Source organism: Muscardinus avellanarius, assembly GCF_963383645.1.
Source record: "Muscardinus avellanarius genome assembly, chromosome: 13".
Lineage (NCBI taxonomy): Eukaryota > Metazoa > Chordata > Mammalia > Rodentia > Gliridae > Muscardinus > Muscardinus avellanarius.
Window position 1 is genome coordinate 67,624,119 of NC_137799.1, and position 60,948 is coordinate 67,685,066.

The 60,948-nt window shown below is 40.7% G+C and overlaps 1 protein-coding gene across 1 annotated transcript; it reads right to left on the minus strand.

Annotated features, from left to right (window-relative positions):
* Nucleotides 1-33,795: 33,795 nt before the first annotated feature.
* Nucleotides 33,796-56,009, minus strand: CD274 (CD274 molecule; the record flags this gene model as incomplete). The annotated part of the gene is made up of 6 exons (XM_080708987.1): nt 33,796-33,855; nt 36,571-36,699; nt 46,397-46,539; nt 48,223-48,507; nt 55,010-55,351; nt 55,958-56,009. 6 exons carry the CDS (start codon nt 56,007-56,009, stop codon nt 33,796-33,798), a joined length of 1,011 nt encoding a protein of 336 aa, XP_080565113.1.
* Between the last annotated feature and the right edge of the window lie 4,939 nt (nt 56,010-60,948).

The following is a 60,948-nucleotide window of genomic DNA, read 5'->3' on the forward strand; positions in this document are numbered from 1 at the left end:
TGTTGAGGCAGAGGACACAATCTTGGAATCATCTTTGACTTTGCGTCTCTCACTCTACACCTGATTCCTTAAAACATCTGCTAGGCCCTCCCTTCACATCTATCCAGAAGGTGGCCAATGCTCACTACCTCCTCTGCTTCCGTATCAGCCAGAGACATTATCATCCCTCGTAGTGTGTCTGCAAAGGTCTGATAATTCAGCTCTGTGATTCTAATCTCTCCTGCTAACAGTTGATTCTCAACCCGACAACCAGAATGAGTTTTTAAAAATATAAGGTAAATCACTTGTGCTTAAAACCTTCTGATGGCTCAACATTTCATTCAGAGAAAAATCCAAAGTCCATAGCCGGGTGTGTTGGTGCACGCTTGTAATCCCAGTTACTTGAGAGGCTAAGACAGAAGAATTGCAAGTTCGCAGTCAGCCTCAGCTACTTAGTGAGGCCCTCTGCAACTTAGTGAGACCCTGTTTCAGAATAAAGAATAAAAAAATAGGGCTGGGAATGTAGCTTGGAGGTAGAACGTCCCTGGGTTCAATTCCCAGTTCCTGAGAAAGAAGAAAAAAAAATCCAAGTCCTTCAAATAGCCCAGGCAAGAGGAGCCTGTCTTGGGCCCCATCTTCAGCGGACCCCACTGTGGTTCTGCCACTCTCTAAAGTGTGAGATGTGTGCAAGACTGAGACAGGTCTTCTGAGCCCTTGATGCCCCACCCCATCCATGACAATCTGGGTCCTGGGGACACTGGAAGTCCCTGTCTGAATGGCCCTATGCCTGCCCAGGCCTGTGTGCCTTCCTTTCCAGCTCTGACTTCCAAGGGCAGACCTTGCTACCAGTTTGCACATTCCTGTATGTGGATGTTTTCATTGCCCCTCTGCAGGAGCGCCTTGTGTGCAAGCAAAACGGCCTCCCGCTCTCACCCACAGTAGTGTGTGTGTGTGTGTGTGTGTGTGTGTGTGTGTGTGTGTGTGGTACTGGGGATTGAACCCAGAGGAGTTCTACCTCTGAGCTACACTCTGAGCTCTATTTTCTTTTTCTTTGAAACACGGTGTCACTAAGTTGCTTAGGGTCTTGCTAAATTTCAGAGGCTGTGCTCAAACCTGCAATTCTCCTGTCTCAGCCTCCTGAGTACTGGTTTTACAGGGATATGCCACCACATCTGGCACCCCAAGCATTCATAACTCTCCTAACCCATCTTTTACTTCCCCAAAGCGGTCATTATCCTGTAACACATCACACACAAGTTACTTTCTTATTATATTATTACCTATCTTCTTCCATATGAATATAAGTGCTAAGAGGACAGGGATCTTTGTTATGCTCACTGCCTATGCCTTCAAGCCCCTAGAACAGCAAATAGGCATTCAGTATTGCTTGAATGAATTGCTCCTTTACATAATAGAATAATGTCTGAAATAATCAAATCCAGTGATATCACTCCTGGTTAAAAGACTTCACTAGGTCCCATTATTTATAAAGTAAAGTTCGACTTAGTGCCTGTGTTCTGTAAGACATTCCCTGATCAGTCCTCTCCCTTCTTCCACAGCTACATGGGCATACATGCACTTTCTATAAATAGCACCTCATGGCCACTTCGAGAATTGGGATCTGATTTGACTTTTCTCTACTTTTCTTTTCTTTTTTGGAATTGGTGGTAGTATAATTAGTAGTAGAAATTGAACCCAGGGGTATTCTACCACGGAATTACACTCCAGCCCTATCTTATTTTTTATTTTGAAATAGAGTCTTACTAAGTTACTGTACACCACTGGCCTTGAACCTGTATCTTCCTACCTTAGCCTCCAAAGTACTGGGATTACAGGTGTGTGCCACCATGCACACCTTTATTTTACTTTTTCTAATTTTATTTTTCTTTTACCTCAATCTCTTCATGAATCTTAAAAATCATAAGGCATCAAGCATTTTTTTTTTTTTTGGTGGTACTGGGTTTCCTGGAAACTCTTCTACCTCTGGACTACACTCCCAGACACCTATTTTTTATATTTTTATTTGTAAACAAGGTCTCTTAAGCCAGGGCGGCTGGTTTCGAACCTGCGCAATCCTCCTGTCTTTGCCTCCCAAGCGTGGGGATTACAAGCGTGTGCCATCACATGCATTTCTTTCGCCAAGAGGCCTCTCATTTTTCTACATTCAATACAAGCCTTTCCCAAGGACCTTAGGCTTCCTGCCTTGATTATATTCTCTTCATCTCTAGTGTTAGTACTTTACTCATTACTGATATGTTAAGCTGTTGCACTTCTGTCTTCTCTGCTAGGACAAGAGGTAACAAAAACAAACAGAAAAGGTAATATTGAAAATGCAGGAGAGAAACTTTAATCAATATGGCCATTTTGGGAAGTCAAAGTAAGATTCAGCGTCTCAACCCATCATCAGGGTATAAACAGAGGAAGTTTAGGTATAAATAGGTATAAATAGAGGTATAAATAGAGGAAGAAGCTGGGAATGGCAGTGGACATCTGTGACCCCAATACTTGGGAGACTGAGGCAAGAGGACCACAGGTTTGAGGCCAGTCTCAGCAACATAACAAGACCCTGTTTCAAAATAAAAAGTAAAAAGGGCTGAGGATGTAGCTCAGAGGTAGAATGTCCCCAGGCTCAATACCGGTATTAAAATAAATAAGTAGAGGAAGCATTGGGGCAGGGGTGAGAAGTAGGCATATTTAAGCCATCTTGGTCACGCTAGTCTGGTAGATGGTTATTTCAGTTCTGGTTCTGTGAGGTGGCTCCAGAGAAGTTCTTACCCATGAGGGTGGGGGGATTTCCTCTTGTCACTCAGGATGCTTAGCTAATAGGCCTATGATCCGGAAGGGACAGTTCGGTTCCCATGAGATGATTGCTTCTACTAAGGGGCAATCTCATAATGGGGTGTTTCCTAGAAGGTGTAGCAGAGCCACTGAACTTCTAAGTGCCACTGCAGGGGCTCTTATGCTGTAAAAGCTAACAGTAGAATGTCCCTGCAAATATATGGGGCCATGGGTTCAATTCCCAGTACAACAGTATGGGGGATGTGATCCCACAAATCTTGTCTAAGTCTTGAAGGGGGACTTTATGGGTAAGTGAATTTAGGGCTAATAAGACTTGCATTACCAGTTTTAGGTGAACAATCCTTAAATGATTAATATGTTTATGTGCAGAGATGAGTGGGTCACAAAGGAGTGATAAGGGAGACAGATATAAAATGAAGGCAGAGATGTCAAGCTTCATCCTTCTTTCCGTTACCCACTGGGAACCGGCAAAAGCCCAGATAAAGTGTCACTACTGATAGCTAAGGCAGTATCTCTGTTATAGAATGGCAAAGTTCCTATTATAGAATGCTTCCATAGAAATCTCTAGCCCCTTGCCAACCTCTCTCAAAACCCTAGTCAGTTTGGGTTCCTTATGGAAACCATATTTTCTGAAAGAGCAAGTTCTTTTTAAAAAATTTTTTATTGGTGCACTGTAGTCATACATCTTAATAGAGTACGAGATGGTGGAGGCATACATGCACACATCACCCAATTAGCCTTTACGCAATTCCCGTCCCATTCCCTCCCCCTCCCTCCTTCTCATGTTTGGCTTAATGATTGACTTTGATATATTTGTTGATGTACATCATGAACATTAGAGAATTTCCCTTTTCTCCCCTTATTTGCTCATCTATAGTATTTCCTTTTTCGTCTAGAGTTCCTTCTATGACCCATTTTCTCCCTAGCTTTCACATATTAGGGAGAGCATCTAATTTCTTATTTTTTTGTGACTGTAGTCAGTTAGCATAAAGTTCTCACTTAGCAGTGAGAACTCCAGTTCCATCTATTTCCCTGTAAATGACATAATTGTGTTTTTCTTTATGGCTGAGTGAAATTCCATTGTGTACATATCCCATAGTTTTGTGATCCATTCATCTGTTGATGGACATCTTGGCTGGTTCAATAGTTTGGCAATTATGAATTGTGCAGCTATAAACATAGATGCACATGCATTAGTTTGGTAGTTTGGTTTCCATTCTTTGGGTAGATACCCAGAAGTGGTATTGCTAGATCATATGGTAAATTCATTCCCATTCTTCTGAGGATCCTCCATACTGTTTTCCAAAGTGGTTGCACTAATTTGCAGTCCCACCAACAATGTCTTAGAGTTCCCACTTCTCCACATCCTCACCAGCATTTGTTGTTGGTGGTGTTCTGAATGATTGCCATTCTAGTTGGAGTTAGGTGAAATCTCAGGGTAGTTTTGACTTGCATCTTTCTGATTGCTAATGATGTTGAGCATTTTTTCATGAATTTATTGGCCATTTTAATTTCTTCTTTCATGAAGTGTCTATTTAGTTCACTTGCCCATTTTTTGATTGGATTATTTGTTTTCTTAGTGTTGAGCTTCATGAGTTCTCTGTGTAGACTTAGTAGTACTTTATTGGAGGAGTAGATGGCAAAAATCTTCTCCCATTCTGTTGGCTCTCAGTTGAGGTTCTTTTTAGTTTCCTTTGCTGTACAGTTTAATGTAATATTATGTATTGATCCACCTTTTAGGTTCTTGTGCCTTTAGGGTCTTGCTGAGAAAGTTTTTACCTGTGCCTATGTGTTGCAGTGTTGGGCCTAGGTCTCAACGTGTCTGGTCCAATTTTCAAGACTTTGATCCAAACTGGAATTGACTTTTGTGCAGGGTGAGAAAGTGGTGTTTTTCTACATATGGTTAACCAGTTTTGCCAACATCATTTGTTGAATAGGCTATCTTTTTTCCAGTGTATGTTTTTGGCCCCTTTGTCCAAAATTAATTGGCTGTAAGTGTGTGGATTTGTTTCTGAGTCTTCTATTCTGCTTTATTGGTCTATGTATCTATTTTTGTGTCAATTCCATGCTGGTTTTTTATTACTATGGCTTTGTAATTTAGTTTAAAGTCAGGTATTGTGATTCCTCCTCCATGATTTTTGTTGCTGAGAACTATATGGGCTATTCTGGGTATTTTGTTGTTCCAAATGAATTTAAGGACTGATTTTTCCATGTCTGTAAGGAATGACCTTGGTAATTTAATGAGCATTGAATCTGTATATCACTTTTGGAAGAACGGCCATTTTGATGATATTTTTTCTGCCTATCCATGAACATGGAAGATCTTTCAATTTTCTAAGTTCTTCTTTGATTTCTTTTTTCAATGTTTTATAATTTTCTTTGTAGGGATTTTTACCTCTTTAGTTAAGTTTATTCCTAAGTTATTTTATTTTTTGTGGATTTATGATTGGTATTCAGAAAAGCTTCTGATTTTTTAAGATTGATTTTGTATCAAGATACCATGCTGAGTTTGTTGATCAGTTCTATAAGCCTTTTGGTTGAGTTTGTTGGAGCTTTTAAGTATAGTATCATGTCATCTGCAAATAGTGAAAGTTTGAGTTCTTCTTTTCCTTTTTGTACTCCTTTGATTTCCTTTTCTTGCCTTATTTCTCTGGCTAGAGTCTCAAGTACTATATTGAAAAGAAGTGGTGATAATGGACATCCTTTTCTTGTTTCTGTTTTTAGGGGGAATTCTTGCAGTATTTCCCCATTTTATATGATGTTGGCGGTGGGCCTAATGTAGACTGCCTTTATGATATTGAGGTATGTTCCTTCTATTCTGGTTCTATGCAGTGCTTTTAGCATATATAGATTTTGGATTTTGTCAAATGCTTTTTCAGCATCTATTGAAATAATCATATGATTTTTGAAAGAGCAAGTTCTTAATGCCTTTGAAATAGGGAAGTATCAATAAAATAAAGTTAGGGAAAGACTGAATTATTTTATATCTAGGTAGGCAAGGCTCAGAAAATTTATTTAGAGAATTTATGGAGTACAAAGCCAAAATTAATGAACTCATCACACAATTTGCAGAGCATCTACTTTTTCATCTGAATGAACACTGTGGTGGTACTTCTCCAGGAAGCAAAACAAATATATTCATACAATCATGCCACCCCATTAATTCCCTCATCTAAAATACACTGGTGTCTTACAAATAAAAATATTACTGTCTATTCCATCTGGCTATCCATTTACATCTTATCTGTATTGGGAGGGTCTAGAAACTAAATCATCAAGTTCTCCAACATCTGGATCTCTCAGTGAACGGAAATGCTTGTAGATCCTTGGACAATACTTGGTTAATGGTAAAGCAGTCTTTACATTCACTGTCATTATCACTTATGAGAGTAACAGGTAATCTGTGGTTTAAAATTGCATGAATTCATATATGACTACTTCTCCCACCAATCTTACTAAAATTTCAGCTAGTAAAAGTCCACCCAGTTTTAAGACTCACAAAGCTACCTCTTAAAAACTACTTTGATAACCGGGTGTGGTGGCGCACGCTTGTAATCCCAGCATTTGGGAGGCTAAGACCGGAGGATCGTGGTTTGCAGACAGCCTCAGCTACTTAGTGAGGCCCTCTGCAACTCAGTGAGACCCGGTTTCAAAATAAAGAATAAAAAAAAATAGGGCAGGAGGTGTAGCTCAGAGGTTGAATGCCCCTGGGTTCCATCCCCAGACCTGCGAAAAAAACAAAACCAAACAAAAAACTACTTTGACCATCCTAAGCAAATATGTGAGCACTGTTTTACCATGAGGGTATTTATCTATCTTATACTTAATAGTTTATATTCAACTTTCTCCCTAGTGGACTGTTAGCTTTTATTCTGCATATTTCTACATAACAAGTACTACTATTAGTTTATTCAACTGTATTAGGAAGTTTTATATTTTCCAGAGAAATATGGAAATTTTATGTAAAACCTCTGAGGAGAGGTGTATAAGCAGATCATGAGAAAAACAGTTCCTAGAAAAATTTGCAAGCGATTCAAAAGTCATAGTACATGCTAGCAGTTTCACTTCTTGGTTACTATAAGCCTAGCCTCTTGCCATTTCTACTCTCTGCTGAGATCTATTTGCAATGAAATGAAAGATAGAAATTTGTGGTGCTTCAGTAATGTAGAAAACTTCTTTTTTCCTTTTTTCCTTCCTTACTTCCTTTCATTGGAAACATTTACTTGGTGCAAAGCTCTAGTATACCTAAACAAATAAAACCCAGCCAATGCTTTCAAGAAATTATCTGGTCTACAGAACAACTAAAGCATAGACATTCTGAAATATCTCAAGAATCCTAGAAAAGCATTTCTTTGTGTAATGAAAACCAGCACAACGATAATGTTTCACTTGCTATTAGCCAAAAGGCAAGAAGCCATAGAATTTTGTTTGTAGATGGCGACCGAGAAAAGCAGGGTTTAAGAGCCCCGCTAACAACCAATCTCCATTACCACAAAATCAGCGCCTTTCATAGCCAGAAAACACCATCACCAGAGAAACAAAAAAATCACCAGGCTCCAGAGAGAAAGCAGACTGAGAACAGAGCTCAGAGCCACAGAGGAGATAACCGGCCTCACGCCCGAGGACGCGGCAGCAGCGCCATACTGCCGGCGGCAGCGGCAACTTCCCCGGATGGATACAGCAAGCCGAGGTGAGCCGCTGCGGAACATCAGGCGGGATTTCTCGCCGCAGGTAAAATCTAAAGCTCCCAGTGGCTGAGCTCAGCACATGCTGCAGGGATTCAGAGTGGAAATCAAAACCAAGAAGAAATACGCCAGCCTCATGGCCGAGGGCGTAGCTGTGGCGCCATATTGCCACCAGAGGCAGCAGCAGAGAATTCACCGAATCCAGTACAGCTACATCTGCATACTCAAGAACAGTGAGTCAAATTGCGGGCCACAGAGGAGAAATCCCAGTACTGTACTCCCTGGGACTTGACCCAGTGGGGGAGGGGCGGTGGCAGAGATATCACACCATAGGAGAACGTGCAACCTGGCACCCCCCACAGTCTAAAGCAGCCTCTATCGACTCCCTGGGTCGGAGACTCTGTGATACAACCCAGTAAAGGAGTAGTGGGGTCTGAGATACTACTGACTCGAGATCCAGAACACCTTAAGTGAAGTCATAGTGACCCAAGAGAAGAACCCAGAGAAGGCACAAACTTCCGAAATCATGGGAAAGAGGAATAATACTGGAGCAATGAATGCCCACAACCCCACAACATCAGAACCCAATAAAACAGAAAATCAGAGATTTCTAGGAGATCAAATCAGGAAAATAACTGTAGAAATAATAGAGGTGCTTCGAAAAGAACTCAGAGAAAGCCAAAAAGAGATAAAGGATGCAATTAATGAAGTAAAGGCCTCAATTCAAAGCACAAACAACCGATTAGACCACATGGAGAACAGAATCTCGCTCTTAGAAGATGATCATTCCAAAAATGAACGCATAGTTTCTAATCTAGGAAAAAATATCCGACAGCAGGAATCTGATATTGAAGAAATATGGGCCCATTTTAAGAGAGCTAACCTAAGAATAATTGGAATAGAGGAGGGAAAAGAAAGTGAAACCAAAGGGATCAACAATCTCTTCAAGGAAGTAATAGCAGAAAATTTTCCAGACATAGAGCAAGAGGTTGATACACAGGTCCAGGAAACTTGTAGAACTCCCTTTAGACAGGATCGGAGAAGAGGATCCCCACACCACATAATTGTCAAAATGACCAATGTGGAAGCCAAGCAGAGAATCTTAAAGGCAACAAAAACAAAGGGCCAAGTGACATTCAGAGGCAAGCCAATTAGAATTACTCCAGACTTCCCAAACCAAGTTATGAGAGCCAGAAGGGCTTGGAGTAACATATTCCAAACTCTGAAAGAAAACAACTTCCAGCCAAAAATTTCCTACCCAGCAAAACTTTCTATCAAATTAGATGGAGAAATAAGAAGCTTCCATGACAAACAGAAACTGAAGGAATTTTTGTCTTCAAAACCAGCACTAGAGAAAATACTCAAAGAGATTAACTACAAAGAAGAAATAGGTAACACACACCAGAACCAGAGAAACAAGAGTTTCCATCCAACAGTCAACTAAGATTGGTTATCTGTGGAGATTCATTACTTATGTTAGTCTTTTACCTATCTCTGAATGGTATTGTTTGCCTTTATTGTTGTTAATTTTTAGGATTTCTAGTTGGAATATTAATATACCTTCAGATATAGCATTTGGAAATATTTTATCCCATTCTATTAGTAACTGTTAACTCTGTTTACATTGTCTTTGGATATACAATATTTTTTTTTATTTTTTAGGGAGTTTGTATACTCTTCTGTTGCCTGTGCCATTGAAATCATATCCAAGAAATCACTGCCAATTTCAGTGTTGTGAGGTTTTATGACCCAGATTTTCTCCTAAAAGTTTATAGTCTCAAGAATTATATTTAGGTCTTTTATCTATTTCGAGTTAATATTTGTATATGGGATTAGGTAAGGGTCCAACTTTATTCTTTTCCATGTAATTATTATGTTTCAACAATATTTAGTTAAAAGATTATTATTTCTACCACCAAATGTTTGTGGAAACCTTGTCAAAAATAACTTGACAATATAGGGAAGTATTTATCTCTAGGCTTTTATTTAACTCCAATGGTTTATATATCTGCCTTTAGAATAGTACTACACTGTTTCAATTATTGTATCTTTATATGGTTTGAAATCAGAAAATATATATCTTCTAGCTTTGTTCTTTTTCAAGATCGTTTTGGGTATCTAGAGTCCATATTCCATATTAGGATAGATTTTTTTTTTCTGAAAAATAAATATATAAATATATTATAGTTTCACCTAAAAAAATAGAAAAAAAATATTCTCTGGTAAGAAAGAAAGTAAAAAGAAATATTGAAATGTTTAAGTCATCAAAAGGTTGATATCAGACAAATGAAACTGTTATGTGAGATCATCATTTTTAATTTTGGATAAATTGCTATAATACTAGATGTCAACCACTAAGCCAAGCATGGGAGGGAGGGATGGGGAGAGAATGGGGTGGGGATCGGGTGGGGGCTGACTGGGCGATGTGTGCATGTATGTCTACAAAAGTTTGTATCCCACTATGATGTATGAATACAGTGCACCAATAAAAAATAAAATTTAATAAAAAAAAAAGAATTTTGTTTGTATAACAGTTCATTCTTAGGTAAATTTTACCAGGCTGGTCTCACTTGGCTCTTCTCTTTCCCTAAGTGTCTACATGGCCTTGAGTATTCATGACAATGTAGATAACTATATCCCCAAATGAAACGAAATACCTTAATTGGCTACTGTTTTTGAAGTCAAGTGTCTAAGATATAAATTGTAATTAGCAATGGTTTGAAATAATTTGATCTTGAATATCTTTGGGCAAACAGCGAAGAGTTGGCTGTAGGTTCTACCTCTCTTCATAGTGTCACAGGGTGGTGTGTTTCTCTTGGTTCTTGTCTCCCTTAAAGAAATATTTTATTTAGGAGACACAGACAGGGTGAAGACAGTGAGTTTTATTGGGTGGGTTCACCAGAAGGGTCACAGAGCTGGCTGGTCTGGGAGCAGAAAGAGAAAAAGGGAAGAGTCTGCTTCATGGTGACTTTTTAAACTGTCCAAAAATCCCATCCCTCCACATGCATAGTAATTTGGGGCAGTTACTGCTTCGCTCAACTGCTCTAAATTTACCATGTTGGATTTTTCCACTGGTATATAAAGCTACAATGTAATAGGTTGGAAGTCTCTAACCAAACCTAGGTGGGGCAATCTCCATATCTCTTCCTAGGAAGGCTCTTTTCTGTCCCACTTTTTTCCCTGCTCTGTTCACAGCTGGCTAACTACCTAACAATAGTATTATACCTAGATGGATTTAAATATTTATGTTGCTTGTTGGTCTCTATTGGCATCTAAATTTTTTGGTCTTATAGCCAGTGTTCTCTCTCATAGATATTTGAATTATTATTTGCTATCTAAACAATCTGTGGCATAGACTTCCTGTAGCCTTAAGACAATATTCTACTAATTTAAAGGGGCACTTGAATTCAAATTGCATCTCAATTTTTTAGTCACTAAGTACTGAACTCTCATTTTTTGCAAGTCTTCATATTAGATTATAGAGAATTGGTAAAGATTCACCTAAGAAAGTGCTTCAGTCTTCAAGATATAATTATAACATAGTTGGTAGGATGTAGGAACTCTTCTGCACTATTGTGGGATTGAAAATTAGTGTGGCTTCCAGGGGGGTAATTTGGAGATTCCTCAAAAAACTATGAAAGGATCCACTATGTGACCCAGATATACCACTCCCAGGTATCTTTCCGGAAGGGACTGACATCAGAAAATAATAGTAATACATGCATATCCATTTTTTTAGCAGCACAATTCTTTTTTTTTTTTTTTTTTTTTTTTTTTTTTGGTGGTACTGGGGTTCCTGGAAGCCCTTCTACCTCCGGGCTACACTCCCAGACCTCTTTTTACATTTTTATTTGGAAACAGGGTCTCCTAAGCCAGCACGCGGGGCTGGCTTCAAACCTGCGGGATCCTCCTGTCTCTGCCTCCCAAGCGCTGGGATTACAAGCGTGCACCACCACGCCCGACCAGCAGCACAATTCTTAATAGCCAAATTACGGAACCAATCAAGGTGTCCATCCACAGATGAATGGATCACAAAATTATGGTATACACACAATAAAATTCTACTCAGCAATAAGGAACAAAATTATGTCATTTGCAGGAAAATGAATGGGCCTGGAGAACATTATGGTAAATGAGATTAGTCAGTCACAGAAAGTGACGGGGTCATACATTTTCTCTCATATGCAGAAGCTAGGGAGTAATGGAGATATAAGAGAGACCTTAGACAATGGAGGGGGAACCCTGGTGGAGTGAGAAAGGTGGCTTGGGAGGGGACGGGAGAGAAGGAATCACTTCCATTGACATTATATACGCTTGAGAATACCAATGCCAATCCCAGTATCTTGTATGGGGAAAGGAGTAGGGGGAGGGAGGGAGCAGGGGAAAGCCCGCCAAGTGCTGTGTGCATGTGTGCCACCATCACTGTGAACTACATTATAATGTGAGACTACAATGTATGAATAAAATATTTTTAAAAACTTACACATGAAATATTGTAGTAGTGAGAACTAGTGTAAAAGAAGTGATAAAAATGCAAAAACCCTGGAATCTGACTAGATGAAGTGAGACTTCCTCTAGGGTCGGGATTTCAACTGGCTTTTGAAGCATTTAGTGGAATTTGGAATTGAAGCTGTTCTAGCTGGGGCTGCAGATGTCCCAGAAGCAAAGCCTTATAGGTGCAAATGTACCGGTGAATAGAGGGGACAGTGAACGGATTACCTTGGCTGGGAATGTAGGTCGAGATGACAATGTCCAGAGAGTAATGCCAGGTGGAGCTACGAAAGGGGAGATAGTGACAGTAACTCAAAAACAGAGTTACAATATCAAAAGAGTGTCTGAAAAAAGATTAAATCTGATTTTTTCCCCTGAATAGAATTGGAGTTAGGGATAGAATTGAAGGCTAGCTGCTCGATTACTGGGTCATTTTGTATTCATCTAGATGGTTGATAACATAGAGTCAAAAAAAAGGAAGCAAGTAAAATAAGAAATCTATTATAGACAACTTACAAAACAATTGGGAACTGATTGGTCATACAGGAGAGAATAGGAGGAGCCATAGGATTACTGTGATTGGAAGGCCAGACTAGGGAAACAGTATTGTAGTCTCTGGACGTTGGGGTGGGGGATATATGAAATCAGGAGTTGATTTTGGAGGGAAGACAATGAGTTGGGTTTGAATCATGGGGTGATGCAAAGCATTCAAGAAAGATGTAGGTTTAGTCTATGACACAATTTAGGAGATCAGACAGTAAATGTCTTATTATTAGCGTACTCAGCATGCAACAATGAAGGCACGAGGTATATTTGGACACTGGCATGTAGAATAAAAATGGCATAATCTATGGGTCACTGTCCAATGCATTGCAAAGCTACTCTTCTCTGAAGCTTGACCCATAATTACTATCTCTGAGAACATTTCCACCATCTACTTTTCAAATTGGTATCAAATGGTTCCCTGCGTATTTCACAAACATTTTGTTTCCAGTGTGATTTACCTGGAATTTCACTAAATTAATTAACTCAACAATTCAACAACAAACAACAACAAATGAGTGTGTGTACTGCCGACACTGGCCTAGGCACCCGGGACTCAGAGAACGTTAAAGGTATGGTTCTTACAAATGAAGAGCTCCAATTCAGTTGAAAGCCTCCCAGACAGGAAGCATCTAGGGAGAAGGCACCTAGATGCAGCAGGCAAGGAAGGGCCCGCAGCGTGAGCCCAGGTAATGAAGTTCCTGTGGCAAGCATGGCCGAAACAATATTGGTCACCTGCTCACGGAACCTTGGGCTTAGAAGGGAGCTGGGAGAACATGCAGGTCAATCTGTATTTGACTCCTGACTAAACAGAGAACTCCTGAACTTCCTCATGCTGACAATGGAACTACCCCCTGACCTGGCCAAGCACCGTTGACCTGTTCTATGGGTAAGTGCAGCCCAGCTAAATCTACATATGCTTATCACATATTGTAACCACTTCTGTAGGACTGGCAAAGAGATAATATAGCTGCTTCTCCCCACCCAGTTTGATCAAATTGCATACCATTCACTTTTCCTTTTTACACTGTTTACTTATTTCTTATGTGAGCAGATAGCTGAATCCAGCCAGCCAGGATCTAAGTAGTTTCCCTTGGTTCAGCTGCCAGTAATACTTATACAATTACATGATTATTTCTGGCACTGAATATTTTTACTCTGCATTTTGGCAATTTGTGTCCATCATCCCCTTCCATATAGCCATAGGATCTCAGGGTTAAAAGGGTTTTAAATAAAGTCCTGATTAGTAGGTAATCTCTGAAGCTTCACCCCTCCCACACAAACCCATTGCCATCTCTTTTTCTACTAGGAGTTTTATTTTGCTCCCTCTCCTCTGACCATTTTATATGGAAAAATAAGCCTATTAGGAGGTCCCAAATCAAGCTTTTGTTATATAGAGGTTACCTCTGTGAGTTAGTAAAATAATAGTATGTTTTATATCCTAACATTTAGGCTTATTCTTAGAGCACTGTTTTTAAGCACAGGCCAGTCTAGAGTATTGACTGCTTGCCAAAAGCTTAATCACAAAGTGATGTCAATTTCAGAAAAATATTTTTAAATTCTTAACTATTAATGCTTCTAAAACTTTAAGCTGAGAACTTATATATTATTTTTTTGTACTAGATCTTGTTAAGTTACTGATAAGTCTTGTACCACCATGCCTAGAAGAATGTGGTGCATCTCTGTTATTCCAGGACTCAGGAAGTTGAGACATGAGGATCGCAGGTTCAAAGCCAGCCTCAGCAACTTAATGAAACTCTGTTCTAAATAAATAAATAAATAAATAAATAAATAAATAAATAAATAAGTCAAGGAGTGTAGCTCAGAAGTAGAATGCCTTTGGGATCCAATAATCCTCAGTTTTACACACACAAAAATAGAGAAAGAAAGAAAAAAGAATAATAAGCATTGGGATAGACAAGAAAAATTCTACTATTTTGAGGTCAGAAGGAAATTAGCTTTTTTGTGTCCCTAAACACAATTTCTAAGGCAGAAGAAGAAATTCTGCCTCAAATTCAAATAGCTGGAGTAAGGTATGCCCACACTCTCCCACCACTGCAACCTCCCCATGGTCACAAACTCAGAAAGTACGAGAAGTTTTTACCCACTCAATACTCACACCAAGACTTGGCCCAGCTCCTCAGGCAAAGACACCAATGAAAATCAGTTGCTTTGCATCAGATTCCAACAACGTGAACAGCCAAAACCAAAAACAAACCACCAACAAGCAGAAGCAGCAACCGGATTCTCTCTAGCCAGAATATAGGGAAGAATTGGGGGCTAAGATATTAAGCAAGAGAAGAAAAGATGTCACAACAGTCCAGCTTGGCCTTCCTGTAACAGGAGGGTAATTCAAACCAGATGGGTTCTGAGGAACTAAGTCCAGCCACAGAGAAAGTTTTGCTTTTGCTTTCAGCATTGTTCCTTTGGATGCAGGTACCCTGATCTGTATGAAGCTGGTGTACATTAAGGGGGGAGAGAAGGGGGAGAAAAAGAACTCCTGCATGTCCTAGCCATGCTCCAGAAACTTTATGCAGCTTTATCCATTTCTTAGGGCTCTATCAGAAATCACCACAAACTAGTGGCTTAAAACATCAGACACGTGTTCTCTCAAAGTTCTGGAAGCTGGGGGCCTGAAGTGCAGGTGTCACAGGACCATGTTCCCTCTGAAGGCTCCAGAGCAAGCCTGCTCCCCTCCCTCTTCCTCGCTTCCTCTGTGAGTGGCACTTAGCCGTGCTTGGCCTGCTCCATCCTCTGCCTCATCTCTTACAGCCTTCTTCCCTGGAGTGTCTCTATATCCCCACCTTTTAAGGACACCAGCCATTGGATGAGTGCCCACACTAATTCAGTATGACTTTGCCTAAACTATACTTGTAAAACCCCTATTTCCAAGTAAGGTTACATTCCGAGGTTCTAGGTAGACATGAACTTGGAGATACACTATTTAACCCACTATGGCACCTCATTTCTTTCTCAGAGTAACTTGGGGATGTAGATAGCATCCGACCCACAGTACACAAAAGGAAACGGTAGATATTAAGCCGTGTTTCCTTACCTCACAGCTGGGTTTGAACTTAGGACCCTGTGGCCACACCACATCATGAAACTGATCAGGGGTAAGAGTCACACTAGGTGGCAAGAAAAGACCAACATGAGCTTGGATCTGGTTGCCTAGTTCCTGTACGTCTGTATTCCTCTTGGGATTTTAAGAGTGGGGCTACCCAAGGTGGGGGTTGGCACACTTAGGCATGTTTCCTTCACCACCACTCTCTTGTCTTCTCTGTGCTATCCCTCTATGCCTCCCCATCTCCTAATTTTCCTTCTGTGAAAGCAGGGCTTCCCTCTCATTTTTGTCCTGCATCCTCTTTTTACTCTATCTCTCTGGCAAAGGAATGACTACAAATTGAAGTGGCTACCTGGACCCCAAGAAAGGGGCCCTGTCTGTTGAGGCTGTCCTTCAGAGCTTCCATGCTTCCATCAGACCCTTGTTCCTTGGCAACAGTGACTGGCTGAGGAATGGATGCACATCCTCTGTGGCTCTGAGAGCTTAGTATCTATGGAATCCACACCCCACCTACCCCACCCACCTACCCCACCCGAGTGCTCATTCCTCTTTAGAGTCAAGTATACACCCATTACTCCTCTTCCTTCATCTCTACAAACATCTTCCTTGCTTGAACCATCTTACCTCAGGGCAGCTCAGCTCTGTTTTTCCCCAACGCTTAAGTTTGGGGAAAACAGACTCATCTCAGAGCAAGGGAAGACCTGGGTGTTTTCACAACAGAGCCAGATAAAACTTTCAGCACATTGGCCTGCCTCAGAAATGTATGTGCCCACTGTGAACAAAAGTTACCTTTATAAAAACATAACATTTAAAAACAATAATAATTGGTTAGAGTTTTGAACAAATAGAAAACATCTTAAGAACTAGCAAAGGGCTCATGTGTTTCTAATTTATTTAATTTTAATTATTTAATAAAATAACAAGCCTTTGTCTTTTCCTCTTTCTTTCTTTCTTTCTTTCTTTCTTTCTTTCTTTCTTTCTTTCTTTCTTTCTTCTTTTATATTGGGTATTGAACCCAGGGGCATTCTACCTCGGAGCTATACTCCCACCCCTATTTTATTACATTTTTGAAACAGGGTCTTGCTAAGTTTCTGAGAGTGGCCTTAACCTGCAATTCTCTTATCTCAAACTCCCACCAAGTACTGGGATTGTAGACATGTGCCACCATGCCCAGCTTTTTGCTATATTCTTAAATTAGAAGTAGACATAATCCCTTTGCTTTGTTCTCTTTATAACTGAAGATCCCTGGAGCCATAGTGGTGTGTGTGTGTGTGTGTGTGTGTGTGTGTGTGTGTAAAAATAAGACCCCTCAATGTTACACTGATATTCAGAAATGAAAAAATTAGAATTTAGGTCACACATTTTGTTTTATAATATTTAGCAATAATGTTATCAGTGTTTACAACCAGTCTAGTAGACCTCTTCCAATTTTATAAGCGGGAAAGTTTTTTCTGAATGCAGTGACATGAATGTAGCTGGGTACAGTCAGCTGCGAGAAGATATGAAATGTCAGAGGATGCGTATGCTCACAGGAAGCACAGGACCTCACAGAGCAGGTACTAAATCAGTGCTATTTCAGATCTGAAAAAAAAAACAATAAATCTGATCTTTCCCATTCTGCTTGACCCTTTAGGAGGAAAACACCAATCCAGCTTGAGGATGAGAAAGAATGTGCTTGGGTTTGAGGAATGGACAGAGAACAAGAGGGAAGGAAAGGGTTCTCTGGAATCAGCTGAGCCACCTTTTCGAGGTTAAGAACCAAAGTTCCAAGGCGAGCTGAACCTGTATGAAATGAACATGAAAGAGGCTAGCCTCCTCTCTTGAAAATGGAGACAGGGGACCCTTGAATAGGGAGGTCCTAAGGAGCTGGGGCAGGGAGGTGAAAGAGGATGGAACGCACTGGCCTCCCCGAGTCACAGCCCAGGGACTGGATGTTGTGGTCAGTCCTCACACACTTGGTTTGGAATCCCAACCAGCCCTTGGCTGGGAAAGGCCTGGGGCCCAGGGGAGGGACAAAAGGGTGTGGGTGGAAGTTCTAACCAGAATAACTGAGTGGCTGCTTGTTTTCCGGAGGACAGAAGTCTAGGTGTGGCTCATTTACTGAAGAAAGCTTTTCACAACAGAGGGAGGTGTTTGGTAAGTGTTACAGGTGGAGGTGAGATGGTAATGAAGTACTTTCCTGAACAGCTCCACCCCTACCATGTCACCATGAGACCTATCAGATTCAAGGCAACAACAACACTAGCCACTTCCCTTGCACACCTCTCAGGGTTCTCAGTCTCCCCCTTGGCTCAGCTGCTTAAGAGAGGCTAAAGAAAGAAGTAGATGAAGAAGGACAGATCTGGCCAGAGTCCTGGCCCTGGTTCCTTCTCTGCTCTGAGTTGTGGCCCCAGCCTCAGCTTGAATGGACAACTGTGTGCACTAAGGACATTTGCCCAATTAGGTGCAACAGGAGGATCATAGGTTCAAGACCAGCCTCAGCAATTTAGCAAGACTCTCAGCAACCTAGACAGACCCTGTTTCAAAACAAAAAAAATAAAAAATGCCCCTGAGTTTAATCCTCAATACTGCCCCCCTACAAGTACAGAGGGGCAGAAGTGTCTAGGACCCACTAAAGCGTGCTGACCCAGGTCTAACTAACCTCAGCTGTAGGGGAGTGGGGAGAGATTGACCCTTCTCTTTTTCCTGGTTCTGGCTCAAGGAGGTCAGAGGGAGATAAAACCACTGGGCCCCGATACCAAGGCAGGTTATATAAGATGAATTTATGAGGCCTCCAGGCCTCAACTAGGGACTGAAGGATCCCAAGAACCTCCCTGGAACTCCCTAGCTAGGGTTATCAAGACTACAAAATGCTCCCAGGATTAGCCAGAGGAGGGAATACACCTTCTGAAGCCTGGGCTGATGTCCTGGTCGTTAGACCCAGGGAACAGATACAGTGCTTGGGCTGACTGGAGGTTGAGATTTCTTTTTTGATATACTGGGGATTGAACCCAGGGGCATTCCATCTCTGAACTACACCCCCAACCCTATATTTATATTTATTTATTTATTTAAATTTATTTTTATTGGTGCATTGTAATCATACATGACATTGGAATATAAGACTTGAGAGGATATACAAGCACACATCATCCAATTAGCCCTCATCCAGTCTCCATCCCATTCCCTCCCCCTCCCTCCATCCCATGCTTGTTTGGTGATTAACTTTGATACATGTGTTTATGTACCTCCTGCTTTTTAAAGAGGCTCCATCCTCCCCTATTCCATACCCTCTGATTGGTCACCTTAATTGCTTCACTATAGGGCCCTTTCTATAGCTTGACCACTTCCTGTGCCCGTTTCCTCCTAGTTATTGCTGATTAGGGGAAGCAACTGGTTTTAATTTTCTGCAATAATTCTCTGTGCGTGCCGCGTTGCAAATACTGATCCCACTCTTGACAACCCCAGTTGTGGCCTGGCTACTCGGTGGACTGATCCAGACCTCGCTGGCTCAAGCAGCGGCCTTGCCTCACGGAAGGCCCCGGTTCTGGCCTCGCTGGCCCCGACACTGGCCCAACCCCCTCAGCTGGCTCCGATCCCATCGGAGGCCCCAGCACCGGCCTTCCTCACGGCAGGCTCCAATGATAGCCGATGGCCCCGGCATCGGCCTAACCCCTCGGCAGGCTCCGATCCAGGCGTCGGAGGCCTCAATAGTGGCCTTGCCTCACGGAAGGCTCTGATGCCGGCCAGTGGCCCCGGCACCAGCCTAACCCCTCAGCAGGCTCTGATCCCGGCCTCAGAGGCCCCAGTGCCGTGACTTTGCCGAGACCACCTACTTCCTCTTGGCATCTGCGTGTGTGTGACACGTAGTCATCGGCAATTAGCCCCGTGAGAGGGTGTCATCTCTGGCCAAAAAAAAAACTCCTCCACTTTTAGATATTCTTTTATAACTATTATTCTTTTAGTATTCTTTTAACTCTCCACACGAATTGCTCCTGTGGTGTAAGATCAGGACTGTGAGAGAAACTGAGTCCGTGGAAAATAAACTTCCTGGTAATTTGTCTAAGCCTCTAAAGGTTGCAGAAGGATGGTGATGTGGAAATGGATTATTTAAAGGAGGAATAGGCTTCTAATAAGCCTATTGTTTGAGGAAAAGTGTTCAGCAGCTAAGAAAATACATCTGACAACTAAATCTAAAAACTTCATGGTATATTTTGGTGTTTATCTGCCAAACTGTGTTGTGAGTTTGCTTAAGCTTTCAGAATTTAGAAGGCAAGGCTGGGAGAACTTCATCACATCCACCTGGATCCCCACATCTCCCCATGCCTGACATATGGACTAAGCCCTAAAGATGGAAAGTTCCAAAAAGTTATAGAACACTTCATGAGAAGCCTATTCTCCAAGCCCTGGGTGTGCCGTTTCTTCTGGAATTTGTCCTTCACAAGGACAGCTGGATCTGCTGCAGTTCTGGAGAAGATTCTGAGCTAATCTCTCGAATACTGGACTAACTTGTTTTTCTTTACCTTGATTATTGATTTATGGTGATTACACCCCTTTCCTTTTTTTTTTTACTATTAACCCCTCTGGTGAAAGATATAAATTTTCTGGGTTCTTGTAATAAAGTGTCATTAGCTCAAGAAGCTCTTGTCCATGTCAGATTCTTTCCAGAAGCGCTGTAAATAGGAACTTAAAGAAATTTATTTCCTAGAAGGGAAAGAATTGCTGCAGATAAGGGGCTGCAGTATGGCACCCTAATTCTTCGTCCATCTTTTCTGAGATTTTTCTTTTTTTTTTTTAAGATGTACTAATTTTATTTTATTTTATTTTATTTTATTTTTTATTGGTGCACTGTATTCATACATCATAGTGGGATACAAACTTTTGTAGACATACATGCACACATCGCCCAGTCAGCCCCCACCCGATCCCCACCCCATTCTCTCCCCATCCCTCCCTCCCATGCTTGGCTTAGTGGTTGACATCTAGTATTATAGCAATTTATCCAAAATTAAAAATGATGATCTCACATAACAGTTTCATTTGTCTGATATCAACCTTTTGATGACTTAAAGATAACATTTCAATATTTCTTTTTACTTTATTTCTTACCAGAGAATATTTTTTTCTATTTTTTTAGGTGAAACTATCATATATTTATATATTTATTTTTCAGAAAAAAACTCTATCCTAATATGGAATATGGACTCTAGATACCCAAAACGATCTTGAAAAAGAACAAAGCTAGAATATATATATTTTCTGATTTCAAATCATATGAAGATACAATAATTGAAACAGTGTAGTACTATTCTAAAGGCAGATATATAAACCATTGGAGTTAAATAAAAGCCTAGAGCTAAATTCTTCCCTATATTGTCAAGTTATTTTTGACAAGGTTTCCACGAACATTTGGTGGTGGAAATAATAATCTTTTAACTAAATATTGTTGAAACATAATAATTACATGGAAAATAATAAATTTGGACCCTCACCTAATCCCATATACAAATATTAACTCAAAATAGATAAAAGACCTAAATATAAATCTTAAGACTATAAACTTTTAGGAGAAAATCTGGGTCATAAAACCTCACAACATTGAAATTGGCAGTGATTTCTTAGATATGATTTCAATGGCACAGGCAACAGAAGAGTATACAAACTCCCTAAAAAATAAAAAAAATATTGTATAACCAAAGACAATGTAAACAGAGTTAACAGTTACTAATAGAATGGGATAAAATATTTCCAAATGCTATATCTGAAGGTATATTAATATTCCAACTAGAAATCCTAAAAATTAACAACAATAAAGGCAAACAATACCATTTAGAGATAGGTAAAAGACTAACATAAGTAATGAATCTCCACAGATAACCAATCTTAGTTGACTGTTGGATGGAAACTCTTGTTTCTCTGGTTCTGGTGTGTGTTACCTATTTCTTCTTTGTAGTTAATCTCGTTGAGTATTTTCTCTAGTGCTGGTTTTGAAGACAAAAATTCCTTCAGTTTCTGTTTGTCATGGAAGCTTCTTATTTCTCCATCTAATTTGATAGAAAGTTTTTCTGGGTAGGAAATTTTTGGCTGGAAGTTGTTTTCTTTCAGAGTTTGGAATATGTTACTCCAAGCCCTTCTGGTTCTCATGACTTGGTTTGGGAAGTCTGGAGTGATTCTAATTGGCTTGCCTCTGAATGTCACTTGGCCCTTTGTTTTTGTTGCCTTTAAGATTCTCTGCTTGGCTTCCACATTGGTCATTTTGACAATTATGTGGCGTGGGGATCCTCTTCTCCGATCCTGTCTAAAGGGAGTTCTATAAGTTTCCTGGACCTGTGTATCAACCTCTTGCTCTATGTTTGGAAATTTTTCTGCTATTACTTCCTTGAAGAGATTGTTGATCCCTTTGGTTTCACTTTCTTTTCCCTCCTCTATTCCAATTATTCTTAGGTTAGCTCTCTTAAAATGGGCCCATATTTCTTCAATATCAGATTCCTGCTGTCGGATATTTTTTCCTAGATTAGAAACTATGCGTTCATTTTTGGAATGATCATCTTCTAAGAGCGAGATTCTGTTCTCCATGTGTTCTAATCGGTTGTTTGTGCTTTGAATTGAGGCCTTTACTTCATTAATTGCATCCTTTATCTCTTTTTGGCTCTCTCTGAGTTCTTTTCGAAGCACCTCTATTATTTCTACAGTTATTTTCCTGATTTGATCTCCTAGAAATCTCTGATTTTCTGTTTTATTGGGTTCTGATGCTGTGGGGTTGTGGGCATTCATTGCTCCAGTATTATTCCTCTTTCCCATGATTTCGGAAGTTTGTGCCTTCTCTGGGTTCTTCCCTTGGGTCACTATGACTTCACTTGAGGTGTTCTGTATCTCGAGTCAGTAGTATCTCAGACCCCACTACTCCTTTACTGGGTTGTATCACAGAGTCTCCGACCCAGAGAGTCGATAGAGGCTGCTTCAGACCATGGGGGGTGCCAGGTTGCACGTTCTCCTATGGTGTGATATCTCTGCCACCGCCCCTCCCCCACTGGGTCAAGTCCCAGGGAGTACAGTAGTGGGATTTCTCCTCTGTGGCCTGCAAATTGACTCACTGTTCTTGAGTACGCAGATGTAGCTGTACTGTATTCAGTGAATTCTCTGCTGCTGCCGCTGGTGGCAATATGGCGCCGCTGTCACGCCCTCGGCCGTGAGGCTGGCGTATTTCTTCTTGGTTTTGATTTCCACTCTGAATCCCTGCAGCGTGTGCTGAGCTCAGCCACTGGGAGCTTTAGATTTTACCTGCGGCGAGAAATCCCGCCTGGCTTTTCCGCAGCGGCTCACCTCGGCTTGCTGTATCCGTCCGGGGAAGTTGCCGCTGCTACTGCGTCCTCGGGCGTGAGGCCGGTTATCTCCTCTGTGGCTCTGAGCTCTGTTCTCAGTCTGCTTTCTCTCTGGAGCCTGGTGATTTTTTTGTTTCTCTGGTGATGGTGTTTTCTGGCTATGAAAGGCGCTAATTTTGTGGTAATGGAGATTGGTTGTTAGCGGGGCTCTTAAGGCCCGCTTTTCTCGGTCGCCATCTTCCCAGAAGTCTCCTTTTCTGAGATTTTTTGATCATGAGTGGGATCACCCCATTCTTGACTGAGCCGGTTTGTGGCACCCCAGCATCGGCCTTGCCTCGCGGCAGGCTCCAATCCTGGCCTTACTGGCCCCAGCACTGGCCTAACCCTTCGGCAGGCTCCGATCCCGGCCTTGGAGTCCTCAATAATGGCCTTGCCTCACGGAAGGCTCCGATGCCGGCCGTTGGCCCCAGCACCGGCCTTGCCTCACGGCAGGCTCTGATCCCGGCCATGCTGGTCCTGGCACTGGCCTGACCCCTCGGCAGGTTCCGATCCCAGCCTCAAAGGCCCCAGCACCGGCCTTGCCTCATGGCAGACTTCGTTCGCGGCCTCGTTGCCTCCGGCACCAGCCTAACCCCTCAGCAGGCTCCGATCCTGGCCTTGGAGGCCCCAGCACCAGCTTTGCCTCACAGCAGGCTCCGATCCCAGCCTCGCTGATCCCAGCACCGGTCTAACCCCTCGGCAGGCTCCGATCCTGGCCTCAGAGGCCTCAATAGTGGCCTTGCCTCATGGCAGGCTCCGATCCCGGCCTCGTTGGCCCCGGCACCGGCCTTACCCCTCAGCAAGCTCTGATCCTGGCCTTGGAGGCCCCAGCACTGGCTTTGCCTCGCGGCAGGCTCCAATCCCAGCCTCGCTGGCCCCAGCACTGGCCTAACCCCTCAGCAGGCTTCGATCCTGGCCTTGGAGGCCTCAATAACGGCCTTGCCTCACAGAAGGCTCCGATGCCGCCCGTTGGCCCCGGCACCGGCCTAACCCTTTGGCAGGCTCCGATCCCGGCCTCGGAGGCCCCAGCACCAGCCTTGCCTCATGGCAGGCTCTGATCCCAGCTTTGCTGTGTCCGTCGCTGGCCTCACCCCTCAGCAGGCTCTAATCCGAGCACCCTCTTCGCCCAACTATTTGTCCCACGTTCTCAAGGATGCGTGGTGGTAGCATTCTGCCTCTGGGGTCATTACTTCAAAGGTTCCAGGTGTAATGTATCAGATCTCTGCCTCCCCTGAGTACTGGCCACTGCCATTGCCACTGCCTCCACCATTTCATATCTTTCCCAAGCTCTTTTTCCACTATGAATGTTGTCCAGTCTTCCTAAGCATACGCGATGGTAGCATTCAATCTTTGGTGTAATTTCTCAAAAAAAAAAAATAGGGTTGATAGGCTCCGATTTCTGCTTCTCCTGAATACAAGTCTCTACCGCCAACACGGAAACCGCTTTCAGCACCGCCTTTCTCCTTGGTCTCCGCTGAAGTCTCTCTCCTTACAGGTGATCCAAGATTCTTAACAATGTAGAGAAGAAGCAGTCCTCCTTAGTGGGGAATTTTTCCAATAATTTCAGTTTGGATAAGTTTTGTCTGCATTTCCAGTATCCTGGCATCTGCCACCTCCTTGACCCCTCTCCGATATTTTCCTTTTTTCTTTTTCTTTTCCTTTTTTATAGGGTTCTTCCGTGTGGAGAGGGGGTCGCCTAGGGGCGCCCCGCCAGCACCTGCCCACCCGCCCAGGGTCAGGGGCCCAAGGGCCCGGACCACAGGGTCCTTCCGGGTGGAGAGGGGGGTCGCCTAGGGGCGCTCTGCCAGCGCCTGCCCACCCACCCAGGGTCGGGGGCCCAGGGGCCCCTATATTTATTTTTGAAACAAGGTCTCACCAAGTTGATGAGAGTCTCAATGCTTGCTGAGACTGTCCTAGAATCTGTGTTCCTCCTGTCTCAGCCTTCTAAGAACCAGCATTACAGGCATGTGCCACCATACCTGGCTTGGAGGAGATGTCTAAATTCAAAACCCAGGTAAAGGAAGTCAGAGGTACTTGATTTCAGCTCAGTTTTTGTTTCTTTAAGTCAAACCATTACTTTTCTCTTCAACTATAATGAAAGGTGAAGGTTAGGTCAGTGGTTCCCAAAGCTCATGGGTTATAGCCATGTAGTAGAACCCCCTGGGAAACTTTAAAAACTTTACCCAGGCACCCCGATTCAAAATCTCCAGGGCAGAGGTCCAGGAATTTGCATTTTCTAAAACTCATCAAGTGGTTCTGAAGTGACCAGCCCTGCTTTAATTTGATGTATCAACATTAGGCTTGATGACACTGGTGGCAGCAGTTCTTGAACAGAAGTAAAAAGAGGGAGAAAAGGAAGATGAGAATCCAAAGACAACTGTGTCTGTTTCAAGACACGGCTTCATCTGTCTGTCCATGCTTCTAGATTTTCTTGCACCGAAACGAGCTGTTATCATGATCTACTACTTACCAATGGTGGCAGTGGAGTAGGGAACTGAGACATTCAAATATAAGTTGATCCCTCAGCAGTAAAATGCCTGAATTAAAAGATAGGACTTTATAAATTATATTTTATAATTTATATAAAATGCCTAGAATTTCTTGAACTAGGTCATTGTCTCAATCAACATTCTCATTGCTGTAATCCAAAACATCTTGACCACACAATTTAGTGGAAGGAAGATTTATTTGCTCACAGTTCTGGAGATTTCAGGGGCCCTGTCCATGTCAGGCTTGGTTACATTGGTAGAGCTCGGGGTAAGATGCAGAGAGGAGAGAGCAAGTTCTCTGCTGTCACATCATGGAGGCCAGAAGCAAGAGAAGGAAGCAAGGGGATTCAAGGACACAAGCATGGTCCTCAAGGCCATAACCCCAAAGCCCTACCTCCTCCAGCCACACCCCACCTATCTAGATTACCACCCAATAAGTCCATTACAATGGAATCATCTACTGATGAAATTACAGCCCACATTACAGGATGTAATTTCCAACTCTGAACATCAAAGCATAAGTTCTTTCCGAGGACATGCTACATCTAATACATAATAGTAGTTAATATAAAATAAGGCCTCCTTCTTGTTGACATGGTATATTTAAAATTAGCAACTTCATTAATGATTATCTTTACTCTGAACTCTGTGACAGGTAAGGTAGAAAACAAAAAATTAAGAAGCTAATATGCAAGTGTTGCTTTCTCCGTCAATTATTCTGGACTCATAAGGCCAGGTGGCTATGATTTCTGATTATTCACTTAACAGAGGATGTTTATTGAATGCTATATTCCAGGTACTGAGGATACAAAGCCATGTGACACAATGTCCCTGCCTAGAAAAACTCATGTTCAGTGGAGAAAATAACAAATTAATTTGCTTTTCACAGAAGGTGTTGAATGCAGGGACAGAGATAGCCTGCCTACTGGGAGACACTGGGGACTGTGTCTCATAGCCTGAAATGATGGTAGTGGTGCTGAGGGAAAGAGAGGTACAATAGAAGTAGCTAGTAGGTCCCTATATAGCATGTAAGGGCACTAGTCAACTCTGAATGGAGTGGTCTAAGAAGGCTCCCTTATATCAGCAGGGGTAATGGAAGCTCAGCAGAATTAAGTTAAATAGGTGGCAAGCAGGACACCGAAGAGCCTTCAGAAATAACAGGGGGAAGAGAACAAAGGCCTGTTCGCCCACAGCAGCCACTTCTGCTGCCTCCACCTCCCATCCCTCGGGCTACTGCTCAGATCTCAGCATCTCCCCTTTCTCATCTGCAGATAGAGGAGGTGGGCCATGTGCCGAGTGGCACAGGGTGGCCGTCAGCCACTTTGGAAGCAGACCTCTGTCCAAATCTCTGTTTCCCCTCTTACCAGCCCAGACACCTTAAGCAAATGTCCTCCTCTCTTGCTGTCTCTCTTAGAATCTGTAAATGGGGATCATAAAAGGTTTGCTCCAGAGGGCCTTTATGCAGATAAAATGAGTGGATACATGGAAAGTGCCTAGAATGGAGCCTGGCAGAGTAAGTGCTCTATGAATGTTCATTGTTTGAGTCTTGTGCTATTTCTTGGTTGGTGTGGCTAACCCAAGACCACATTCCCCAAACCTGACTAACACAGCTCAGTTTTTTTCTACTCAGCATTTACACTTAAAAGTTTAGTTTCTAGCCGGGTGTGGTGGCATACGCTTGTAATCCCCATGCTTGGGAGGTAGAGACAGGAGGATCATGCAGGTTCAAAGCCAGCCGGGCTGGCTTAAGAGACCCTGTTTCCAAATAAAAAAGTATAAAAATAGGTCTGGGAGTGTAGCCCGGAGGTAGAAGGATTTCCAGGAACCCCAGTACCACACACACACACACACACACACACACACAAAAAAAAAGTTTAGTTTATTTTCCAGAGCACAAAACACATTGTCATCCTAAAATATTTTAAAATACAAAAACATGTCATAAAGAAGAAAGTAAACAGTACCCAAATACCAAGTCCCAGAGATAATTGCTGTTAGTATTTTGGTGAACATAATTCTCCACAGCTCTCTGGACACATCTACATAAACATTGTAATACATACCATTTATAACACAATGCATTAGAGTGAACTGCTTTTATCACTACCCAAAATATAGTGCAGGCATCTTCCCATGTCAGTAGCTATAGATTCCATAATTATTTGTAAAGACTGGTCAGTATTTCATTGAACAGGTATGCTATGATTTATTTCAGCTATTCCCTTCTGATAGCCATTTAGGTTGTCTCCAAGACGGTATTGTTGGTATTACAAAACAGTGACACCAATGATATGCCCAAGGATATGTGTTGCAGTACAGTTGGGAAATAGATTGGTTATTTAGCTGGTTTGACAGGACTGACATGGATGTGGCTTTTGCAGCAACTTGGGACTTGGCTGTGGGAGGACAAGTAGGCTGATGGCCAGATTGTAGGAGGCAAAAATTTAGAGGCTTTTCCTGCCCACAGTTTTCAAACTTGTCATTCCTATGCTATTAGATGTATTTTCAGGCCAGAGAAAGGGCTCTATGGGAGAATTCACTGACCTCTTCATTAGACTTTCCGTGCCTTGCAATTTTTCTGAATTTCTTGCTTTTCTAGGAAATCAGGTTAGGGAAGTTCAGTTGGCTGAGAAATGTCATGTAACTTTTGAGGAACCATTTGAGGACATAACATCCATGGGTATTTTATTCTGATTGGGCCTGGGACAGATGTTTCTAGGCCCCAAACTTTTCTTATCCCCTGGCCATGGTCCTGAGCATCATGGTCCTTAGCAAATAAAGCTGGAATGTGGGACAGTGAATGACAGTGGTGGCTGGAAGAACCGCCAGCTGTACTGGCTAGAGAGCAGCCGAGGATGGACAAAGAAGGGAAGAAAATGCTGCAGGAGGACTGCATCAAGGCTGACCAACTCAGGCTGATTCCTCTCACAGTGGAGGAAGGAGAGGAAACACCTGGAACCCCAATGTAGGCAGAGGTCAGCAGTCTCCACAGTTCCCTTCCAGCCTCCCTTCCTGACCTCCTCAGAGGCAGTTCTAGGCTGGAGCATTTCATCACACGGGTGTGGGGTGGGTAAGAAATGAGCAGGGGCAGCAGCCAAGTGTGCGACATGCTGCCACTTTCATTCCTAACTGAAGAGAAAATCAGAAGCACAGGCTAACTGCTCTAGGGTCTGGACCCTGCCGGGGCAGTTCCAAGTTAATCTTACGACAAGCCTGGGAGGTAGGCGCCCTCATCATCCCCATTTTATGAATAAGGAAACAGGCTCACGCAGAGTAGATGATTTGCTGAAGGTCACACCAGTAAATGGGAGAACTGAGACTTAAACTCCATGATCTGAGTCAGGGTTCCTGTCAGGCTCTGAACCCATGGTGCTAGAGAAAAATACTGTTGAGATTTTATGTTTGGTCTTGAAGGGGTAAGAGGGAGGGGCAAGAGAGCCAACTCTCTGAACACAACTCAGCTCTTCCTTTTGCTTCATGCTTACAAGGTTATGATCTGGTCATCAAGTTCTTGTTTGTTTCTAGCTTTAGAAGTAGGACATTAAGTGAAGAATGTTCTTAGAGGGTAAGTTTTGGTCAGGCAGTTTTGCACAGACATCAGAGATTGCTGCCTTGAGCGTTCTCCTTAGGTTGATTTCCCGTCCTTCAGCAAAGCAAGCTGAAACAATTACAGAACAGAGTGAAGGAGCTTAGACAGCAGCAGTGCATCGAGGTCACTGCCTTCAGTTCCCTCCAGAAAGGCGGCCTTCTGCCAAAGCCAGCAAGAAGCCCATACATCTTTTTTTTTTTTTTTTGGTGGTACTGGGATTCCTGGAAGCCCTTCTACCTCTGGGCTACACTCCCAGACCTATTTTTTTTTATATTTTTATTTAGAAACAGGGTCTCCTAAGCCAGCGCGCGCGGCTGGCTTCAAACCTGCGCGATCCTCCTGTCTCCGCCTCCCAAGCGCGGGGATTACAAGCGTGCGCCACCACGCCCGGCTACATCTTTTAACCAACACTTTTTAGACTTAGAACAGTTTCCCACAGGTTTCTTTTATTTATTATTGCTTCTCTTCATTATTATAAAAGTGCATGTCTGACTCTCCCTTCAATCAGACACTTTTAAGATCAACAGATTAGACATGGGGCCATTCTTTTTTTAAAATTTTTATTGGTGCATTGTAGTCATACATCTTAATGGGATACAAGATGGTGGAGACATACATGCACACATCACCCAGTTAGCCCTTACCCAATTCCTGCCCCATAGGGCCATTCTAAGGAAGCTAATGTGATCAATCTTGAGAGTGTCATTCAATGTGAAACTTCTTAAGTATGATAAAAGGCTGATTAAACCACAGGATTGAGGGATCTCTACCTGGCTTGGGACTGGGAAAGAGAACAGCATCTTTAGGGAACAAAGGGGATCACAAATGCGGAATTTGTGATGTTACCTGACACCCACATGCTTTGCATTCAAAGTGGGATGCCTGATGGCATCTTTGTTTTTAATCTCTGTCAAATCTAGACTCTTTCCCTTTCTGTTTCTTCATAGGTTGCAACTCCATTACATACAATAGACACATGCACCATTAATTTATCTTGCATGTGCACATTTTTATGTGTCACATCTACAGAATTTGCCTTTACAGGTTTTTAATTTTCCATAAGTATTAGTAGATCATCTGATTTATTAAGCATTGTACTTTATACAATATATATCCAGGGTATGAAATTATGACCTTTTTTTTCAAGAAAACAGGAAAATGATGGCATGGAATGAAATAGCTAAGATTGCCATGGGTCCCATCAGGCTGTCTGACTGTGATGTGATGAACTAAGATAGGAGAGAGGAGGAAGTGGCCAAAGAGTGTACAAATCAGCAAACCTCAAGCAGTGGACAGGAATGAGACTGGCATGGCTGGGAGGGCTGGTCTGGAGAGGGCCGTAGAGCATTTTCATTATGGATATGATGGCTATGATATTCACCCTGTCATATCCACACTGGGCATTCAACATCCACTGACCTCTAGGAAGAAATTTTAAGGCTAATCATGCTACTTTAATTTGAAACAAGCTCACTCACAGAAGATGATTACCATATTCTCTTTTGAGGGTTGTTTGAGTGCAAGCAAACACATGCCTATTTGTGTGATTATTTATTTCTAATAACCTCTTAAAGTTCAAACTGGAGCATTCTCACAATTGTCCTGACCTTTGGGGAAGTAGCCTCCTGTCTTACTTTACTCTGTCTGCATTCAGGCCTCTAGTTCCCCTCCCTTCAGACTCTGACTCTACCCACAAAATTCCCCTTTCACATAATCCAGAAAAAAAAATGTCAGAGAGAAATTTTTTCTGAGCATCATGATTTTACATTCATCAATTAGTCATTGTGGCAATATGGATTTTATGGATCCACTTTCTCTAAAGTCTCAACTGTCTTTTTACCATAATCCATTTGTTTGTTTGATACTGGGGATTGAACTCAGAAACATGCCTCCTCCGAGCTACACCCCCAGCCCTTTATTAAAATTTTAAATGGTCTCACTAAGTTTCTAAGGCTGACTTCAAACCTGTGATCTTCCTCTCTCAGCCTTCCAAGTACTAAGATTAAAGATGTGTGCCACCCTGCCTAGCTACCTTATCCTTTTTTTTTTTTTTTTTTTTTTTTTTTGCGGGTCTGGGAATGGAACCCAGGGGCATTCAACCTCTGAGCTACACCCCCTGCCCTATTTGTTGTTCTTTATTGTGAAACCGGGTCTCATTGAGTTGCAGAGGCCTCACTAAGTAGCTGAGGCTGTCCGCGAACCGTGATCCTCTGGTCTCAGCCTCCCGAATGCTGGGATTACAAGCGTGAGCATCCATGCCCAGCTCTTATCCTTTTAATTGAGAAGCACAAACACACTTGAGAAAAATAAGAGTATCTCTTCTTTCCAGACATGATGAAATTATTTTGTAACAAAGAAAGAATCCATATCTTATGATTTTAAGATGACTCAGGACTTAATGATGTTTACAAGGGTCTGTAATAGACAAGAAAGGGCACAGGTGAGAAGCATGGCTAAAAAGGGAAGGGAATCAAGAATAGCGTTAGAGTCTCCAACAAAAGTGACTTCATTTTGTGAAGATGTGTCATTTTGCAGGTGTTTTTGCTGATCAGAAATTCACAAGTCTTGTTCAAATATACTCTTCCCCCTGCTTACTGAAATGCCACCATTGTCTTGCCTAAGATATGCTTGATAAGCTTCTTATAACATTCCTCTGCTTATAGAAAATTGCCATTGATTGTCCTGTTTAACAACCCAACTTATTCCCCTTAGCAACCCCCCCCCCTTAGCAATGGCTAACCACTGTTCCCCTAACCCATGGAATCTCCCCTTAAACAACCGATATAAACTTCTAGTTTGTAGGTAGACACAGGCTCCATCATTCTTTCTTGGCAACCCAAGTTGCAATAAAGCCTGTACTGCTATAGAGCCTTCTCTTGTCTCTTTCTTTCCCGGGTCTTTCAAACAGGGAATGAAGATGGGGCCTCCTCCTCTCCCTGGGCACAACCAGGAGCAAAGCATGCTTGTTGTCAGGATCACGGGCTTGTCAGGATTGTGCTACTAGCAACTTTTTCCAAGCTACAACACTCAACCCCAGCTCTTCCACAGATTCCATGCCACATAGTGCAGCCTCCGCTGGGGCAAAAGTGATCTCCTAACACAGCTAGTTCAATCATTCCTCTGCTGAATGCCTTCAGCCACTTCCCATTGCATTTAGAACAGAAGCTGAACTCTTTACCATGGCCCCCGGGGGGGGCTACATGATGAGCTCTAAAACCCTATTTTCATTCCTATCTTCCCCAGTCTCCTTTCTATTCCATGAACTTGCTAAACTCAGTATCACCTCAGTACTCTGATGTAAGTCGTACTTACCTGCTGGGCTGCACCATCTTTTGTATGGCTCCTTGCATTCAAACGTTACCTTTTCAGAAGCCCCTGTCCCATTCACACTATTTAAAGTTGGTTTCCAACTCTTATCTTTTAGCTTGACACTTACTAATAAGAATTTGCACCTTCATTACTATTCATTGGTTTATGGTAAATCTTCACACACACACCCTGACTAGAATGTGAGTTCCTTGAGGTCGGAGCCCCACCTTTTTTATTTGCTTTTTTTCCCCTCGGGATCTTACTCAGAGCTTGACATATAGCAAATACTCAAAAGATATTACTTGAAGTAATGAATAATATAATCTCTAGGTTTTTTTTATGCCTAGATTTTTCTTTTAGATACCTGAATAATTTTAATCAAGTTCTAAAGTCCCTAAACATTATCAGTATCTTAGAAACAGAGTACCTTTGATTTTATATACATTAGTTACTCTAAGCTGGCTAAGTCATCTATGTCCAGAAAAAAAGAGATGTTTGACAGATGAAGCCTAATCTTGGTCATGTGCCACTACTGATAGTAGTTTTTCCATTATTTATGCCAGATATCACATTTCTTCAATTTTCAGAACAAAAGCTCTCCTAATCATCTTCAGTTGTGTACATGTTGTCTCTTGAGTAAATTCTGGTGATCTTTCTCTTCATTTTTCTTTACTGCAGAGTATTGAAATGAAAATGGCTTTTTGTGTCTTTTGAAGGAAGGCTGGTTATTTGATCTTAAGGCAGTTAGCCAAAGTTTCACATGAAGAAGCCAGGATGCCGAGAGGGTTAGTGTAGGTTTGGGGGATTTTGATAGTTTTCAATAGCTCCAAAATGCTGACCAAAATCTTTACCTCTGTTATGCCAAAGCTGCACTTGTAGGACTGTGTTAAACTTAGTTCTCAGAATATATAAATATAAATTAGGATCATTCTCACAAGCTTTCCCAAGGTCCAGATCTCCTAATTATTCCATGTATGTGGAAGCCATACACAAAGGGTTGATTTAATCCATTTATACTTTTATAATGCCACAGTATCATTTATCATCATGCAGGTCCAAACCCATAGCTGCTTAATCTGAGGCCATAAATAAACTGATCATGCTTCCATAAGTTAGAGTCTGTCCTGGGAGTGAGACCAAACTGGGAGAAATTAAATGAAAGAAAATTATTTGATTCAGTTGAGTTCAAATTCAGACTTAAATCCAAGGGCAACTGAACTGAGTTTCTTAAACTCCCTTATTTTTGATGTTTATATATGGCATTATACATTAATAAGAGTTACCATTTTCTTAAATTCATGAAAAGTCCCTGAAGGGCAAATCATTGAGCTCAGATTTTTAAAAATTATAATTGATTTTCTTGAAATAGGTGATATGTCTACAAGTTTCAAAAATCAAAAGGTACAAAGGTTATTCAGTAAATTTCTCCCACTAGAAAACCAATTTGCTACCCCAGAGGAAAGCAGTGTCATCAGTTGGAAAGCAGTGTCATCAGAGGAAAGCAGTGTCATTCTTCTAGATATGTTTTTCCTTTACAAAAATGCAAAATTTGTATCTCAAAAGATACCTAGTGGAGACAATATACAAATTCAGTGTACAGGTATTCATACTGAGGATCGGTGTGAACCTTATCATACCATGCATATTTACATACAATCAATATAAGGTACAAAGTTTAGTGCACTGTACTCTTTATATATTCCTTTTTTAACTTAACAATAAATACATGTTAGAGATCTGTCCCATATCAGTACAGAAAGAGTTCTTTGTTTGTTTTTGTGGCTATGTTCTATAGTGTTCTAATGTTGGATCTGCCACCACATTTATTTAACCAGTTCCCTATTGATGGACATTTGGGTTGTTTCCAGTGTTTCGTTATTATAAATAAAAGATGCAAACAAGAAAAGTTGTAATGAATATCCCTAAACATATGTCGTTTGGTACATATAAGAATCTAGTTGTAGGGTAAATTTTAGTATAAATATAAATGTAGGGTAAAGTCCGGTTGCTGGGTTATTTATAATTCTGATAGATAACTGCCAAATTATCCTCTGCAGACATTGTACCAATTTACATTCCCACTAGCAATGTAAGAAGCACAGAAATTTTTTGCTAAATATTTCATTTATAAAGAGGAAAGAAGATGCTTTCTTGCACCATCAGAGGTGAGCATCATAGCCCTAGTCTGGCTTCCTTTGTGAAATCTTCCTTGTCCCTAGAATTGTCTCTTTGTTTTCTGTTGCTCTATCAAAATTTGAGAGTAGGTACTGTGTAAGGATAAAAGCTTTACTTGTCTCATGGTTTTGGTGGTGGAAAATCCAGGTTAGGGGAGCCAGGACCGGTGAAGCCCCCGCCTGCACCCAACTGGCCGATGGAATCACGTGGCAGAGTGTGTGTGAGAGAATAGCAAATGTGGTGTGTGGAACTAACACAGCAAGAGATGAGCAGAGGAAACAGCTCACTCTATAACAATCAGGCAATTAATCCAGTCCCACGAGAGCAAAAATGAGAGTACTTCCTGGAGAAAAGCATCAAGCCCCCTCATCACCAGCCCTCAACGTTCCCACCATATCAGTAATGTTACACTGAGGACCACGCTTCCAGTACAAGAACCTTTGGGCGACAAACCACACCCAACCCATAGTACTCTTTCTCCTCTACCATCTGCTGTTCTCTGTTCTGCCTTGAGACATTTTTATCAGAGTCGCATGTTTTCTAACTCTTGAATTATTACTTAATGTTTAATGAATTTGTGTATTATCTCCTCAGACTATAAGCTTCACGAAGGCACTGACTATTTCTTCAAATCCCTCATAATGTCCCAGTAAAGTGCCTGGCCTGTGGAAGTTATTCAGTGAGAGGCTGTGGCTCTCCGGGATGTCTGTAGTAGGAGTGTGGGGAATGTAGGTGGAATTTCAGGTTTTAAATGGTACTCCATAGGTGTCAGCTTCCATATAGGTGAGGGGAGGGAAAGGGATTCTCAGGCTACAAAGAGGGAGAGTAGATGTAGAGGGAAACATACAGAAAAATGAGATTGTTATGTTGAGATATGCTACAATCCTACCAAGTATTGGGATGACAGGTGTGTACCATCATGCCCATTTTTTCTTTATCTTGAAGATTTTCCTTTCTCAAAATGCTGACATAGCAAGGTCGGTACTGGGGCCTCCGAGGCCAGGATAAGAGCCTGCCGAGGGGTTAGGCTGGTGCTGGGGCCAGTGAGGCCGGCATCGGAGCCTGCTGTTAGGCAAGGCCGATACAGGGGCCTCTGAGGCCAGGATAACAGCCTGCCGAAGGGTTAGACCGGTGTTGGGGCCAGCGAGGCCAGCATCGGAGCCTGCCGTGAGGCGAGGCCAGCATCGGAGCCTGCCGTGAGGCATGGCCAGTGTTGGGGCCTCCTAGGCCGGGAGTGGAACCTGCCGAGGGGTTAGGCCGGTGCTGGGGCCAACAAGGCCGGCATTGGAGCCTGCCGTGAGGCTAGGCCGGTACTGGGGCCTCTGAGGCTGGGATTGGAATCCTGCCAAGGGGTTAGGCCAGTGCAGGGGCCAATGGCCAGCATCGGAGCCTGCCGTGAGGCAAGGCCACTACTGCGGCCTCCAAGGCCGGGACCGAAGCCAGCTGAGGGGTTAGGCCGGTGTAGGGGCCAGCGAGACCAGAACCGGGGCCTCCCATGAGGCAAGGCCGCTTCTTGAGCCAGCGAGGTCTGGATCAGGCCACTGAGTAGCCAGGCCACTACTGGGGCCATCAAGAGTGGGATCAGTACTTGCAACGCAGCATGCACAGAGAAATATCGCAGAAAATATAAATCAGACACTTCTCTTAATCAGCAATAACTAGGAGGAAAGGGGCAACAGGAAGAGGTTGAGCTATAGACAGGGCCCTATAGTGAAGCAACTAATGTGACCAATCAGAGAGTATGTAATAGTGGAGGACGGAGCCTCTTTAAAACGCAGGAGGTACATAAACAAATGTATCAAAGTTAATCAGCAAAAAAGCATGGGATGGAGGGAGGGGGAGGGAATGGGATGGGGGCTGGAGGAGGGCTAAATGGATGATGTGTGCTTGTATATCCTCTCAAGACTTGTACTCCAATGTGATTGATATATGACTACAATGCACCAATTTAAAAAATAAATTAATTTAAAAAATGCTGACATAGGAACACTGCCCTGATTAAAGTTTCACCAGCCCTGTAGACACCCGCAGAGGTCTCAAAGCATTGAATGTGAAAGTGCCTGATGCTTTATCCTGGTCTCCAGCCCAGAGCTGAGTGGATCTTTACCTTCTCTTCAATCAGAATACTGCTACCCCTTTTCTCAAGCCTGTCCTTGCAGTAGGGTCTCTTCAGCAGGTCCCAGGGTCCTAACATTTCTGACTTCCCCATCTCCTCTGGGTGCTGGCCTGAAGAACTCTGATGCACAATTAAGTCAGAGGGGTGTGGGTGAGATAACTTCCTACTATTGACTGCTACCCAATTCCCTGATGGAGATGTGCATTATGAACTTCCTGTACATCCAGTTGTAATTTTCTACTTTAGAATCCATGATCCATAATTTGGTGAAGGCAGGAGACAATAAATGATAGCTACACAACATTGCTTTATAACCATGAACCTAAGATCTGTATAGCCAATGCTTGACCACGGACTCTCCATTCGAAATTAATGTTCTATTCCTATATGTATTACTTGCAAATGACTATTTTATGTTTTTCTATTGAGGGAAAAGATGTACATAAATTATCAGTAAGAATTATAATAAGGAGCCGGGCATGGTGGCACACGCTTATAATCCCGCGCTTGGGAGGCGGATACAGGAGGATCACGCAGGTTCGAAGCCAGCCATGCTGGCTTAGGAGACCCTGTTTCCAAATTTTAAAAAATATATAAAAATGGATCTGGGAGTATAGCCCGGAGGCAGAAGGGTTTCCAGGAACTCCAGTACCACCACCACCAAAAAAAAAAAAAAAAAAAAAAGAATTATAATAAGAATTTTTGTTTTTTAAACTTCCAGGAAATAGTGCCCTTTTTTCCCTTTTCTTTTTAATGTCCCAGTTTCCTTAACTTTCCTTTATTTGACTCTCTAGGTAACCCAATGCCTTTATCTGGTACAATCATTGCCAGACCAGAGAATTAAAGGAGATGATGTATGTAATTATAGCATCTGGCATAAAGTATGTGCCCAACAATGGTAATTATCATGATTAATGATAATCCCCAACACTCACATATGTTGCATTTGGTCAAAAATTGACTTCTTTCAAAGTATAAATAGTTCTAGGAATGTTTAAATGATAAGAAGAGTAATTTTGTTTATCATATCATTTTCCTTGAAGCTTTAGGAGCTTAGTATAGGGAATATTTCTAAAAATAGGATGTATCTGTCTTCATAAATTTGGCCACTGATAGTTCTAGTGCAAAAGTTAACTCTGAATTCTTAGCTTTAAAACAGTAATCGGGACACAAGAGGAACTTAAGAGAATGGAGAAGAAATCCCAGTGGAGTGATGGTGGGGGTCTAGAGGGAAAAGGTGGTTGGGGGCGGAGAGGAAGGACGAATTAGTGAAGGAAATTCTTTCATTGATGTTATGTACTTACTTATGTGAAATAATCAATGACAATCTCAATATCATGTATGGGAAGGGAGGCAGTGGGGAGAGAGCTGCAGGGAAGCTTGCCAAGTGTTGTATCTCTGTATACATAAAATAGTAATAATCTATTTTTATAAAATATTAAGATAAAAATTATATTTGCCTTTTTGTGACAGACAGCCACAAACTTATAAGAAGGACTAAAGTAAAAGATGAAAGCTATGGCTCATTTTCAGGCTATCTTTATTGTATATGAACCCCTCCAATGTCACAAAATTCCAGCTGGAACCTAGATCTCCCAAAGCCAGCCAGGAAGACTTCTCTATGTTCTTCCCTGATCAAAAAGGTGAGATGTCTTGATGGGCAGCACCCATTTTTGTTACTTCAATTGCTTAAGGGCTGGCATAGTGTATCACTGTCACTACAAAGATATTGATGCTCTCCCTTTAAAATCACGTAATGTCTGCCGGGTGTGATGGTGCACGCTTGTAATCCCCACGCTTGGGAGGCGGAGACAGAAGAATCGCGCAGGTTGAAGCCAGCCTCTCTGGCTTAAGAGACCCTGTTTCCAAAAAAAACAATATAAAAAATAGGTTCAGGAGTGTAGCCCGGAGGTAGAAGGTTTTCCAGCAACCCCAGTACCACACACACACACACACACAAAAAAAAAAAAATCACGTAAGGTCTGAAATATATTGTAAGAAATAGCCATCATCATCCTTTGAGAATATCTGATTCTCAAATAAATGATCAAAACACTCTTTAAACTGAATTTGATGACTAAGTAATCAAACTAGATGACACATTAAAAGACCTGTACTTCCTTGAATGTTAAGCCTTGACATGTTTGTCTTAAAATCACCACAGATTTATTAATGGCCCTACCCAGTTCTTAGTCTTTAATTCTCTACGTGGCTTAGTCCTAGGTTTCTCATTTCCTTTTCAGGACCATGCACACTGGTGTGCACATCCACGTTTGTAGATCTGAGAAGGGTGCCCTCTTAGAGGTAAACCCCTTCATTTCCCTAGTTCCCTTGAGTTCCACTCCTTCTCTTCCACCCATTCTCCCTCAGATCTTCAATTTTGATGACATAAATTTGACACTTTTATTTGTATTGTCCTATAAGGAGCTCCAAAGTGCAAGAAAATAAAAATTCTCAATAATTAAAAAATAAATTATTTTGGTTTTTTTAATGACACAGAATTCAAGATTTTATTATATAAACATAAAATCTATGGGAAAAATAGAAAGGAGGCTTCAGCTCTTTTATGTATCTGTCTCTGCTGAGAGGTTAAACTGGGGAGTGGTTATACAAAACTCACAGAAAACAAGAAAATGAACATGCTGGTGTACTGACAAAGAAAATAAATAAGAATATTTTATTAAATTAATGCAGCTACAAATCATTTCTACATTAACAATAAAACAAAAACCATAAAAGAATAAAGTGCTTTTTAAACCCAACACCACGAGAGGTGTTAATATTTAGAATAGCTGGGTTCTCTGGCACATGCCTAATAACCGAGTACTTGAGAGGCTGAGACAGGAGGATTGCAGGTCTGAGGCTAGCAGGCGGTTAACTTAAAAGGACCTGTTTCCAAATAAAAAAATCAAATAGAGCAGGGAGCAAAGAGGCAGAATGTCCTAGGTTTAACCCCCATAGCATACACTAACACACACACACACACACACACACACACACACACACACACGTGCGCACACACACACACACACACACACACATGTTTAGAAATAGATGCATGGAATGAATCTATGTCTTGCTCAGCCAGAATATTTAGCTGTATTTCAAACAAAGGACATTGGTATACAAGTTATTATACAAATAAATATGTACAAACAGATAACATGAGTGCTTCCATTGGATATTCTATTTCTTCACTTGACATGTGGCAAAGCAAAGAAGATGCTAGCAAATTGCCAAGAGATAAAGGAAACTCTGGAGCCCCTGGAAAGTGTGTGTGAATCTCAAAGCCCCAGGGGAACACTATCTTTGCAGGCCCATGTAGTGATGAGAGCTGGTAGCATTCAAGGATTCAAGCAGAGCTAATGGGCCCACAGATGAGGGCCCAAGACACCACTAGTCCAGGTACTGCTGGAAAATCCAGAAAATATTTCATTATGCAACTATTAGCATCACAGTTAAGTTTATACGCAAGGGAAAATACGTTAAAAAAAAATTCCAAGTCAGGGATGGTGGCACATGCCTACAATCCCAATACTTGGGAGGCTGAGACAGGAGAATCATAGACAGGTTCAAGGACAGTCTCAGCAATTTAACAAGACCCTATTTTAAAATAGAAACAAAAGAAAGGGGGGGCTGAGGGTATAGGTCAGAGGCAGAAAGCCCCAGTTCAATCCCCAGTACTACACACACATGATCACACACAAAAATCCAGATATACTTCTGTCATATAGTTAATAACAAGGCTGGTGGCAAATACCTGTAATTTCAGCTACTAGCAAGACTAAGGAAGGAGGATCTTGAGTTTGAGGCCAATTTCAGCAATTTAGCAAGACCCTGTCTCAAAAAATAAAATAATAAAACGGGCTGAGGATGTAGCACACGGGCAGAGTGCTTGCCTAGTATGCATGAGGTCCTGGGTTCAACATCTAGTACTATGGAACAAATAACAACAAGAAAAAAAAAACAAACAAAAATTGCACAAAATAAATACATTTTTAAAAAGTCTGCCCTTTAGTACTAGATTGACTCAGTATATTCTGGGGAACCTAAAGGTCTTCTGTTGAGCAAACACAAAATAAGCACAATCCAAATTCAGTCTTATAGCAAGCACTCAACAAAAGCTGATTGTCAAAGGTCTATGTAGCAAATATTTAGCATACATGAAATCATATGAAAGATACGAAGAAACTATAGGAAAGGTAATCTAGAAAACAAACAAGATGCAGTTTACTTCCTCAAATATTTTCAAGCTGCTACATAAGAAATAATGTTTTCAGCTGGGCGTGGTGGCGCACGCTTGTAATCCCCGTGCTTGGGAGGCGGAGACAGGAGGATCGCACAGGTTCGAAGCCAGCCTTGCTGGCCTTAGGAGACCCTGTTTCCAAAAAAAAAAAAAATATATATATATATATATATGAAATATACATATTATATATAATATACATAATATATAATATACATATTATATATAATATACATAATATTATATATATATTAGGTCTAGGGGTGTAGCCTGGAGGTAGAAGGGTTTCCAGGAACCCCAGTACCACCAAAAAAAAAAGAAATAATGTTTTCAATAAAAATAGTAAAGTGCATAGCAGGTGCAATAATGTCCTATCACGTAGAAAACGAGTTTTAAATGTACTTTCAACATGCATTTCCATATATAGACTATCTTTAGAGGAATATAAGAATAAAGGCAATACTAGCTGATTCTGAAAAGAAAAACTTGGTGCCTAGGAGGCTGGAATGGTGTTTTTTTTATTGTGTATCATAGAATTAAAAATTCAATAGCTTTTAAATAAATACAAAAAAGATAACTGATGAGAGCTGGGCGTGGTAGAGCAGGCTTGTAATCCCAGCACTTAGGAGGCTGAGACAGGAGGATCGCACAGGTTCCAAGCCAGTCTCAGCTACTTAGTGAGACCCTGTTTCCAAATAAAGTATAAAATAGTTCTGGGAGTATAGCCTGGAGGTAGAAAGCCTCTGGGTTCCACCCCCAGTACCACACACACAAAAAAGAGAGAGAATTGATGAGAAATGTGAGGCACTACTTAGAGAAGGATCAGATTGTATGGCAAAGACAAATTAAATATAATGCTAGAAAAGGAATTTGAGAAGTTATTCTACAGTCCATTTAAGTATGAACTTCTCATAAATTAAAATTGCTTAGACTCTTAACCATGTTTAAGGATAGTCAACTGATACTGTGTCTTGCTGACATGCAGACACAATGACCAGCACAGTGCAAGGCAGATATAATATGCAAAGACATTTAATGAATGTATTTCTTAAAAGTATAACTGTAAATTGCATTCTAAAAAATATAGCAATAATGTCGAGGAAATCTGAGAGTTGTTCATTCTTGTGTGGGCAAGTTTCTCCACCTCTGATTCCTCAGCTATCAAATGGGTATAATTAACAGGGCACAGTGGCACATGCTTGTAACCCCAGTACTTGGGAGACTGAGACAGAAGGGTTGCAGGTTTGTGGCCAGCCTCAGCCACCTAGTGAGGCCCTCTGTAACTTAGTGAGCGCCTGTTTAAAAATAAAATATAGAGCTGGGAGTGAAGCTCAGAGGTAGAATGCCCTTGGGTTCAAACCCTAGTACAACACACACACACACACACACACACACACACACACACTCACATGCATGCATGCATACACGCACACACGAACACACAAACATAAATGGTTATGATAATAGTGGTTACCATGACAAGGTGCTTCCAGGGATGAAATAAGATGACATAGGTGTGGTACCACACAGCTGATAACTAAATGGAATAGATACTGCAGTAAACCCTTTGTTTACGAGCATAACATTATTCAAGTAAAACAAAGTAATAGTGGGTTAAGTAAGGTAAAAATCTATATAAACCAATGCTTTGTTTTCTAAATATAGAAAACATTTCCTATTTTTACCATCAGGTATGGAGGATACCAATATCTCACAAATGCTGGATGTGTTACTGAACACAAGCACTGGAGTGGCAAGCTGAGTTTGGTAACAGAGTGTTAAGATCTACTACGACTTATCTTCTGAAGAAATCCTCACGACCATACTCACATGACAGCAAGATCCCACAGACTCAAAATAAATAGAAACAAACTCACACTCAAACATCGTTGCAGTGCTAGGGCACACAGAAGGAGGCAAAGGGCACTTCTACAAGAACTGGCCATTAAAAAGAGAGCAGATTTTCAACCTGCTCTGTCAGGATGAGCGATGGACAATTTGCTCGAAGGCTCCTCCTTCAGAAGCGTCTTTCATTCTTTTTACACGCACTGATGAGTCTCTTCCTAGGTTGAAGTATCCAGGTTTCCTTCCAGGCTCCCTGTTCTACTCCATCTTTCTTCCTTCTCCTTCTCTTCTTTTCCCAGGTCCCATTTTTCAGCACTTGGGACTTTGAATTTCAACATCATCTGTGTCCCAAGGGCCATTTCATTCATGAACTCCCAAAGGACAGGCTGAGAATCCCTGCATGAGGATCAGAAGTTTCAAGGCCGATTATGTCTCCTCAAACTGTGTATCTGGAGAGTGATAACAGTATATTAATTTCATGGGTGGGGGATCCAGAGGAAAAAAAAAGAAATCTAAGAGAACCAAAACTCTTATTTGCTAAGCCATATAATAAGTATACAATAAGAGAAAGAGGCAGACTATATGTATGCACAATTACCCTTATATGACATTGGATGACTAACTGTTCTGGGTTTCCCGGGACTACCCTGGTTTTAAAACTGAAAGTCTGATGTCTCAGAAACCCTTAGGTTGAGAAAACTAGGAGAGTTGGTTCTCTAGGATGACCCAAATATCTACTAATTAGTTTTACAGTGCAAATGAAATCCTATAAATCACATGAGGGAACTTACTTGAGCTTGTCCAAGTTAATTAGATCACTTAAACTCAGGCTGCTAAGTTTGGTTTCTAACTAAGTTAAAGTGAATTAGAAAACTTAATATAAGTTTATTCTTTGTAACTGTTGGCAGAAGTAGGAAATATAGAAATCAAACCATTGGTTTGTATAGACTCTTAATTATTTAGCGCACTAATACTTTGGTTAACTTAAAAAATGTTATGCTCAGCGCCGGGCGTGGTGGCGCACGCTTGTAATCCCCGCGCTTGGGAGGCATAGACAGGAGGATCGCGCAGGTTCGAAGCCAGCCGCGCGCGCTGGCTTAAGAGACCCTGTTTCCAAATAAAAATGTAAAAATAGGTCTGGGAGTGTAGCCCGGAGGTAGAAGGGCTTCCAGAAACCCCAGGACCACCAAAAAAAAAAAAAAAAGGTTATGCTCAGACCTGAAGGGTTTATTGCTGTTATGTGTTTCGTTTAAATATTAACCCTGTTGCAAATGTGGCCATTTTTGGAAAAAGGATTAAACACATAGAGGAAGGGTCCATGGTCAGGCTAGTGGGCCTGGAAACTGAATTTTTGTTATCAGTTATGTTTTCTTGGCCACTTTTCATTATTTTTTGACCCTCTGTCTTGCTACTCTAAAATGAGGATAATTCTCTGACTCTTTTGGTAGGAGAAGAGAAAACTCAATAAAATACAACAAATTCTACATGAAGCACCGACTGATGCACAACATTGTAAAATGAATTATCCATCCACTAAAGTCAACATGGTCCCTTGTTGCAGGAAGATGTCAGGACACAAGGCAACTGAAGGTTACCCTTCTCTCCCTTTCCTTCTATCCACGAAGCTGCTCACTGCTCCTTATTCTAAATGGTCATCTCTAAAACTCCTCAGAATGGCAGGAGTTCTTGCCATTTTATTTCGTGTGTGTTTGTGTGTGTGTGTTGTTGGGGATTGAACCTAGGGATACACTACCTCTGAGCTACACCCCTTATTTTATTTTTTATTTTGAAACAAGTTCTCACTAAGCTGCTGACAGCTGCACTAAGTTGCTGAGGTGAGGCTGGCTTTGAACTTGTAATCGTCCTGTCTCAGCATCCCAAGTACTATGAATACATGCAAGCACCACCACATTTGTTTTGTTTTAATTCTTCAAGTCTGTTATTGCAGATGCCACATTTTCCCACATCCGTAATTCTCACTAAAGAAAGAAAAATCTTTTTTATTTCAGTATGGTACAACTCTACACCCTACATAGTAACTTGAATTTCAATTCCAGGTTCCTATTAAATATTTTTTAATCCCCTACACAGTATGGTGAACTTCCTTATTCTAGGGTCCAAACCTCTAATGATCCAATCCTCAATATTAATGTATATGTTGGACATACATAATATGTATTATATATAAAAATATATTGTTTTACTGGGTATTAAACCCAGAAGCATTCTACCTCTGAGCTACACCCCCCTGCCCCTTTTTATAGTGTGAAACAGAGTCTCACTAAGTTTCTGACAGTTCTTTGCTAAGTTGCTGAGGCTGGCCTTACCCTGTGATTCCCCTGTCTCAGCCTTTCAAGTACTGGGATGCCATCATGCCTGGCTAGGACATATACTTTTGCTCTCAGATTTTCTTTGTGAGTATATGCTTTTATTTTCCATCTTTCCCTTAGAGATTGATCAGATTTTGAGGTAATTACTATTTATTGCTTTTCTAGCCATTCCTAATACCGATTAATCTTTTTTTCCCCCCCAGGGAAATATTCAAAATCCAAGTTGGCAACAGTCATTTCAAATCCACTGTCATTGAAAATTGACCCAAAATTTTCTCAAACTATGGAAGGAATTCTTATGTAACAGTATAAGGATAAATACTTCCTGGCCAATTATCTCAGTTCTGTTAAAGGTCTACTCTTTGGAAATAATTGATCTCTATCATCTCAGTTACACCAATTTCGCAGATCCACCCATCTTGCCAAGGGATAGTGGGGGAATTTTTAGATGACTGCTGGAATTCCCTTCCATGTTCTACTTCCCTAATTTGACATCAGATAACTGTATATGAAGACCATTTTTGGATCTCTTGGTACACATTTCAAAATAATAGGGGAAATGTTTACTCTGAATCTTAGAATGGGAGGAAATTATTTGAATATAATTTTCCTGGATTTTAATCACTCCCGTGTATAAGTAGAGAAATAAATGCATGCAAATTAATTATAAAATTAGGTAATGCTCTCCTCCAGAAATCTTGCAAAATCCTTTAGGGTTAAACAAAAAACCCACAGTTCTCTAGAAGGAACTATTTTTATTATTTAGGGTACTCAGAAAATAGCTCAATATAATGTTGCAACTAGTGCAAGACTCAAATTTAACTGAAACCAATAGGCATTTTAGTGCACTCACTTCTTACAGACTTTTATCTTTGGGTATTTGCATGGTGGAAAGTCTTCTTCAGCCTCCATGCACACCCAGTCTCCCAACACTTACCACTTTACACCTGATCTTCTCTGGGAAATCCTACTCGGTTTCACTGTGATTCCTACTGAATAGTGGGATGTCTTTGTGTCACCTTGCAAAACGAAGTCAATTTCCCTGCAGCCATTAGTTATTCATCTCTCATCCTTTATAAGTGGTAATATGAGCTTTAATACCACCCTTCAATCCAGGTGATCAGAACAGCAAAACTGAGCAGGACTGAAAGTAAAGGTTCAAGTGGGTGGCACAGCTAAAACCCATTTTGTATAAGTGAAAGTGGGCCTTGAAAAGGCAAGCTAAAGGAGGGCAACATTAAGCCAGTGTTTCCCAGGAGGCACCAGTAGCATTTGGGTTGGGACAGTTCCCTGTGAGGTGAGACTGTTCTGCACATAGTAGGATATTCAGCATCTGTAGCTGTGCCATGTAAGTACCACCGTGATAACAATAATGCTTTCACCCACTTCCCCATACCCCTGGGAAGGCTGCTGAAATGAATGAAATACCATTTTTCTGGAGGCGGGACAGGACTGTAAGCACAACAGTGAGGAACAACAGGCCAGGTACCAGCACTACCACGTGAGTCCTCTGATTTGGGGGGACCACCACAGGTGGCTCTGAAAAACAGAACAGAACTAATTAAAGATTAAATATTCATGGGAAGTGGTCAGGAGGATAATCATCTTTGAAGTTCAATTTAGTTTAGTTTCAGGCTAATTTTCACAAATACTGAAAGTTCTTGGCCAGTGAGTGGCTGGAATGGAGAACTAGAAAAAGCCCAGGCTTTGGACAGATGGATCTGGGGTCAAATTCCACTGCCATTGACTGGCTCTGAGATCTCTAACAAGTTCACAAAAGCAAATGCTAAGAAATCTCTTGTGATGTTAATGTTTGTAAAGTGCTTAGCATAGTATCACTCTGAAAGTGTCTGCTTACTACTAAATGGAAGCCTTAATTATGTCACATCTTTTTTCTTTTGAGGTACTGAGGATGGAACCCAGGGGCTTTCTACCTCCAGGCTACATTCCCAGAGCTATTTTATATTTTATTTGGAAACAGAGTCTCAGTAAATTGCTGAGAGCCTCACTAAGTAGCTGAGGCTGGCTTTGAACCTGCGCAATCCTCCTGTCTCAGCCTCCCAAGTGCTGGGATTGCGTGTGTCACCACGCCCGGCCATTATGTCACATCTTGCATTCTTTAGTAGTGAAGCTTGCAGCCCACTGTACACAGCAGGGATGGACCACTGCAGAACACGGAAGGCCAACTGGCACCACTAAGGAGCTTCTTCCCCCACATCTGTGGCCATGATCAGGAACCAAGGCTTCTTATCTTTCTCTGAGTCTAAACATCTTGGGATATCTAGTCATTGTTTTTTTTTTCCCACTGCCCCCCCATCCCCTGAGTCCCAGGGCACATGGATGCTCCAAGACTGCTAACTTCCATCTTTCATCATAATTCAGTTCCTGTTTGGCATCAATGTCAATTAAGACCCTTGATCCCGACTACTTAGTTTAATCTTTAAAGCCGCAAGAGCAAACAGTTTATCTAGTAGCTTACAGTTTGAATGGCCTGTTCCTATATATTTTGAGACTTTATGAAAAATAATTGCTCTCAGTTTCCTCTGGATTCCTCAGCTACAAGAGCATTTTCAGCATGCAACTGAATTACTTGTTCTCTTACCTCTTATAATTTCAAAACACAGAAGTAAAGGCTATTATGAGAACTTGAGTCCTCAATCTTGCATCTGTCATGTTTAAGAACCACTTAAGAATGAACCCACTTTTAGACAGAGTGACCTGTGTCCAATTATATGAATAGATGGTTCTTAATATACTGCTTGGAACATATAGAATATTCCATAAATATTGGATTTGTGTGTGTGTGTTGTACTGGGAATGGAACCCAGGGGCTTTCTACTTCCAGGCTACACTCCCAGACTTATTTTATACTTTATTTGGAAACAAGGTCTCACTAAGTTGCTGAGAACCTCACTAAGTAGTTGAGGCTGGCTTTGAACCTGCATGATCCTCCTGCCTCAGCCTCCCAAGTACTAGGATTACAAGTGTGCGCCACCACGCCTGGCTTGATGAATGTTTTTAAGTGACAATATGACCTGGATGCACGAGGGTGAGAGAATAGCATACATTTTCTGAATATGGTGTCATCTGGTAATTAATTTTTTCATTCTCCCATTAATTTATCCAACCATCATTGGGATTAGGATAAGTAGGTATCCTTTTATGGGGCACTGTTAGGCACATTTTAATCTGTTAGATACCTTCAGATGTTGGACACCTTACCTGGAATGACCAACTCAGCTGTACTGTTTTCCCCAAGATCTAATATCCGAAAAGTACAGTAGAAAATCTCATTTGATGTTGTGTTGACTGTCAGCACGCTGGTCACATTGAAGAAATTCTCTTCCCTCTGGGAACTGGTGATGGTGGTCTCACCACTCAGTATTTGGTGATTACTGCTTGTCCAAATGACTTCTGCCTCTGGGTACCCCTCAGCTTGACATGTTAATTCATGTTCAGAAGTGACAGGATTCATGGAAATTCTTTGGTTGATTTCGCGGTATGGGGCTAGGTCATAAGCAAAAAGAAGTCATGGTTTTCTCTTGGTACAAGTTAGACATGTGGCTTGGTTTTGTCTACGACAGAAAGAATATTAATACAGGCTGGTTCTCCAAGAGATGAGCTCATTAGCTGTCTCAGCAGTGGGGGCCCTTGAAATTCTGCCTCAACTTTTTTGCTCCTACGTGGTTTTAAGGAAAACCTGCTAGCTAAAAAAATCATGCTGGTTTGTTTATTAGGCTCAAACTAAATGTACAAATAAGCCAGGCATGGTGGTGCATGCTTGTAATCCCAGCATTTAGAAGGCTGATACAGGATGATCGCAGTTCTTGGCCAGCCTCAGCTACATAGTGAGGCCCTTTGATCCTGTTTCAAAATAAAGAATAAACAATAGGGCTGGGGGTATAACTCAGAGGTAGAATGCCCCTGGGTTCCATTTCCAGTAACACACACACACACACACACACACACACACACACACACACACACACACTAAATGTAGATAAATTTAAATTGTCATGTTTAAACCAATCATTTTTTATCCAAATATAAAATATGTCTGTTCATTTGAGTCTTTATATGTTTCACAGTAAAGTTTTATCATTTTTACTTAAGACTTCATATCTTCTTAAATTTATTCCCAGATATTTTCTTTTTGTCATTTTAAAGCTGTCTTCATATACATGAACCTTTTCAGCTGGTGAGCACTATTTCCCTATATTTTAGTAAATAAACAAATTCTGACGTGTCATTTACTATTTTGACTTCAAGACAAGGTTTTTAATGAGAACTTGAGTCCTCAATTTTGCATTTGTCATGTTTAAGCACCATTTAAAAATGAATCCACTGATCCTTTATTATGGTGAAATATCACTATAATAGGATCCAGTTCACACAGCAAATAGTTTGACTTTGGGGCAATTAAAATTTCAAGCCTAAAAATACCATTAATAGTAAACTGTCTGGGGTAAAATGTTGGCTTTTTACCTTTTGGTGGTACTGGGGTTCCTGGAAGCCCTTCTACCTCCGGGCTACACTCCCAGATCTATTTTTACATTTTTATTTGGAAACAGGGTCTCTTAAGCCAGCGAGGCTGGCTCCGAATCAGCGTGATCCTCCTGTCTCCACCTCCCAAGCGCGGGGATTACAAGCGTGCGCCACCATGCCCGGCCTATTATCATTTTTTGATGGAAGGAGAGTAAAGAATGATATTGTTTCATATACAGAAGTGTGTATGAATATGGCAACCTCTAAGGGCCAATGAATAGTGGATTCATCCCACAAGGATTGACTAAATATCTACTACACTAGTCTCCAAAGTGGGGCACACACACGAGGGTACAGGAAGTAAATGTTAAGTAATATTATTAAAATAGTATTTTAATATAAAAGTAAAAATAAAAGTAAAATATTATTCCACTTATATGTCCTTCTGTCATATCAATTAAGAAATAAGTTAAAGCCAGGCGTGGTGGCACACACTTGATATCCCAGCATTCGGGAGGCTGAGACTGGAGACTTGCCGTTCATGGACAGCCTCAGCTACTTAGTGAGGCCCTTTGCAACTCAGTGAGACCATGTTTCAAAATAAAGAATAAAAAATAGGGCAGGGGGTCTAGCTTGGAGGTTGAATGCCCCTGGGTTCCATCCCCAGACCCACAAAAAAAAAAAAGAAAGAAAGAAAGAAAGAAAGAAAGAAAGAAAGAAAGAAAGAAAGAAAGAAAGAAAGAAAGAAAGAAGTTAGGCTTCATAAGCTCTATTGGTTGACACAGGATTTCACTTTGCTCCATGAAGTTCTTACAGGAAGAGGAGATTTAAAACAACAGAAAGAGGATGGTGACTAATTTCAGGGCTGTGGATTTTTAAATCTCTTGTCTACTTATAACTAAACTAATCATCTCACAAAATGAGCAAATAACATTAAAATTTTTCTATAAAGAAGATAAGAATTGAATATAATACACTCAATATACATTTATTTCAAGTACAAACCAAAAAGAAATATAAAAAGTGACTTTTTATCAGCCAATGAGGTTATTGTCATTAACCTCAACCTTTTTGAGGTTAATGACAATAAATACCTGGTTGTATCTGGTAAAGTATTAGCTAAAATCCTTCAAGAATATTCAGATTACCTACCTTTGTTAATGATCAATTTTACCTTTTAAAGTATATTATGCTTTGACACATTAACTAATGATCATGAAGCATCACAATTAGAAAGATATTAGAAGTTTTGTTAAATTTTATTTCATCTTTTAAAATGTCTATTTTTGTACATTCCTGGATGCATTAAGTTGAACCACATGAAATTGGTAATAGCCATCCTCATTTGCTTTTAAAAATGACAATTTCTTACAATAAATCTATAAATTAGTCCAAAGAAGAAAGAAAGAAAGCAGTCTCTTTCTTTCTTCTTTGTAAATTTTTCAGCACTGGGGATTGAACCCACGGACATATTTTTCACTCTTTATTTTGAAATAGGGTTTCACTAAGTTGCAGAGGGTGGCCATGATCCTGAGATCCTTCTGTCTCAGCCTCCCAAGTACTGGGATTATAAGCATGCCTGGCTTGTATATTCTTTATAATTACACACACACACACACGTTTAAAATGCTTCACAGATGGGGTAGGGAATCAAAACAAACATTTTGAAAACCCTTGGTTTACAAGATCTAGAACACTATGGTGTTTGTTGATCAAGACCAAGATAAGCTCAAGATAGTTTTGAAGTCATTATACAAACTTATATACACTCTAGAGGTACAAAGGTAGACAGAAAAATATATTGTCTAAAATATCATGTAAACAATGAATTTTAACAAAGTATGTCCCAACAAAGTATTATTTATCATTTATTGCTTTGATCTGAAACTCAAATTTAACTGGTACTATGGACTAAGTTGAGTCCCTCCCAAAATTCTTATATTGAATTCTTAACCCTTAATATATGGTTAATAAGGGCACAGACTTCAGAAGCAGACTTCTTGGGTTTAGAACCTGGCTTTACCACTTACTAGCTGGACTTGGCAAATTGCTTAATTTTGTCAAACCTCTATTTCTTCATCCTTAAAATGGGAAGAATAATGCCATATAGCATTGCATCTAAGATGTGTTTTACTGAAAGACACATTCAGATTTCAGAGATAGTAAAATGTGAAAAATATTCATCTTAGGCATGATAAAGCACCTACCCAGAGACATGTTGAGGATTAAATAAATTAGCCTAAACAAAAAGCTTAGTACTGGCCTAACCCATAACAAGTGTTAAATAAGAACCAGCAGAGTTCTTCTTCCTCTTTACTGCTGAAATATACTCTTAAGAACCTACTGACAGTTTCTGATGGAGAGTCTTGGAAATCTATTTTCACATATTAAAACCTTTCATGTTTTCAAGACTTAAGTTCATCCTACTTGAGAAATTCATTCATTTATTCTTTTAACAAATTTTTGTGTACGTGCACTTGTCACACCAGAACTCTACTATTTGTTATTCCCAGGGACATAACAATGAATAAAACAGCACAAAATCCTCACCCTGTGGAATTTCTGTTCTAGAAGGAGGAGAGAGATAATAAACAAAATAGGCACATGGAATGCTATATTATACAGGGATAGGTGCTACAGAGAAGACTTCAACAGGCCTGAGGGTTCTGGGGGAGAGGTGAGCTTGTTGGGGAATGACCACAGTCAGTCTTTGGTCCATAGGATTCAAACAGCTTTGTCAAGATAACTATGCAACATTTTGTTCTTTTAGCTGCTTAATTCCATTTAAGGTCCTGAAAGTATTAAACGGACAGTTCATTCTTCTCCCTGATGTTAAATTTAGTGATTAAGGGAAAACATTTTTAACTAAAAATCTTAGACTCTCAGATGACAGAGAGTCTGGTATTTAAACTCACCCACATGAAAGGTGTAATAACACCCTAAGTGATAATGATAACGGGGTGAATCTGAAACCAAACCTTTTTAACTTTCAGTTTTGAGATGCTTCACCTTTAAGATCTCATGGTGAGTAAATTCCCTGGGGGAAGCTGGGTTACCACACATTTGCAGTGATGGGAAGAGAAGCCCAAGCACAAAGTGCATTACTGTGAAATCATTTGCATAGCTCTGGAGCTCTCCTTCCTTGTGTTAAAAAGCTGTGTATGCTGGCCACCATGTTTCCATGGGTGGCACTGTCTCCGTGCAATAGCAGCTCGGTAACTGGCTTGTTCTCGATGTAGAAGGGCCAGACTCTTGGTTTAGCTCAACTTGCAAAACCACTGTATGCAGTTAAGAAAATAAATTGAAGCCGGGCGTGGTGGCGCACGCTTGTAATCCCCGCGCTTGGGAGGCAGAGACAGGAGGATCGCGTAGGTTCGAAGCCAGCCGCGCACGCTGGCTTAGGAGACCCTGTTTCCAAATTTAAAAAAATGTAAAAATAGGTCTGGGAGTGTAGCCCGGAGGTAGAAGGGCTTCCAGGAACCCCAGTACCACCACCAAAAAAAAAAAAAGAAAAAGAAAGAAAAAGAAAATAAATTGAACTAGGACACCCATCTAGTAACTTCTAAAAAAAAAAAAAAAAAAATGGACCAAACAAATTAGATCCTCAAATATGCATGGTTATCTGCTTTGCTCCATCAGGGACTTCTCCTTGGAAAAACCATCAGCGGTAGAAGATCTTCTGTTGTGTCAAAGAGATCATGAAACCCAGATAACCTAGAATAAACTTGTTCTTGCTGTACAAAGTCTTCCCTGCATACCCAGCCAGCTGATGAGAACTCTAGACCCAGAAACTTAAACGCTATGCTTCCTTCTTTCAGACTATAAAGACTATGCTCTTTCAACTCATCCCAGGCCTAGCAATGCTAGCTGTTCCAGGCTTAAGGCTTACTAATGTCACTAAATGCCTTGAAATGCAAGCGATACCTGGTATTTGCTGATGGACTAAAGGAAAGTTGAAAATATAAACAACCACACCCCAAGCTTTCTTTCATGAATGTCAGAAATGAGGATGCATGTGGTAAAAACATAATGAAAATTAACTTTACTTCACAAGACAAGTGACTTTTTTTTGGTACTAAGAATTGAACTCAGGGGCCTTCTACCTCCAAGCTACATCCCCAACCCCTTTAATATTTTGTTTTGAAACAGGGTCTTGCTAGGTTGCTGCAATTCTCAATAAATTGCTGAGGCTGGTCTATAATCTGTGATTCTCCGCCTCAGGCTCCCAAGTACTGGGATTATAGACATGTACCACCACATCTGGCTCATTTTCTTAACAATGGTAGGATAAATTGAGTTAGTATCAGAGACCCTGCAATATACCACAAAATAGATGCATTTCTCCCAATCACTACATAATTTTGAGTCTATAATTATCCATGATCCTTTATAATAAATGTAAATTTTCCCACTTATGCTACTGAATTTCAGATTGATGATAGCTCAGGAACGGAAAGACCAAAAGAAGATCACTTAATTCAGGTCAAATCTTAAATGGTTGTCAAGAAGCAGGCAGATAACTTCAAAGCTATAACTAGAGGACAGATTTCAGCTCAAAACCAGGTAGAAATTTCAACAGGCAATGGCAGGGGGTTCCAGAAGACAGAAACATCATTATGGAAAGTGTAAGAACAGAAGATCCTTTGGGGGATTTCTGTTCTTTGTGGGAGTTTGGATTAGTGCCCATGCCTGGGATGCTTTTGGCTCTCAATTCTATGAAACTTAACAGTGAAAGGAGAGGTGGTCAGCTAAGGTGTTTTCCTTCTCTCAACTAGTACCAACACAAAATTCTGAACTCAAAAGACCTGATGACCTATTTGTGGGCCAGTACTCAGGAATTAACACACACAGTTCCTCTTCAACACTTCAATATAACATTGATATAGACTCTCGAGATGAATGTGCAGCTGATGAGCATAGCTAGGCCATCTCTAAAGAACAATGACCACCTTTATGCTGAATATGGTCAGGTTTTGCCTTCATAGATTGACTTCAAGTCTTTGTGAATGTGAAACTCATAATGGGGTTTGTTTTGAACATATTTATTTGGATTTGACCTAGAGAGGTTCAAAGAGAGAATAATGTGGTAGACCTAAGGGAATCAAAAGTAGTAACTAAACAAAAACTTTTCTGGAGGGACACACAAATAATGCATACTGTATCTGCATACCATAGAAGATAGCAGGGAAGGGAGAAGGAATACTTTTGCAATTCTTTTTATTCCTTTGCAATATCTTAAAGGCAAAAACTGGGTATTTATGTTTTTATTTTTTGAAAACTAAATACGTTGTAGAACATGGCTGGTTGTCTAGCTCTGGATTTCCACTGACTGCCAGATAGAGTGTGCTCAGGAGGTGCTCACTGAATGAGTGTGGGAATGAATGAATGAATGAATGAATGAATGAATAGGCTGCTGTTGTTTTGCTAGAAAGTAAGTCTGGACTGCCAAGAATGAGAAGCTTTCAACACCTGGATGTATTTTTAATACAAAGGCCAAGCCTTCTTCATCTATAACAATTCTTACCATTGACTTTCAAGGTAATCCGCTTGTAGTCTGCGCCACCATAGCTGATCAGGCAGCAGTAAACCCCTCCGTCCTGCAACTTCACATCTGTGATCTGAAGTGCTGCACTTCCCTTGAATAGCTGGTCTTTCAACAGCTGGGCTCTCTGCCTGTAGCTACTGTGCTGGACTGTCAGGTCTTCAGTCCCGTGCACAAACTGAATAATTTGCTTATCTCCCTTTTCCCAGTAGACAACTAATGAAGACAGGTCTAGTGGGTTTTCTACTGGGAATTTGCATTCAATTGTCACGTTGCTGCCATATTCAACAACATACAGGTCCTTGGGAACTGTGATTGTAAATGCTGAAAAGAAAGATGACAGATCTTCAGAATGTCTTACAAAATGGGTAGAGGGCTTACGATCACTTCTGGCAAGTTACAACTGTATTTAAGGACTTGTTTTCCTAAAATACGAATTTTGTCTAGTGATCTTAAACATATTTTGGGACACCGTATCTGATCATATATTAGGATAATTAAATGAGTTAAACAAGTTGCCCTGCAATTCATAAATACATATTAATATAAAAATATTATATTTTGGTGGAGTACTAACGAGCAGACAGAACTGGTTTCACAAAGATATCCCCCAAATGTCCTTTGATTAGATACTCGTTTGCCTTCAACACCGCCCTGATGGTAGATTTTAACAGTTTTCTCTTCTTACTGCCCTAAACTTTTGAAAGTTTTCTGATGTACAAGGGTATGGAAATTTAGGGAGGGCCCAAATTGCACTTTGTCTATATTCTCTCTATACAACATCACAGGTGACTTGTTTATAAAATAAAAAGGTAAAGTAGAATGTTCTCTCTATAAGAAGTACAATCATTTAAAATTATTAATTAGGCTTTTAACTCATGATTAAAGCATTTAAGATTCAGAACCTAATAAAAAGATTTGGTGTCTTACCATTCAGTAAATGATAGTAGGCAGTGAATATTAAGACTTTAAATCTCCTCATCTTTCTGGAATGACCTAATTATAGAAAAAACAAAAAGAGGCTGTTTATTCAGTAACTGAACAATATGGCAGGATGGCACTTGGAAATTCTAACTGAAACAATAATAATTAAGGCAAGTGTGGAGACAGCAGGGAATTAATTTGCAAGTTTAATAATGTCATTTAATAGCCCAGAGCCATACATAGACAAGTAAAAAAAAAGTTATTATAATAAGTTGAGAAATTTTAAATTTGGTTGCAGACTTGAAAAAAAATGTACACTCAAAATGTAATGACTGGGGGTGGTGGAGTACACTTGTAATCCCAGGTTTGTGACCCTCTGCAACTTAGTGAGACCCTGTTTCAAAATAAGAAATAAAATATTGTACCCAAATCCTCTCAGCCTAGTTCATTTTTTTCCCCCTTTATTGTAACATATCTCGAAACCCCAACCTGTCCAGTGCAAAATTTCAAGGCAAGGAGAATCTGACTTCTACTTTTCAAACTTTCAGTACCTTTTCCCTCCTATAATGAAATATTTTCATCTTATCTTTTAACTATTCAAGACTTCCACTTCACTATCCCACTTAGGCCAGGTTCAGCCTTCAAAAATCTCTTTTGCCTCTCACTTATTCTAAATTATAAGTCCTATTCTCTATAAATAACTTGCTTCTATTAGTAATGGGAGAGTGGGAAGAAGAGAGTTGTAACCCATCTTCCAAAGGTATCTTCCTAGCTTCTCTGCTTCATCTGTCATCTTGCTGAAAGCTTTTACTAATTCTTTATTAGGCAAACATGGATGGAGGACTGTCTCTTTTATTCCAGGCACTGTTTTAGGAGCTGGTGATGCAGCAGTGAGCAGGAAAGAAAAGTCACCTTCGTTGGAGCATAGACTCAAGTAAAGGAGGAAAAGAAATTTGTAGTGTTTGTTTCTTTCTTAACATATTTTCTTTCTTTTTTTTTTTTGTTAGAACTAACTGCACACTTTAATAAGAAAGTCAGTTTTCCCTCTTAGTGTCTCTTCAGTCTCTATATACATACATAATTAATGAATGTCACATATATATGAATCAGATGATTGGTATACCTAATATATAAATAAGGAAAGTACACATAACCCAAGAGGAAAATGAGTAAATGTTTCCAATACACAGTTTAGAGAATAAGAAATATAAATAACAAATGAACATAAGAAAGGATGCTCAATTTTACCAGTAAAAGTATATATTTAAGAAATACCATTTTTCACTTATTAACTTGAGCAAAAATTGTACGGATTACTAATATTTAGTGTTTTGGGTGACATGAGCAAATAGGCTTTCTTGCCTACCAATGGGAGAAATGCCACTGGAGCACTGTTTGATAATATACATTAAAAATGTGTGTGCGCCATATGACCTTTCATTCCTTCTCCTAGAAAACTAAATGACAAAACACACATATGCAATGATATATGTAAAGAGTGACATTGCTAATAATGGCCTCATACTGGGAATACCCTAAACAGTCTAAATGCTTAAATTAATTTTGTTTTATCTACAAAATATAATACCCTTGGGACACCATTCAGTACATATATTGTGCTTTATCTTTTGAAAAGATAAAGAATGTAAATTGTAGAACAGTATAGGAAGCAGAAATTCATTTTTGTTAAATAAAGAAAAGCTGTGTGTGTGTGTGTGTGTGTGTGTGTGTGTGTGTGTGTGTGTGCATGTATGACATAGAAAATGCCCCAAATGCTGACTGTGATCATCTCTAGGACTGAAATTAGAGGGCAGACAAGCGCGTTTGCACCCCTTAAAAAAGAAGAAAGAAAAAAGCAAAGATAGGACAAAGGAATGAAGCTGGGTGTGGTGGCGCGCGCTTGTAATCCCAGTACTTGGGAGGCTGAGACAGGAGGTTGGTGGTTCACAGACAGCCTCAGCTACTTAGTGAGGCCCTCTGCAACTTAGTGCGAACTTGTTTCAAAATTAAGAATAAAAAATAGCCGGGCGTGGTGGCACACGCTTGTAATCCCCGCGCTTGGGAGGCGGAGACAGGATAGCGCAGGTTCAAAGCCAGCCGCGCTGGCGTAAGAGACCCTGTTTCAAAAATATAAAATAGGTCTGGGAGTGTAGCCCGGAGGGAGAAGGGCTTCCAGGAACCTCAGTACCACAAAAAAATAAAAAATAAAATAAAATAAATAAAAAATAGGCCTGGGGGTGTAGCTTGGAGGTAGAAGGCCCCTGGGTTCCATCCCCAGTATTGAAAGAAAAAAAAAAGAAAAAGAAAAAAAGAGAAGAAAGAAAAAGAGAAATCATGAGATTTTGAGTGATTTCTCTGGTGTTTTTGTGTCCAAATTACCAAATGAATGAATGTTTTAGTTTCATTAACAGAAAAAAAATTAATGAATCATTTCCTCTTACCAAACTACATAGTTTTTGACAAACCAACTTGATACAATGCAAGAACTCCCAGATATGGAGTCCAAACATATGAATTGAGGTAGAATAATGACATCAGTTTATTTTTATGTTTCTCTTCATTATTAAAGCAATTTAAACACATTATGAAAAAATAGAAAAGGGGAAAAATTACACCTTATTTTATCATTCTCACCCAGGGAATATTAGGTAATACCTGGAAACATTTTTGTCAGTCAAAATGGGTTTGGAATAGGAAAGGTTGCTACTAGCATGTAGGGATGGAGGCCAGGGATGCTGCTAAACATCTCCCTAGCACCATCACAGCAAAGATATATCTGGCCTAAAATGTCAAAAGTACCAAGACCGAATACAACCCTGTAACCATTGTGGGCATGCCAGTACATATTTTTCTTTCAATCTTTTTCAAATGAATTTTTTTAAAGCGATTATTATATCTGATCATATATTTAATACACATTTTTACACTTAAGATTATGACATAAATAATTTCCATTTTGCTGATTATATTCATAAGCATCTTATTTAGTGGTTCTATAATATTTAATTCATTTAATGTTGGGTATCAAATTATTGGCAATTAAAAAATCATAAAATATTTGTATATTCATCAAATATTTGTTGAGCATCTATTGTGTGCTAGGCCCCCGAGCAGCCCCTATGGAAAGGTTTCCCCAGATGGAATTGCTGATCAAGGAGAAAGAATATTTTCTTGGTTCTTGATACATAAAGAAAAGTGGTACCATTATATCATATCTTCACCCAGTGCTGGTATTATTTAAAATACAACTTGATTTGTTTGTGGGTTTATTTTTTAGTTCTTTGGGGATTATCCAATCACTTATTATATCTGTACATATTACTGATTTCTTATCACCCTATGTGAACCCTTCATGTTAAAAGATATGTACAGAAAGGTAAAATGAGTTGGCATCCTTCTGCTGGTATTAGGTGCATATTTTTTATTTCTCTTTTCTCTATAAACTTTGTAGATGGGAAATAGAGATGGCATCCAGATGTAAGGACAGCAAAGGTGCAGAAATGAGGCTGTAGCATGATCTTTTTCTTGGCTTAGAGTTAATCATAGCACAGTTATAAAATAGTAATGTAATATTCTAAATACAAACAGACTTATTGGGTAGGAGAAAACTTAGGAGACCCAAGCAAAGCACTATTGAATAAAACAAAGGGGCATTAAATCCACTGATGGATTACAGCTAATTTTGCTGATGTTTATGGCATACTCTGGTAGAATTCTTATCCTTTAAAGAATCTGGTTGAGCTGGGTACTCTTGTAATCCCCGCACTTGGGAGGCTGAGACAGGAGGATGGCACAGGTTCGAAGCCAGCCTCAGCTACTTAGTGAGGCTTTCAGCAACTTAGTGAAACCCTGTTTCCAAATAAAGAAAATAGGTCTGGGAATATATCCTGGAGGTAGAAAGCCTTTGGGTTCCACCTCTAGTACCACACACACACACACACACACACACACACACACACACACAAAGAAGAATCTGGTTGAAATTTTTAGGTGTGATAAAAGTATATTGGAAGTTAGTGGATTAGATATGTTATTTACATAATTTTCATCATTTCCTCTTCTTGGAGTATAGCTGTCATTAATAGGAGAAGAAAAGTGGAGGTATAGAGACCATGTAAATAAATACTCTGAACCACATCAAGGCAGTTGGTCTAAGAGAAGAACAAAGACATCTCCTGCTTCAGGTAAGAAAATGACCTGTGTGAATTCCCAGATAAGAACAGAGAATTTCACAGAGAATGCAGTGTGTCGCAGGGCAGAAGAGATGGCTCATTTAGGATGGGGAAGTGGGTTTGTCCCTGGGGGGAAGTCCAGCAGAACACCATGGAACTGATACTGCTGTTTTGTCTTCCCAGGGTAGGATGGCTGGGAGGAAGATACAAAGAGCAGAAGCCAGGATTAAGAGAGTTCATCTATTCACCCTTATTAACATTTCAAGCTCTGTGACACTTTACTAAACCTTGCCCTCACACTCATTCCCTTGGGTCACACCAAGACACTCTTGTAGGTTTTCCACATGTGGCTTCAATTCCCCACTGTGACTAGTGTCCCGTGACTTCTGCTAACCCTTTTCCACGGAAAAAGTCGCTTTTTTCTTCAGAATGTCATAGTTCCCCTTAAATATTGTTGGCAGAGGTATATTGTCAACATGCGCTGTCCTTTCTGAAAAGGAATTATCCATTCTCATCCAGAGGCCTTTCAAATACTATGACACTTTGACTAAGTAGTTAACCTTTTATGAATTTATCTGAAGGAGTTGTTGGGCTTGCAGTCCCAGTACTTGGGAGACTGAAACAGGAGGGTTGCTTCAGCAACCTTGTGAGATTCTGTTTCAAAACAAAAAAATAAAATAAAAAGAGCTGGGGATGTAGCTCAGAGGTAGAATGCCCCTGGGTTCAATCCCCAACACCTCCCTCCCCCCATAGCAAAAACTATCTGTAGGAAATAATCAGCAATGTCCCAGAGACTGATCTGCAGCGATGTTCAGGGAATGGTTA